Source organism: Gymnoscopelus microlampas (genome assembly GCF_963454915.1).
Source record: "Gymnoscopelus microlampas genome assembly, chromosome: 11".
NCBI lineage: Eukaryota > Metazoa > Chordata > Actinopteri > Myctophiformes > Myctophidae > Gymnoscopelus > Gymnoscopelus microlampas.
Genome location: NC_139948.1, coordinates 747656 through 819744, shown reverse-complemented (window position 1 = coordinate 819744; position 72089 = coordinate 747656). Strand labels below are relative to the sequence as shown.

Below are 72089 nucleotides of genomic sequence, written 5' to 3'. Positions count from 1 at the left end.
TTGGTTCCATTTGTACACTCAGAGTTACAGTCAGACCTGTACGGGTCCATTTGGTTCCATTTGTACACTCTCATTTGGTTCCATTTGTACACTATCAGAGTTACAGACCTGTAAGGGTCCATTTGGTTCCATTTGTACACTCTCAGAGTGACAGACCCATAAGGGTCCATTTGGTTCCATTTATACACTCTCAGAGTTACAGACCCATAAGGGTCCATTTGGTTCCATTTGTACACTTTCATAGTTACAGACCTGTATGGGTCCATTTTGGCCCCCTGGTGGTCCCTGGACCCAATATTGAGAATCAGTGAGTGACATACGCATGATGTCATTGAATCTTTCTGTCAGCTCTGTCTCCACCAATGATGTTCCTCAACCCTGAAGCCCCTCCCCCTCCCAGCGTTGTGGGGTCAGTGAGGTCGCTGGTGGTCAGGTGGTCTGACAGACAGACGGACCACCACTGCACGCACACACGCACGCACGCGCGCACGCGCACACACACACACACACACACACACACACACACACACACACACACACACACACACACACACACACACACACACACACACACACACACACAATGCATCTACACACACATAAACAACACACTTAAGGGTTGGAGAAAGGGTGTGGGTGAATTTTGACCCTGGTGCACCTATTTTGGGTATGCCATTATAGGTGAACATTTTCAAAAACGTACCCAAATTGACAAAAATGTTTTTTTTTTTGTGAAATGTGCCTACCTGTCTGCCTGGCTGCCTGCTCTTCTGTCTTCTAGCATTTTATTTTGAAGTTGTAGAAGGACAAGTGATTTGACCACGTGACCAAGTGAACCGAAAAGTCAGGTGACTTCAGTTTTTTGATTCAGAAACAAAAAATGGAGCTGTGTTGACTTTTGGGAATCGGACTGAATATTTAAAAAAAACAAAAACAAAGACCTTTCACCATTGTCAGTCGCAAATTAAAATGACGAAAGGAATTATGACGCAAAAAGGATTTTTTTTTTTTACAAATCAAAAAAAGACTAAAGGACCGAATAAAAAGCGGGCAATTATGTGATTTTTTTTTTTATTAGCGTTTCCACGCTTTTTCAATTCTGAACAAAAAAATCGCACCCTGTGTGAAGGAAGCGGTGCCTTTGATGAGTGGCCTCCTGGTGGCGCTATAATAGGGCAGGGCGGGGCTTCAGCAATTAATGCTCGTCCCTATTGGTGGTGTAAGTCCACATACCAAATTTGGACTTGGTGGCATGCTGCAAACTGGAGTTATAGCTGTTTACAGCCAGTGGCCTCCTGGTGGCGCTATAATAGGAAGGGGCGGGGCTTCAGCAGTCAATGCTCGTCCCTATTGGTGGTCTAAGTCCACATACCAAATTTGGACTTGCTGGCATGCTGCGAACTGGAGTTATAGCTGTTTAAAGCCCGTGCTCAAACGGACAAACGGACAAACGGACATACGGACGGACATAGTCAAATATAGAGCGGCTGGCACCGCTAAAAAGCTAAAATGTTTAAAAAGGGCCGAAGAAAGGGGGCATTTTTATGACATTTGTATTAGCATTTTCACGATCTTTCAATTCTGGATAAAAAAATTTTTTGCAAATTGTTTGTTTTGGGAGGACAAAAGTCACCCAATTTATTTGTATTCTATTGTGTATTCAAATTGAACATATCAATTATACTAAGATCCCAAGATCTGGAACCTCCCCAAGGACCCCTGGAGGTTCCTGGACCCCACTTTGAGAACCACTGATATAAATATATTGCTTAAGTATTGCTGAATCCTAAACTGGAGGCTGAAATGGAAATAATGAATTGATAACCATCATTGTTGTATTAGATTTTAAATGTCTGCAATATGTGATCTGTTGTAGCCTGTGATTATTTTTATTAACACTTAATGAAGTATTTAATAATTAAGCAGTTAATGAGAGTGATGTCTGTGACACGATATTAGCAAGGCAGAGACCAAGTACAAATTAGAGGTAGAAGCAAATATATTAAATTATTTAGAAAGATATGCCATTCCAATTTGAGCAACTAGAGGTGAAATGGAATACACAAATTGCGTACAGGTCTCCTAAGTGGCCACTGTCTGACAGCAGATCTCGCAAACGTCCTCTGTTTACTAGTGCTAGATCTTACGAGAGTGTGTTTCTGGGACAGAGAAAATGTAAAAATGTTCGGAATATTGCGTGGCTTGTGGCAATCGGGTCCAATATTTAACTTAGTGACTATGTGGTTTAAGACTCGTTCAGAAGCTGTGTTCACATTCACTTCTCCCCTTGGAATTAATTCATTCAGTGCCAAGTAAATATATCAATAATTACCAATAGTGCCAGCGATGTTTAATTTTTCTTACCTTTTCAAGTGGTCACAATATTTATATCCAGTATGATCGATCCTCCAAAAGCTGCTAAACACGGAGGCTTTCACTGTGCTTCCGCTAAAATAGAAAAAAATGTAAAGGAGTTCCTAGTGCAAGCCAACTCAGGTCCAGTTTATTATATTATACGTAGCCTTTTTGTGAGTATTATAGCCGTTAAAACTTTAAATTGTCTGACATACACAACAGGTATATTATACACAGAGAACTAACTAGATCAGGCATGTCCAAAGGCTGGTACGGTGGCCAATCGTGGCCTTCAGGCATTTTTTCCTATTTTTTTGTTGTGTAAAATGTATTATTTATGGCCCGCCAGTATAGTCATGTGAAATTCATATATTGACATGTTGGTGTTTTGAAATTAACCTGGGAAGATAGGCTATTTCTCAATAGAATGTTTAAGGATTCCTAACTGCTTGTTCCTTGTGTTGTTTCATTCTCAATCTCAAGATGTGAAAGAAAGGGCATTTTAATTACATTTTATTTTCACACCTGGTTACATTTGGCTACACTGCCATTTGAACAAAAGACAATTTATTTGGCTTTAAATATAATAGCAATACAGTGCAAGCATGTGAAAAAAGGGCTGAATTGTTCTGGTTTGTGAGCTTGTACATTGGCTATTTTCAGGCATTGTGTCCGCCAGGCCGAAGGCGTGACCGAGATTATGTTTTGCCCCCTGTCTGTCTGTCCGTCCGTCCGTCCGTCCGTCCGTCCGTCCATCCGTCCATCCGTCTGTGAACAGCTAATCTCCGGCACCGTTGGATGTGAAACTGTGCACACACACTCCCTGGATGCCAGGGAGTTTTCAGATCAGCCTGTTATAGCGCCACCAGGAGGGCAATCTTTGCAAAACACATTTTTTGATATTGCTACAGATTTTGTCCAAACATCACGCAAATCAGTACACAGTATCTCTATAGTCATGTGATCAACACGGATCCGTCTGATTTCTCATATTCCATCCTGATTGGCTAAGATTGGCATCTAAAGTTTTCAGGAGTGGTTTGCTTTGAACAAAATGCCTCAAATCATGAACACAGCGATTCCACTCACCTCTATAAAGACTGAATTCCGAACATTGCTGGCCTACAATAACCTACCTGCCCTGGCGGAGACCTGTGCTCAGGAGCACTTTTTCCTAGTTTTAAATGTTTTTAAAATCATAATAAAAAAAGGTTTAGGACTTGCAAGGTTTCCACCTGACAGCAATGATATACAAAACACTTATTCCAAATCGTCCTGATGTTTTCATCTTCATATAATTGGTCCTCACTGATGTTCATTATAGAATGGTGCCATTTCTGTCAACTCACTCTACATCTCAGAAGAGGGCTGTGGACAGTTCAGAAACCTGTCAAACCTGTGCATTGCAGAGGGGGAAGCTCTCATCCTTGCGAAATCACTGGTGGAGGTTTCTGGGGCATGGCGAGGCATCATAGGTTGCCCTAAGCAGGAAACTGAGTCTGGCTTGCAGCATTTTCCACAGATAGGCCGAGCTGATTGATCGACTTGACCCTGTGACGTGGCCTTGATGGCTTTTAGTTCCCTCTTCATGGCCGTGAACCAGAGGCATGGAGATTCTCCCCAGCCAAGCCCGGCTCTCCCGACTTGCACCCTACCAACGATCTCTTGGTATTGAAACATGCCGATGGCCTTAGCAACTTCTGGGTCTGCCTGCCACTTCGGGCCTGTTCGGAGAGAGATGTGCATCGCTCGCTGTTGGGTCTGCGTATTATTTTAGCTCCGGGACTAATCCGGCCGTCTCCTGTAACCCAGTGTGATGGATCAGCAGCTGCAGTGAGTTTGCCCCAAATAAGCTTGTGTCAGAGAAGGACCTGAGTTTGCTAACCTGTTCATACCGTTGGCTGATGAGGACGGAATTTCACACATCTTCCGTGGCCACATCACCCTTTGGTACAGTGGGAAGTTGTATTACCACACTTTGTATTTTCCGAGGAGCTGGCTGTTGTGGATTCTCGCCAGGCCTTCTGAGAGTTGTTTCCATGCTGCCTTGCCCAGTTGTTTGTTTGACTGGTCTGCGTTGTACTGCCTCCATAGGCTTTGGAGGGGCTGACTGGCCAGTAGGGGGATTTGCACACCTCCTGTGACAAAAACGTTCCTGGTGCCTTTCCGTAGTATGAGGCGTCGCGACTCAGAGGGCTTTATCTTTATCCATGCCCATGTCAGTAGCTAACCCAGCCTCTTTTGGAGTAGAAGAAGTTGCTGTGCCCTTCATCCCTCCTGTCGGTGGGCTTGGTGGCACAGGGATTTTCTAGAGCCTACCTGGGCTGGGCTAGCGTTGCTATGGTAATCAATTTGATAGGAAGTTCAACATAAATTGGCTTTCCTGATTGGACAATCCAACCCATTGGCTTCACGGGTTGGCCAAGCTTTGCATGCCGTTTGTGTTGCTGTGCCAATGATAACGTGCACTAGCACACGCCCTTTTATAGAGCGAGAATCGGGAAATCCATTGTTAGTCACTTCTCTGTTGTTGACTAAAACGTGTTTTTTTTCTGGACAGTTCATCTGAAAGGTGCAACAAATACAGTTTATCAGAATCAGAATCAAAATCAGGTTTATTGTCACATCACAGGTTTACAAGGTAAAAAAGTGGGTGAAATTCGCTTTCGTACATCGTTCCCATCGCAACGTTATTTCCATAGAAAGAAGAGGGGGAGGAAGAAGGGGGGGGGGGGCAAGTGGGAAGGGAGATCAAACAAGAGAACAACAAAAAAGCCAAACAAGTTATCTACATATTTACACTAGTACCTGAGATAGCAATGTATACTGTGCATGATATACGTATGGACGTTGGTTAAGGTGCTTAGAGAAAAAAAAGCACAATAAAAGACAAAAAAGTCAGTGCGTTATACATGGGATTAAGGTGTAAAGTGTCAGTGTGTGTCGACCGCATAATACACAGAAGGTGGACTGACCCTGGTATAATCCGCAAGTAGTTCCATGAGGGAGAGCAAAATAAGAAAGTCACTTGTACCTGGTGTAATCCATGCTGCTGTTGCAGTGGGGCACAAGGCATATTCTTTTGGAGGGTACAACAACAAGGACCAGGTTGATGTCCACGTCTTCAACACAGTGTCTTTGAACCGGGTGAAGTTGCCCCCAGGGACACCTGGAGGAGGAGAACGTTCCTTACAGGCGCTGTGGCCACACAGCTGTGCTGATAGATTTCATCTACATGCTTTATGCATGTGATGTCGACACCCCCAGGTGGTCCAAGCCCAAGGTTTCTGGAACCTTGTAACCTGGAACGTGGTATTCCCTCCCCTCTGGGGGGAGGGAATACCACTCAGCCTGTGTCTTGGGGAAGTATTTATGCAGGATACAACCAGACTGGATGCACTAATGACATCTACAAGTTGGACACCACCACAATGGTCTGGTCTTTAATTAACACCAGAGGCACTGAAGCCCACGATGTCATCAAATCAAAAGAGTGTTCAAGTTTCATTGAAATGTGTGGGTGGGGATTTTCTGTGCTCTCTCCAGATATAATAGAGCTCAATGCTTTGGACCAGATGTTCTTCATCAATATAACACCTGGGTAGCTAAAAAATGTGAACAGATGTTTTTATAATCGATTAAATTGAGTCTGATTAACCCTGTATTATATTTTGATATTCAAAAGTACAAATTACAAAGTGCATTGTCTTTAAATATCGATGCATTGCTGTATTCTTTTTTTTTACCCCCAAAAAAACAAACATCTATTTTCTATATTTAACTTAAATTTGATAATGAGATTCGATGGGTGTCAGACCAATCGGAATCCTTCCCCAAATACGGAGTCATACTTCGTAGATACCTCATAGATCAGGGGTCCCTAACCTGGATTGTGTGGACCCCTTGGGGGTCTGTCGACCATTCACTGGGGGTCTGTGACACCATAACTTAACACAAATGATGCTTTATTTGATTATGTGCCCCTCTCAAGCTAGTCTCCCGCTGCTATGATTCAATACTTTGTTCTTTGGTTAGTTGAAAACAGTAAAAGTTGCTCAATCAATGCCATTAGCATGCGAGATGTGACATAATCCCCCAGTCTCATTGTCTCAACGAGGTTCAGATTGCTCATACAAGTTCTGTATTCAAAAGTAAGAAAAGAGTAAAAGTGCAAACGTATTGTCATCAAAGTGGTACTTAAAGTACTAAAAGTAAACATACTCATTGTGCAGAACGTCCCATTTCAAGTTTTAAAAATGTATAAAAGTCTTTTGAAAATAGCAGATATATAAGTTCACAATCGATCGCGATGCCACCCGTTGTGAGCTTGTAGATCTGCTATTTTCAAATAGCCAAGTATAGTATACTGTATATGAGGCTGAAGTGGTTAATGAATGTTTTGTAATAATAATCTAAATCTATAAAGTAACTGTAACTAAAGTTTTCAAATTGTAGTGGAGTAAAAAGTACAATATTTGCCTCTGACATGTAATGGAGTAGAAGTAAAAGTATTGGAAATCGGAATTACTCCACTAAAGTCAAAATACCTCAAAATTGTACTTCAAGTACAGTACTTGACTACACATACTTAGTTACTTTACACCACTGGATACTGTGTATATTAACATCCAAATAGATAAAATATGCAACACAGTTAAAGTGTTCATAATCAGATGTTAATGATGTGAAGTCAAAGTAAAGGCCTTTGCAGACAGGGTCCGATTTTTATCGTTGCGTTTTTTTCCGTTTGCCGCATGATTAAAACATCAGGATTTGGTGTGCAATGCTGTGCGTATTCCGATAAAAGATCTCTCACTTACCAGGGACAATAACAACAGTCACCGCACCCCCTATTATTATTTTTGTAATAGGCTCTATGCACAGCAGCCATATTGGAAAGAAATTGGGCCTCTTCTTACTTCCTTTACAGGTGTTACCAATGATACTAATGAAGGCTCTGTTCCATTCTGGTCAGGGTGCTGACATTGTGCATGTTGGCTCACTGGAAACACTCCATTTTGGTTCCCAAATGGCCCCTTAAGGTGGGTGTGTAACTCTGAGAGTGTACAAATGGAACGGGTCCATTTGGTTCCATTTGTACACTGCTGTGCATAGAGCTTATTGTATGGCATATACATACATTGAATAATGTCTGACACTTGCCCTGGCGTGGCTTGTACCGTAGAGTGCCGTGCTCGAAGCAGTGAAGCAGCCCAAAGACGTTCCACCGTGGTCTGTGCATATTTGGCCACCACCTGCATTTCTGCATTGTTTGACAGTGTGTATTCAGTGATGGGGTAGGCTTATCTTTGTCATTCACACCAAAATGTTTGTCATGTTTGGAATATAGCCTACCGATATGCATTTAACGAGTAGTTAATTTCACTGAGGACATTTCCTACTCCAGGGGGTAGTCGCGCATTAGGTGTGATACCCAGTCGTACCAAAACACAGAAGTTGTCTTAGGCCTGCTATATTTTGTATTTTATTCTATCACTGCATCATGTTATATCATTGACCTATATATGGTGTTATATTCACAAGGAGGATGCTTGCTAAAGGTTACTTATGTCCGTAGGCTATCAGAAATGACTTTGGACAGGTGGAAAACCTTAGTTAAACTTGAGTGACACATTACTTTACCTGGGTTACATCTTCTGATAGTTGTACTTGAATGTTGACATGAAATAATAATCCCTTTTAGTGTTTCAGTGGCACGAGCGTGACAAAATACAGGTTGTAATAATAATAATAATAATCTTTATTTATAGCACCTTTTTAAACAATGTTACAAAGTAAATCTTAAAATCTATTCTAAAAGTTACTGGCAGTCCGTGCAGTGCAGCCAGTACTAAGTCTGGAGGCGGCATTCTGTACTAACTGCAGGCGGTGTATGGATCCTTTGCTGAGAGTGGAATATAGGGCATTACAATAGTCCAGGCGAGATGAAATTAGGGCATTAATGACTTTGTGAAGGTTAGGGGTGGAAAGGATTGGTCTAATTCTGTGTATGTTCCTTATGTTGGGAACCTCTGACCTAGGCTACCCCATCCTTTCGTGCACCCTGAATACGTGCTCAGCTGTTTTCCAAAATCACTTTTTCCCAAATAAGTTGTGCACCCCTCCTTGCCCCACCACCTTTAGGACAGATACTGGAAAGGCTGGCATGACAAATTACCTGAACATTTATGGAGTGATAGTTTTTATTGACAATGTGTAAACAATAATGGAGGTGGCTGGTGGATGTGACCTACTACAACCCAATCTCCCGCAGTCCGTTTAAGTCCAGTAAACCCCCAACGAGAACACCTGTGCTGGCAAAGGTATGGCATTAGAGCAGGGGTCTTCAACAGGGGGTCCGGGACCCCTAGCGGGTCCTCAGAGTTACTACAGGGGGTCCGCCAAATCTTTGTGTGATGTGATTTTGTTTTTACCTTAACCACTTGAACCCTAGCATCCCTTTTCTGAGGAGAACTTTAGCCAAAAAATAGCCGATCTACAAGCTCACAACGCAGCGCGAGGCGTTGGCGAGGTGTTTAGTGTAGAGGGGAAAAAGAGCAGACCTGAAACACAATTTTTATACAATATAGAGGGGGTCCCTGCTTCATCTCTCTCTCAGCTAGGGGGTCCTTGGCCTGAAAACGTTGAAGACCCCTGCATTAGAGCATTGGGTTTCTCTCTGAGGTTCCTAATTATGACACAGTATAAGCTCAATGCCAAGTTGGGAGACGTCACTCTCCAGGAAAATATTCCAGCGGTATTCCCGAATATCTCACGTGCGCAGCCGAGTCTACACGCTGTTTTAATATGCCAGAGGAGCCAGATGCCATTATATTTGGCTACAGAGATCTAAATGATTGTCAATGCTCTTGTTTAAATGTGATGTGGATATATATTGTAAATGTTGTCTTTGTATTCGCTATGCTGTCATACCGTAGAGCAGCATATCTATGGGTGCTCAGATATAAATGTCAGATCATTTTATTTATAATTGTATTGATATGACACAAGCGTCATATTTGTATAGCGTTTTTGATATGGCATTGGTCAAATAGCATGTAAATGAACTGATTTGTTATTGGTCAGTCTAAAAAAAAACGCATGTGAAAAGACACATGATGGGGTCCCTGGCATAAAATATTTTCAGATGGGGGTCTGTGTCCAATTACATTATTAATTGGGGGGGTCCTTGACATGAAAAGGGATGCAAGTGCAAATGCATCCACCTAGATAGCATGTTATGTATATAGACAGATGCCAGGTCATTGTTGACGATGTTGATGATAGGTTCTTGGTTTACTTATGATCCTAGATTACCATTTCTATGCATTTGATGTATTACCTTGTGTTGTCTTTGCTTACTGTAAATCGCTCTGGATTAAGAACGTCTGCTAAATGCCTGAATTGTAAATTGTCCAACTACTATAGACCAATTATTTGTTTACTAACATTGAGCCTGGACGCACAGGTGATTGTTTCACGCAATCAATTCCCAACCTGTTTCGGGGTGCACTGGTTTCAGCACACCCCAACCCCCTCTTGTGTGTGTTGGCTAGTGAGACGCGTCCTAACGAGACCTGATATAATGGGTTTCGTTGCGCGCATACTGGCTGCACGCAGCCAGTATGACGTCGTCTGTTAAGGGGTCTATCGTGCTAGTTAAAACGGCACTTTACCTGAAAAATAAATAAACACATTTCTATATAGACCTTTAAAGGGAAGAGGGTAGACTAAGTGGAGTAGAGAATGCCAGAATAACTTTATGAGTAAAATGCCATTTCAAATGCTTATATTTCAATGTCACCATGACAAACAACTCAGAAGTCACAGTGCCCTCTATTGGCAAAGGGTAGATACTGCATTTTGAGAGAATGGAGTACAGAGGTGTTAACAGTGAATGAATGAATGAAGGTGTCATTACTGTAGCAAGTGAAGGGCAGACCCTTTCTGGTCGTTCCAAAGTCTAAATCAGTGATACTCAAACTTTTCAATTTCAAGGACCTCCAGTTTGATATGCATTTAACCACCGACACCCGTCCCGTTCCCTCAGGTCCAGTGATGGAGCCTGGAGGTCCCCAAGACCAGGCTCTGAACCTGGTGTAACCTTTAATGCTCTTTTCATGTTTCTCGCAATTAATTTGTATTTTTTAATGCTCCATGAAGCAAGTTGTAACTCTGTTGTATAGTGTTTTTAAAAATAAATTGCATTATCATTAGTGTATACGAATGTATTAACAGACAACACTTCATAAAGAAACGCACCAGTTGACATAGTAACTGCCATATTCCCAACCTCGTAAAACTACCCCTACTACTATACTATTACTACTAATAATAGTAACTAATAATTTAGTCCCCTCTCCTTTGATAAACGTTTTGTCACTGTACATTTGCAGAAACCTTGTATCTCCACATTTCAACTTTTTTCATCACTTCCAACGCCCTACATCGTCATACAAGGGTGTCAAGCAAGAATTTGGCAAATAGCCGATCTACAAGCTCACAATGCTTCACGTTGTGAGCTTGTAGATCGGCTATTTTCACTATTCAAGTAAGTATTAAAAAAAGGGTTTCCACCGACAGCAATAATATGTGAAATGTGTCCTCTGCATTTATAGTTAGTAGTATAGTATTATTTTTATTTAGCAAGTTCATGACTTTCACTCTGCTATATTTCAGATAGAAATATTCTACTTTTGTCTCCACTCATTTCTAGGACGGGACTCTTGAGACCCAAACTTACAAAAAATATGAAATAACACCCATTTCAAATATAGCAAAATAACCAATCTACAAGCTATTTTCACTATTTTTGAACATTTCTGAAAATGTTGGACATGCTTTGTTTGTTTTTTTGTTTTTGGGGGGAAATGTTCTAAATGTCAATAGTGATGCATTGATATTAAAAAGAAAATGTACTTTGTAATTTGTACTTTTGAATACTTAATAGGCTCTATTCACAGCAGCCATATTTTCACTTCCTTAACAGGTGTTACCAATGATACTAATGAAGGCTCTGTTCCATTTCGTGTAGCACAGTGGTTCTCAGATTTTTCAATTTCCAAGACCCCCATAACTCTGAGAGTGTACAAATCTAACCAAATGGACCCGTTACACACCCGTAAGGGGCCATTTGGAACCCCCTTAAGGACCCACATTTTAGTCCCACTGGTGTAGCAGTGTTTCCAGTGAGTCGACATGCATAATATCAGCACCCCTCTGTTTGATCAGAATGGAACAGAGCCTTCATTAGTATAATTGGTAACACCTGTGAATGTCTTCACAATATGGCTGCTGTGCATAGAGCCTATAGACTATTTACTAGGAGTATATACCTCGTCCACCACTGGCTGTAACACAAATAGAGGTCCACCCTGCATTGTCCTTGATTACTATGTTCTTTTACTTATGATCAAGTAGCCAAAATCACAAGTTCAAATATACCACAAATATACATGATGCAGATAGTCATGATAAATATATGAGTCCAGTACCAAAGTATTTGTGGATATCTCACACACCCAGTGGGACGAGAGCCCTGATTGGTCAATTCACCCACGGACCCTAGCATCCCCGTTCTGGCCACGCCATGATAGGCAAACATTCGCCGAAAATAACAACGCGGCACGTTGTGAGGTTGTTGTTGTCGTTCGGCTATTTTAAGCGAAGGGATTTTGTGTAGAGCAGGGGTCTTCAACGTTTTTCAGGCCAAGGACCCCTTAGCTGAGAGAGAAATGAAGCAGGGACCCCCACTACATATTGCATTCATGTTAATGACATTTAAACACTTCAATACTTTGTAAACTTGACCTTAAGCTCTGTAGTTGGTCTCCCCCCCGGGAAAAATATTTTGCCGGGAATAGCCGAGGTGAACTTGTAGATCTGCAATTTTTTCGGCTAATGTTCCCCTCAGAAAAGGGATGCTAGGGTTCAAGTGGTCAATACAAAAAAAAATGGCCCCCCTGTAGTAACTCTGAGGACCCCCTAGGAGTCCCGGACGCCCTGTTGAAGACCCCATGATTTACATGCCAGTTTTGAGCTTGTCTGCTTCGCCTTTAATGTTTGTTTGTTTGTTTTTGGGTTTTTTTCCTTGTCACTGTGCTGTGCTTTCTTTTTGCTCCTCTTCCTCTACCATTTCCGGGACTACAGCAGCATCCTGACGGCTCTCTTTTAGCTCCACCTCTTCCTCCTCCTCTATCTTCAGAGGCAGCCAGGACGCCTTATGCAAGCTCTCGTTGCGTTCCACCTCCTGGACAGTGGGGGGCAGTGTGGCTTGCATGTGCGTCGGCAGGCTCTTGAACTCTTCCTCGTTTATGTCGTAGTCCTTCATCTTGGTGTCCAGCACCCACCAGCGTCCTGCGAATAGAATATGTATTTTCATTTATATCAGTGTTAATAGGCTCTATGCACAGCAGCCATATTGGGAATGAATTGGGCCCCTTCCTTACTTCCTTCACAGGTGTTACCAATGATACTAATTAAGGCTCTGTTCCATTTAGTGTGGCATACTGGTTGTCTTATTTTCAAGGACCCTTAACTCTGAGAGTGTACAAATGGAACCAAATGGACCCGTAAGAGTTACACACCCACCATAGGGGGCCATTTGGGAACCAAAATGGAGTGTTTCTAGTGAGCCAACATGCACGATATCAGCACCCTGACCAGAATGGAACAGAGCCTTAATTAGTATCATTGGTAACACCTGTGAAGGAAGTAAGAAGAGGCCCAATTTCTTTCCAATATGGCTGCTGTGCATTGAGCCTATTTCGTCGACTAAAAAAAACAAAGAACTAAGCTATGATGACTAAAACTATGACTAAATATACTGACAATTTCATCCCAAAAAAAATAAACTAGGAAGGGACTAGTGGAGAAGAGATCCAGTAGAACTAGAAGTCATTTTATGCTTGGTTGCACTCCGGAAATATCCGTTCTACACGCTCACAACACGTCGTGAGCTTGTAGATCAGCTATTTTCAGCAGATAGCCAAGTAAAAATCAGGAATTACGACGCCATCACGGCCCGCCAAAATATTTTTTTGTCAACTAACTCAACTGTAGATTTAGTCGACTAAAATCTTATATTTAGTAACTAAAACTAGACTGGAACCAAAACATTTCAAATGACTAAAATGTCATCTAAATCTAAATTTGCGTTCCAATTAACACTGATTTATACGTTTCAATGTTCATGGTGAAATAAAAGTAAAAACATAGGCTAATTGTTCACATGACAATTAGTCAACCGATTTTTCATGATCATGACAGTTACCTTTTAGGCTTTGTAAACTAAAATTGCAAAATACTTCAATGACAAATAACTGTAAAAACATACAAATAAATGACTGACAATTACTGTATTTCTTTTTATTTTTGGCCATGGCCTTTTAAAAAGTGATAATCTTATCCTGTTCTTCCCTGCCATGTAATTATTAAGAATGCATTCAAATAAATGTATAAATAAAGTTGCATTTAATTGCTGATCTAGGACCAGTGTCAATTACCCTAAATGTAACTTTTAAAAAGGACCAGCTCAACATAATCTACCATTCAGCAAAACAATGTAATCCCATTGCTAAAAATACTTTAAATGTTAAATAAAAACAATAAAGCTACCCTTGCAAAGTCAAAGAATACAGTTGAGCTGCAAAGCTACCTTCAAGAGAAATCGCTGATAGATTATTGCATATAATCTAACCCTAATCTCTCCTCCTGTGTGGGGAGAGACCACACGTGCGTTCACACACAAATGACCTATTTTGGATTCAAAACAGCGATTTTCACCAAAAAGCAATACGTTTGCACGCATGTGGTAACTATAATGAAAATAGGCCAGAACAAGCCATGCATTTAATCATTTTATACCTTCACAAATAGCCGATCTCAACCCTACCTGCGAAGCCCACGTCCAGCACGCGCTGATGCAGCTCCCGCCACGGTACCGTCAGGTATGTGCAGCTGGACTCGTACAGACTGACGCCCGGGTCGTAATCGGCGCGCCACGCCAGCGAGGCCACGCCCAGGCTGAGGTGACGCAGTCGTCCCTCGTTGTGCAGCTTGGCCAGGCTCTGCACGTGCCCGTCGGAGGTGCCACTGCGCGTCCACGGAGACAGGAGCCCCAGCTGATTTGAGGATTCGAGGAGCGCGCCGCGGAGGGAGTCCTCGCCCGGATTGGCGTAAGCACAGGCGGAGGCTCCGCCCAGCAGGCCCAGGTAGGTCAACGCTTTGAGCGGTCGCTCCCAGGCGCCGACCACCACCTCCCTGCACGCCTCCTTGTAGTCCGTCACCAGGGTGCGACACCACACACCTACCAATACACACACATGGCGGAGAGACACGAGGGCAGGTGAAAACCAAACCCCTACCACCCCGTAGCGGACAATAGACACACACATGTGGAGGTCGCTTTGTTTGTGTGGCGCTCTGACTGGTTCTCACAGGTTTCATTTGAGAAGCAGTCAGTTCATTATAGTACATACTACTATGATGTCAATGATCTATGATGTCACTACCATGATGACACTCACTACTACGATGATGTCAGTCATCTCCATATTTGGGCATATCTAGTACACAGGTCAGTAAAGCCTGACAAAGCCAGATGTTTGGGTCTGATGCTAATTCCGATTTTGGTGAGTCCTCGACCAGTGATTCTGAACGTGTGGGCCCGGGACTACTGGTGGCCCATGAGGGTATTGCACGTGGGCCCCCAAATAATTGGCAAAATACTAAGATTGTAATGATAATGTAACATTAACACATTCCCTGCCATTTACGGAGATCTCCGTCATTTCAAATCCAACCGTTGACCGCCATTGACGGAGATCTTTATTTTTTTGTAAAATTCCATAAGAGGGCGCTCTAACACAACTTAAGAATGATCCCTTGACTCTGAGAGAAGGAATGGACGGATGTGACGTCATCCCAAATAACGTCACTTCCGTCCCTTTTATGCCCATATGGATATATCTGTATCTGTCAGTCTTTGTCCCCTTTAAGCCCATGGAGATCCATGATGATCCATGATCAGTACAGTATATGCCCATATGTGCATGCTAATATGCCCATATAAGGAGAATTCTCTATCTGTGAGCCCTTGTCCCTTTTATGCCCATAAATGGAGATCTGTGTATCTGTCAGTCCATGTCCCTTTTATGCCCATATAAGGAGATTCCTGATGCAATCAGTATATGCATGCCCCCTTTTGTGCCCTTATAGAGCTGACTCGTGGTATATTTATGGTTATGTTGTCATAGTGACGTGGCCGTGGTTTATTAACCCACGGCCCGCTGGCCCTCCCTCCCATTAGCCAATTGTAAAATAGGATACTATAATACATTTTTACCACATGCCACTACTTATATTAGCAAAGCGGTACAATCGTGACGTAAAGCTCAACCAATCAGTGAAGCTGACGGGTGGGGATGGCGGTGCCCACATAACAAACACATTGGGTGCATTCGGAAATTGCGCACCGGAGCGCACTCACCCATTAGTTTGTATTGGCCAGTGCGCTCAGTGCTGTATTTCCGAACGCACCCATTGTCTCAGAAACACAAATGTGACGCAAATCTCTCCCTCGCGGATTAGAAGGACAATATCAGTCACCAGAACCATGTACGGGTGTTTTAGATGATTCTATAATGATTAAAATGGAGTTTGAAGTTACAATGAGTTTGAAAAGGGGGGCGTGTCTGACTAAATTAATATAAAAAATCTTTGCAACTTAAAACCTGTCTAGGGTGCTCACAAAAGCCTGAGTAGGCGACCAGTCGGCACACCCGTAAGGAGCCATTTGGAAACCTCTTAAAGAACCATGAGGGTCCCTGGACTCACATTTTAGTCCCACTGGTGTAGCAGTGTTTCCAGTGAGTCAACATGCATAATGTCAGCACCCTGACTCTGTTTGACCAGAATGGAACAGAGCCTTCATTAGTATCATTGGTAACACCTGTGAATGTCTTCACAATATGGCTGCTGTGCGTAGAGCCTATGACCCAAGAAGTGTTTTTAAGTGAAATACCCCTTTAATTAAGCACTCGTTTACTGGTTTAAAACTCAGATTTAGATTAGAGTGTGCATGGGGAGAAAAAAGAGAAAGTAATGTACTGTGCTTTCAACTGCTCACTCTCACTGACTCACTCACGCGCGCACACGCACACCCCTCTCTCTCTCTCTCTCTCTCTCTCTCTCTCTCTCTCTCTCTCTCTCTCTCTCTCTCTCTCTCTCTCTCTCACCTGCTCTGCTCCTTTTAACCCTTTCCCAGCGTGTGGCTGTGACCTCCGCGGTGACAGCGGTACACAACGACCTCCTCTTCATCATCACCTTGATCACCCATGAGCTGCTCATTGTGTGACAAACACAGTGAACTACATCAATGTCAGCGCATGTGCGGCCAGGCAAGATGGCGGCGCAGGATGCAGTGTGACTGACGAAGATGGTGGAGGAATGGAAAGATGTGCTACTTGCTACCAGTGTTGCCAGGTTTTGCGAGAGATATAAGCATCCATGTCTATGAAAACGAGCCCAAAAGAAGCGACCACATGGGCGCTTAATTAAACCTAACATGTCATGCATTGGCTATTTTTTAAATATCAGATCTCACGAGCTCACAACGCGTCGCAATGTGATGCGTTGTGAGCTTGTAGATCTGATATTTTAAAAAATATATTGGACGAAGATTTGGAAAAATGATGAGTCCCTGGCATAACATATTTTCAGATGGGGGTCCGCAGACAAATTACATATTAATTTGGGGGTCCTTGACTTGAAAATATTTTAGAACCACTGGTTTAAACAACATTAGGAAACAAGCCCCAAAATAAGCAACCGCAAAACAAGCGCAAAAGAAGTGACTATAATTATGCATCGGCTGTCGCTTGTAGATCTGATTTTTTTTCTTCTTTTTTGCGTTAAAACACTTTTTTTTTTTTACATTAATTTGGGCATCAAAATTGACATTAATTTGCGTGTCAAAATTGACGACTTCATTTGGGTGTACAAAAAAAAAACGCAAATTCCAATGTCCTATTTACAAGCGACTTACAGAAAAAAAGAACATGCCCGCAGATAAAATTACAAGTTGTTTATAATAAGCAGATATGGCAACGCTGAACCTGTTCTTCCCACTGGTAGCCTAGATCTCCAGGCTTTAATTTTTTTGTTTTTCTCAAAAATAAAAGCCTGGACCAGCGTGTTGACGTTCCTGGAATAGGAAGTGTTTCACTTCCCCAACCAGCCAGAGTGCAGTGGGCGTCGCTCCAAATGTTGTGACGTCAGGGCTCTCATGCTGCACATTGAAGGAGTTCTAGAATCCCCCAATTTGACATTACTTTTCATCTCTGGGACTCCAAACTACATTTGAAATATCACATAAGTGATATATTATGATATCACTTAAGCTATATATAATATACAACGTCGCCTACAAAATGGAACCAAATGGACCCATGAGGGTTCTTTTGGTTTGTATACTGTCTCAAAGTTACAGACAGTCCATCTCAGTCCAGTTACAGACAGTCCATCTCAGTCCAGTCTCAAGGACCCCTGGGGGTCCCTGAACCTCACGTTCAGAACCAAAGTTCAACCAGCTGGCAATAAAAAGTGGTGAATGGAGCTTAATGCTCAGACATCCCACCTCTCCCTTAAGTTGCAGGAGTCTCCCGGAAATGGAGCCCACCTACTAAATATATGAACATATGCCAATATATGGCAACTATATTCAAAATATATGCTGCATGTATGCCATATTCTGGTTCATATATGTGCATATGTGGATTTATAGGAAACATATGTGTCATATGTAGAGCGTGCCAACGCGTCGTCACCACCGGGGGGCACGGCATAGTAGCACAGACATGTTTGTTTTGGGCAATGTTAAATCAACCAGGGGTCTATTTCACGAAACCTGGATTAGGGATAAACCGGGTTTAAACCGGGTTTAATCGGCTATCCTGGCTTAAATTATCCAGAAATCGGTTTCACGAAAGCTGAGTTAGCTCGGCAGATTAATTTAGCCATGTAACCTCGATATGTTTATCCATGATCCAGTTTCACAGAAAGAAAAGTAACTAAGGCAATCCTGCCTTAGTTACAGTTACATGGCAATTTAGCTGTGAAGTTAGCCTGGTCCGGACCAGGCTAACAGCCAAGCTTTATTAATCCAGTGCCTTGTTCTTCAAGTTTTATGAAATAGCTGTTAGTCCGATGACTCCAATCGTAAACCAATGAGTTTTTCCACACTTATTCAATTCTTATGCGAAAATCGAAGATCTACAAGCCTGATTTTTTTTTAATCTTATGGCGGCCGGGGGTCCACGGGGGTCTCCGCCCTCCGACCCCTTGGACCCCTGTGGACCCCCAGCCCCCCATGGATCTCCGGACCCCCGTGGACCCCCGGACCTCTGTCGGGGGTCCGGGAGTACACGGGGGGCCGGGTACTCCCGGACCCCCGTTGACCCCCGGCCCCCCGTGTACCCCTGGACCCCCATTGACCCCCGTGGACCGGGGACCCCTGGCCGCCAAAAGGCAAGCTTTTCACTTGTAGATCTTTGATTTTAGAAATTAGAAATGATTCTAAGTGTTTATAATTATAATTCCAACATTCACTTAAACTCCTCATGTTTAAGCCTAACTGAATTATATATTTATGGACTTGTATATAAATTAAATGCTTTTTTTTTTTACAACTTGTGCATTTAATTTGTCGGCAATACTTTGCCAGGCTTTCTCCCTGGATCTATTTTTATTGCAGCCGTGTTTCCTTTCTTGCTTATTATACTTGTATGATTCCATGAGCTGCTGCAGTGCTGCTGTTCAGCCACAGAGAAGAACGCCACTCTGGTTTTGGGCTCCATGATTGGTCAAGTTCAAGGATTCTGCTATCGACTTTCATGGTCTTTTATAGGAATAGGTGAACTCACATTCAGCCTGGTTTAACGATCCTGGCTCGACAAACCGCTCCTTCTCAGCCCGGCTTGGCGTTCGTGGAACTGAATAAACCAGGCTGAACAGCGCAGGTTTGTCAAACCTGGATTTGCCAAACCTGGATTTGCCTGTTAAACCAGGATCATTTAATTCCGCTTTCGTGAAATAGACCCCTGGTTTATACCCCTCAAAGATGTCCGCTGCTACCAAAAGACACTTGTTGACGCCCCCTTCAGGATTTTTGGCACGCTCTATAGATCATTTATATCCACATGTTAAAGACATATGTGGAATATATATATAAAAATATATAAGTTCATATATTTTCTTGACCTCCCTCAAAGATTACTATCACAATATAGAGCTTTAACCTTTTAACAAAACATTTAAGAAATGAAATGAAATAAAGAAGCTAATAATGAAATAAAATAAGCTGCTCTCACTGATACATTAAGCTGTTCAACCAAATGGCATACACATGTATTTATTATTATTTCAGTACATGTCATTTTACTTGTCTCATCTCTTCTTGGTTATCTGCTCTCTCTCTCTCTCTCTCTCTCTCTCTCTCTCTCTCTCTCTCTCTCTCTCTTCTCGTGCTCTCGGTTGCCATCTGCTGGTAAGAGCAGTCCTGTCGTCCAAGTGTCACATCTCTACACATGTGCACCATCTTTGATGCAAATCCCATCGCTGATTGGACCGTGGGATGTAAGCGTTACATGGTTTCTATTTGCTGATCATCGCTCATATCCGGTATAAAGCCCGCCTACTGGATCCGGTTACTTACAACCACACATTCATTGTCGCACACTGACCTTTTCCGTATCCGCTCTAAACCGGATGTGCAACCTGCAAAGTAGCTTGATCTCGCACTGCGCATACGCATGCGCAACGAAGAATTAGGATAACGTCATAAAAAAGAGCAGAGAGCTTATTTTTGTTGTGACACAGTGCGCATGCGCCACGCAGACAGCAGCCAATCACGGTTCGCCTCGAGAGCCCCTTTTCAACGTGTCCAGATCACGTGACCGCGTTGTGTACATCCGCGTTGAGCTGCTGTTACCCGTGATGTGAAGGTAAACCTGTCAATAATATTATATATTATAACATTATACATGTTAACAGCTTGATAGCGTTATCCCGGAAATGGCATTTATCCAGAGCCACTTATAGTAAGCATAAATATATTGAGATAGATCATTTACATCAGTGGTTTTCAACCAGTGGTCCGGGGACCACCAGTGGTCCTTGGGGGGCTACCAGGGGGTCCCCAGCTAAATTAGTTAACATAGCCTCAGAATCATTTTAACCACTTAGCTTTGGCTATTCAAAAAATAGCAGATCTACAAGCTCATAGCGTGGCACCGAGTGCCGCGCTATGAGCTTGTAGATCTGCTATTTTTGAAAAATCTTGAAAATGTGTGCATATCTTTGAATATAATAATGTTAACTCAAATCTTTGCATTTTCAGATGGGGGTCCGCGGCCAAATGTATATCAATTTAGGGGTCCCTGGCATGAATAAGGTTATTACGACTGCTAGAATGTGCTCTGCTAGAATGAGATCTACAAGCTCATAGCGCGGCACTCGGTGCAGCGCTATGAGCTTGTGATTGATTGATTGATTGATTTACTTTATTTAGTAAGACATGAGAACAACAGTACATGGAAGTACAAATTCGCAATACAAGGTCTACTAAACTGGAAGACTCATTAAAGCACTGGGCTTGTTTCAAATGAGTTCCCCACGCACACAAATCATGATGACATATAAGAGACAGACAGATATACACACTACTATAGCAGCCTGATCGCCAGAGAATTAGTATACATTGCGCGGATTTGTGCACGTCATTCCGTGCATAGTCGCCTAGAAAACCCCCAAATTCCGTGCATATGTATGGGGAGTCCCACGGTGGGCGTAACCAGTCGCAACCCGGAAAAACCAGGAACTAGAGCAGTCCCCACAACAACATTTACGATTCTGTGCCTATCGGTACGTAACTCAAACGGCGCTGAGTAGGCTCAAGGGAATGTCGCAATGTTCAGGACGGCAACTCGCTCGCTTTAGCTCGCTCGGTGGTCCTTCACACGGCGACAATTCCCTTGAGACTGCGCGCCTCCGAAATGGTTTAGTCACAATGGGGGAGATGCGAGGCGGCTATGCACGGAATTTGTGGTTTTCCAGTAGTCTGCACGGATTTTGAGAAACGTTGAAAAACGTTCAATGAGAACGTTTCCTCTGGCGATCGGGTTGACTATAGAATGTCATACAATCAGTTTACAGGTTACTGGTATGAAGAGTGAAAAATATGTACAAAAGGAGAAAGAGAGGGGGGGTAGGGGGTAGGGGGGTAGGTTAGGTTAGGACATGGGGTAGGTTAGGACTTGGACTGGGGCTATTTTTCAATTGCAGCCTCCTGAAGGTGTATCTTTAGGGCAGTTTTGAAAGAGAGTAGGGTTTTACACTCCTTTACTCCTTTTGGTAGGGCATTCCACATTTTTGATGAATAGCATGAGAACGAGTTACTTCCCTTTTGTTGAGCCAAAAAAGGGTTGGACAAGGTTTGTGGAGCTTCCTCTGGTGTTGTGATCATGGACATCATTAACATTTTGGAAGTATTTTGACAAATACAGCGGGATCCCAATGTTGTGGTGTATCTTGAAGACCAGGCCAATAGCAAGTTGCTGTACTCTGTCCTCAACCCTAAGCCATCCAATCCTAGCAAAATGAGCAGGGGTTAGATGGGTTTTGTAATTGAGGCCAAGAAGTAGCCTTACAAGTTTGTTTTGGGATGTTTGGAGCCTTGTTTTTAAGGCCTTGGAGGTGTTGTGATACCACGAAGTGCATGCATAATCATAATAACCTTGTATGAGGGCCCCCTGCAAGAATCTTCAGAGTATTCTTGCTGACTAAACGATCAATCCTCCACAAATAGAGTGTTGTTTACTTTTGTGGACCTTTTTGATCGCTTTTTCGGCGTTTTTGTTACCAGAGAGGTTAGCCTCCAAGATAGAGCCCAGGTAGGTAATTTCGTCCTTTCTTTTGATGACATCATCACCCACTTTGATCGTGAAACTCTCTGCCTTTCTAAGGTTAGGACTGGACCCAAAGAGGATGGATTCAGTTTTACCCAGGTGTAATGAAAGTTTGTTGTCGGAGAGCCAGAAGCAGATCTTGTTGAGTTCCGAGCTGAGAGTTTTCTCAACCTGCAGCCTGTCCCTGTCCGAGACTAGCAGGGCCGAGTCATCTGCGAACAGGAACATGTTGCAGTCGCAGGCTGAAGACATGTCATTCACATCTATCAGGAACAGTAAGGGTCCTAGTATGCTTCCTTGAGGAACACCACAAGTCACTGGGAGGGGGGGGGGGGGCTGGGTGCCGTTTACTTCCACCACTTGCTCCCTCCCTTCCAGGTAGGATCTCATCCAGTTCACTGACGTGAACCTATTGCTTTGAGCTTATTGATCATAATTGGGTGATTAACGGTGTCAAAGGCCTTCTGGAGGTCCAGCATGACCATGCCGCAATATTTGCCCTTTTCGACATCTTGTTTGATAGAGTCGTTCAAATAGAGAAGGCATGTGTCAGTGGAGTGGTTTGTTCTGAAACCAGATTGGAATTTGTAGATTAGATTTTTCTCGGCAAGATTGTATATCTGCTATTTTTGAATAGCCAAAAAAAATATCAAAATCGTTTGGAAAAGTTAGAATTTCACATACATCTTCTCTTCTTGGGGTCCCTGGCACAAAACCGTTTCAGATGGGGGTCCGCGGGCCAAATATATGTATCAATTTGGGGGTCCTTGTTTGAGAGCCACTGCTGTAGAATCCACAACGATTTTTAATTCCCCAGGATGATGAAGGGGGCGCTGTTCTGTTCATATGACATAATATTATGAATATTGAACCTAATCCTTCAAATTGTTCCCTATAGGTCTTGCATGAGGTTGCAGTTATTCCACAATCACAATGGCAAGTCCAGATGATCTGAAATTCCAAGGTAGGCTTTCCACAAATACTCCCTGATTAAAGCATTCGTATTATCGTCCCTTGTCGGGTGGAAAGGCTTGCATGTCCAAAACCGTTACTTTACAGCAGTGGAGGAAAAAGAGTCAAATGTTTTACTTAAGTAAAAGTATCAATACTGCAATGTGGAAGTACTCTGTTACAATTTTACTTGAGTAAAAGTACAAAATTATTGGTATCAAAATGTACCAAAAGTACTAAAATGTTTGAAAATAGCAGATCTACAAGCTCACAACGCGTCGCGTTGTGAGCTTGTAGATCGGCTATTTTCAACTAGCCTAGGTATAAAATAGGGCTAAAGTGGTGTATGCTTTATAATGTAATCATTTATAATCTTAAAAGTAACTAGTAACGTAAGTTTTCAAATAATTGTTGTGGAGTAAAAGTATTTTTTTTACTCGTATTTGCCTCTGAGGTGTAGTGGAGTAGAAGTAAAAGTATAGACAATTGGAAATACTCCAGTAAAGTAAAAGTACCTCAACATTTTACTTAAGTACAGTACTTGTCTGAGTAAATGTACTTAGTTACTTTACACCACTGCTTTTCAGGAAATGGAAAAGTAACTCTCAGTAACTCTGAGAGTATACAAACGGAACCAAACCCTTAAAGGAGCACTTCACCTATTTTTAACCTTATCTTCATATAATTGGTCCTCACTAATGCTCATTATGAGCTGGCACGATTTCTGTCAACTCACTCTGTGTCTCATCGGTGGGCTGTGGACAGTTCAGAAACCTGCCTAGTACCTACCACTGACATCATCGATGGGGATTCCAAGCTAATAGATACTACAGCCTTTAACTTCCTGGCATGAAAAGTTGGCATGCTGAAATGTATTATTATAAAAATAATAATAATAAAAACGTTTGACATATTGTTTGAAATGCTCAAATCTGCCAACCGATGATGTCACTGGTAGGCAGGTTTCTGAGCAAACATATGAAGATACAGGTCAGGTGGAACCAATCGGTTCCATTTGTATACTCTCTTGAGTTAAATTACTGAGGATCTTTCTAAGCTTGCAATGCGTCACACATTGTTTTTGAAAAACGAATTCGGAATTATTATTTGTATTTATGTGTTTATTTATGCATTCATTCATTTACTTACTTATTTATAAAACAAAATGGAAAATGTTCTAAATTTCAACACAGCATAGTATTAACATTAAGACCTGGAACGCATCTGTGTCACTTTAGATTTCTTTGGCTATTCAAAAGTAGCAGATATCCAAGCTCATAGCGCTATGAGCTTGTATATCTGCTATTTTTGAAAAATCTTGAAAACTTTTTTTTTTTCAAAAAACCATTAGGATTTAGAAAAATAAATGTAAGAATCGCCTCAGGTCTTAAAGGGTTAATATTAAAAAGAAAACATACTTTTTAATGTGTTCTTTTGAATACTATTTGTGTGTGTGTGTGTGTGTGTGTGTGTGTGTGTGTGTGTGTGTGTGTGTGTGTGTGTGTGTGTGTGTGTGTGTGTGTGCGTGCGTGCGTGCGTGCGTGCGTGCGTGCGTGCGTGCGTGCGTGCGTGCGTGTGCGTAGACTTTGAGGAGGTGGCGGGCCTGCTGGCGGCAGCACCGGGAGCCTCCACGGTGCCTCTGGTCACCTCCCCTCCTGCAGGGGAAGACAGAGGAGGAGGCGCCGCTGGTGGAGACGTGAAAGTGGAGCTGTCTGAAGACGAGGAGGGACAGGAGGAGAGCTCCGAGGTCAGTCCACTTAGTCGTGTGTGCTCCAGCGTTGACTACTGAGGTGTTAGAGTTATTTGTCATTATTACACGGCTTGGTTGAATGCTCGATTCTGATTGGTCAGTCATCGGTCATTATTTCTGGATAATGACCGATGATAATGACCGGTGAGACCAACGAGGAAACTGTGTAATCAGAGACTCAGAACACCTGCTCATATCAACCTGCGCTGCTTGGTTTTATGCTTTATCCAACATGACAGCCATGTAAACAAACAAACAATGTCATTTACAACTAAACATTGCTCTCAAGAATGTTTTTGAAAACATTTGAAGTGAGAAATAGACGATGCAATGACCGAAAAGTCATTCTATTTGATCCAGCGGTATATGGAATGGGGGTGAGTGTGTTTTGGGGCGAGTTTTCCCGTTACCTTATGGAATACTGTCATTTGTTTTCCGAGGCGAACTTGTCCGTCCAGCCCAATACTTTCATTGCCGTAAGCAAGGAAATACTTTGTTTTGTTGTTACTTTTCAGTCAATTTATTTATTTATGTATTAAGTAGCCGTGTAATAAGCGGGATAATGTATGGGGAGGTAGTCATTATTGACATTTAAAGCATAATCTTCAATAATCGGCTCGGCCTCGGTGCATTATCACCCTGTCGGGCTTTAAATTTCAATAATGACTACCTCCCCATACATTATCCCTTGCTTATTTGTCCTATACAATGTTTGTTTTCAAATTGTGACGTCTTTAAAATAGCATCCCACCACTAACAAAATCACCAATACAACAATGCTTAAAGTCCAACAGAAATGTCATTTCGATTCATATGTTCCGATGTTCAATGCCACAATGACATAGTTAACCCTTGAAGACCGGGAACGCATCTGTGTCATTTTAGATTTCTTTGGCTATTCAAAAATATCAGATATACAAGCTCATAGCTCTATGAGCTTGTTACAAATATATAGAAAGATTTGCACACATTTTCACGATTTAAAATAAATAGCAGATCTACAAGCTCATAGCCGCGCTATGAGCTTGTATAGCTGCTATTATTTTGGATAGCCAAGGTACAAGATAATAGTTAAAGTGGTTCAAATCTAAAATGACAGATGCTTTGCCAGTCTTAATGGGTTAATTGCAACTATTCGCATGACGTTTCATCTAACCAGCAGCATTCAGGCAGGCGGCACTTTCACTGCTTTAGTTGTCATCAACACATCTGTTGTCTATTCCAGCTCCTAGGAGGCCAACAGCCAACCAGTGGTTTCTGGACCTTTGAATACTACCAGTCCTTCTTCAATGTAGACACTATGCAGGTACGTAGGAGACGTCACTCTGTGCTACGCTGTGCTACGCAGTGGTGGAAAGTAACTAAGTACATTTACTTAAGTACTGTACTTGAGTAAAAGTTTGGGGTATTTGTACTTTACTTGAGTATTTCCAATTTCCAATACTTTTACTTCTACTCCACTACATCTCAGAGGCAAATATTGTACTTTTACTCCACTACATTTACTTGAAAACTTTAGTTACTAGTTACTTTTCAGATATAAATTATGATATTATAAAACATACATTAACCACTTTTTATCCCTGTTTTATACCTAGGCTATTTGAAAATAGCAGATCTACAAGCTCACAACGCGTCGCGATGCGACGCGTTGTGAGCTTGTAGATCGGCTATTTTCAAATATTTAGTACTTTTACTTTTGGTACTTTAAGTACATTTTGATGCCAATACTTTTGTACTTTTACTCAAGTACATTTTTTATTCTGGACTTTTACTTGTAACAGAGTATTTTTTATATTGCAGTATTGCTACTTTTACTTAAGTAAAGAATTTGATGTGTGGAGTTTGCATGTTCTCCCCGTGTCTCCTAGGGTAGTTAATACCCTCACAAAAACATGTAGTAATCCTGGTCACTATACTGCCTCCCCCTGGTCAGCCGGGGCGCCTGATGGAGGGGAAAGGAACTGGTTGGAATAACGTGTTCCTTCCACGTGCTACGTCCAACCAGGGAAACTCTCCCCTGTCAGATGACAAGAAGGTCAGTTGGCTCTCATGCATTGAAGGAGGCATGAGCTCGGCCCTGGCCTCCCTAGGCTGGTGGGGGGAGTGTAGTGCCCATGATCACTTAGCAAATTGGCACCGGGTGAAAAAAGGGGTTACAAAATCGAGGGATAAATTTAGATTTAAAAAAGTAAAGAATTTGAGTACTTTTTCCACCACTGGTGCTACACTGTGTTACGCTGTGCTAATGGCCTTTCAAACACCATATCATTACATACCGTACAGCGTTGGTTCTCAATGTGGGGACCTTGGGGGGCTTTTTTAACCACTTTATCCATTGATAAGTTGGCTATTCAAAAATAGCAGATGTGCAATCTCAGCAGCTCGTCACTTCGTGCCACGCTGCGAGCTTGTACATCTGCTATTATATATGAAGACATTTGGAAAAAAATCTCCAAAATGCTTGAAACATTTTGATTTTTTTAACACAGATTCTGAGGGTTCCTGGCAGAAAACGTTTTCAGATGGGAGTCTTCTTCGGCCCCCAAAATAGCAGATATACAAGCTCATAGCGCGGCACCGAGTGCCGCGCTATGAGCTTGTAGATCTGCTATTTTTGAAGAATCGTGAATATTTTTTGCAAATCTTTGAATATATATATATATTTTAAAGCGAACATTTGTAATTCAAATCTTTGCGTCTGGGGGGTCCCTGGAACAGAATGGGTTGAGATGGGGGTCCGCGGCCAAATACATATCATTTAGGGGGGTCCTTGACATGGAAAAAGTTTGAGAACTACTGATTTAGGGGAGCATGATCTCATTATAAACCAGTTGGTCTTCACTCTTTGGACACGTTGCAGGTACTGGACCGAGTCAAAGGGTCGGTGATGCCATTACCTGGCAGGAACTTTATCAAACACTACCTCAGGAACAACCCAGATCTATATGGTAAGCACTGTTTGATATTGTGTAGAAATCTGCCCCCCCTTCATACCCCTGAGGAAGACTTTGTTTGTCCAAATGCTGGTCTCTCTTTTAACCCCGTTAAGACCGGGAACGCATCTGTGTCATTTTAAGATTTCTTTGGCTATTAAAAAAATCTCATGGTGTACTTGCTGCCGCGCTATGAGCTTGTAGATCTGCTATTTTTTTCTTTTTATCTTGGACAATTTGTGCAAATCTTTGAATATTAGGGCTGGGACTCGATTAAAAAAAAAATCTAATTAATTAGAGGCTTTGTAATTAATTAATCGCAATTAATCGCATTTTAATCGCATATCAATATTTAACCTGAGAACAGTGAAAAGCATTTTCTTTCAAATGGATTTTGGCATACGTCTGTAAGAGTTTAAGCACATGTACTCAAGAACTGTACTTAAGTACAATTTTGAGGTATTTGCACTTGACTCTTGAGTATTTCCAATTTCTAATACTTTCACTTCTACTCCAGTAACTCTACTATATCTCAGAGGCAAATATTGTACTTTTTACTCCACTACAATTATATGAAAACTTCAAATAATTACTAGTTACTTTGTTACTAGTTACTTTGTAGATTACTTTGTAGATTTCGATTATTATTATAAAACATTACAGTAACTATGTGAAAATAGCAGATCTACAAGCGCAAGGCATTGTGAGCCTGTAGATCTGCTATTTTCCACCACTGGAGGCTGGTAGAGGGTGTTGTTGTTACTGTTGTTTTATAGTAGTTTAATTAATTATTAATAAAAATCGTGCACATGTGATCCGCACCGCATCGTGAATTGCGAACTGTGCCAGCAATTTTTCAATTTTCTTATACCTTTTTCAAGTAGTCACAGAATATGTATCTCCAGTATAATCGATCCCCTGATGGGTGCTAATCACTGAGGGTTGCACTGTGTGGTTTCACAAATGTCAACGAGGTCATTGGACCTTGTTGACATTAATAGGCTCTATGCACAGCAGCCATATTGGGAATGAATTGGGCCCCTTCCTTACTTCCTTCACAGGTGTTACCAATAATACTAATTAAGGCTCTGTTCTATTTAGTGTAGCATAGTGGTTGTCTTATTTTCAAGGACCCCCATAAGACTGAGAGTGTACAAATGGAACCAAATGGGTCCATTTGGTTCCATTTGTACACTCAGAGTTACATACCCACCATAAGGGGCCATTTGGGAACCAAAATGGAGTGTTTCTAGTGAGCCAACATGCACAATATCAGCACCCTGACCAGAATGGAACAGAGCCTTCATTAGTATCATTGGTAACACCTGTGAAGGAAGTAAGAAATGGCCCAATTTCTTTCCAATATGGCTGCTGTGCATAGAGCCTATTGTCTGCCTTTTGAAAATAACATAATAACATTGAAAAATACATAGTACCCCACCTAGGTGGGGTTGGCGAAAGGCCTACTCTGTGTGGAGTTTGCATGTTCTCCCCGTGTCTCCTAGGGTAGTTAACACATCGGGTGCCAGCATTTTTTCATAACAACTTACCGTGGGTGCCAGCATTCTCCCCATTGACTGCGCTTTGCTGTATAAAGCTTCCGCGTGCGTTACAAGCAAATCTACGCAAAAAAAAGCATCGATTCATGTTGTGCCATGAGCCTGGCTACAGCCTGGAACCATAACATTTCCCTCGCGAGTTACAACGGCGGGGGGATCGCGCATGACCGGTTTTCCCCAAGGAAACAGATTCGGAGATATAGGCGTTTCAAAGTAGGAAATAGACAGGAAGCGGATGGGAGCCATTTTTTTGTTTCCGGTGAGCTATCTGGCACTTCCTTCGCAGGATTACAATGGGTGCTCCCAGAGCTGCTCTAGCCCCGCCCGCGGGGAGAAAAACGAAAAAAACAAAAAGACTAAACTCACGGTTCAGACCGTGTTCGGCACCGAAGCGCTACTATGTAAACACACGGTTCAGACCGTGTTCGGCACCCGATGTGTTAATACCCTCACAAAAACATGTAGTAATCCTGGTCACTATACCGCCTCCCTCATGACAGCCGGGGCGCCTGATGGAGGGGAAGGGAACTGGTTGGAATAACGTGTTCCTTCCACGCGCTACGTCCTACCAGGGAAACTCCCCCCTGTCAGGTGACAAGAAGGTCAGTTGGCTCTCATGCACTGAAGGAAGCATGAGCTCGGCCCTGGCCTCCCCAGGCTGTGGGGGACTGGTGTAGGGCTGGTGTAGCGCCCAGGATCACTTAGGAAATTGGCACCGGGTGAAAAACAAATGGGTTACAAAAATCGTGGGATAAAAAAAAATGTTAAAAAAAAAAGAAGAAAAATACATAGTAAAAAAAAAGTGCTCAGGAGCCGAGATACAGCCTTTTTCAGTAATAAGTGAAACAAGAAGTGAATGGAGCAGCAAATCTTCAAATGATATCTTGGGTTCTGAAAGTTTTTTTTACTTATTTTTTTTTCAAAAACACGTCAAACACGTCATTGGCACATTGCGCCATTGCGGTAAAACATGTGAAACACAGATTATGTAATAATGGTGACATGCTATAGTAGCTTGTAGATTTGCTATTTTTGCTGTATTGTATGTTTGCCACAGATTAGGGACCCTGGGTTCTAGAGATGCGCGGATGGGTTTTTTTGTCACCCGAATCCGCGTTAACAAATTCATTATCCATCCGTCATCCACCCGCGGTAATTATATCATCCTATTTATAGATCCGCACCAACCGCACCAAATAATTGTTATTTTCCTGATGTTAGTTTTCTTATAAACAATGTCACTCACCACTGTTGCGATGCAGTGACTGTATACAATCCACAACCATGGTAACAACAAGCGCACGTCTTCATTGAGTTACTTTCGCTTTCAACCATGTCGGCTTTTTATAAGCTTTTTATAAGCGACTTTTGGGCTTGTTTGGCACATAGACTGTAATGGTTTGACACTTGTTTTGGGCTTGTTTTCATAGACCTGGCTGCTTATTTCTCTCGCAACCTACCTGGCAACACCGTACTCACACCGGCTGGCTGCAAAGCAACATGTAGTGAGCGGCTATTTTGTGCCTCGTGTAAAATGACGTAATATTAAAATACTACAAACGCAGTTAACGCACACACGGTGAAATGTAGTGCTTTTCAAAAGCTATTATAGGCCTATAGATTGATATCATTAATTTAATTCCCGCATTATTTCACCCGCGGTTTATCCAATATTAATTAATAATTATATTTGATTGACCCAAATCCACCCAAATTGCGGTTAACTGCGGCAACCGCGGCTAAAACCGCAATCCGCGCATCTCTACTGGGTTCCATGTGGTTAATCACTGTTAAAAGGCCCCGTCCTCAGAGACCCTCACACTTGGCAGGAAAAGAAAGAAACAAACCCCCCAGGAAGGACCCCCCCCCTCCCCTTTCCTTCCACATGGGACAGGTGCAGCACATGCCAAGTGGGAGATATTCAAATGCAAAGCTAACAAAGGAACAAAACGGGTCAATAGTGTTTGATGTATTTGGCAGAAGCCTTGTAGTGGTCTTGGCCCCCCTTTTTTACGATTTTTTTTGGGGGGGGGGTTGCTTTCATACATTGTCTGCCTGTACTGTTCTCAATGTGATGTCAGCAGTGGTGGAGAAAGTACTCAAACCTTTTACTTTGGCTGCCATCTTTTTTTTTTTTTTCTACAGTAGACTGCCTGTTGTAACTTAATGGGTTACAGTTAATTTGCATGATTGATTTAATTGCTGCTAAATTCATAAAGTATTATATTCAGTTAAAAGCAGAGTTAAAAAGGAAAGATTTCATTTAATAGAGTTTATTGATATTGTTATTGAGAAACATTGTTTGACACTGTATTGCTACTTTTCTAGTTGTATACCTAACGAGGGGTTAAGTAAAAACTGCATGTCCCACAAGGCTTAGCGGTAAACCGGATGTTAATAGATACCGGGTCAGTGTTGTTGTGCCAGTTCGATTGAGCAATACTAGCTGCGTGGATCGAATGAATGAAAAGCTAAAGCTAACCCGTCTAAAAGAGCGTTGTTTTGTACCACTTGTATCCATCCTTTTTTTCCTATATAAAGTACCAACTTTAACCACATATTTTCGACGTCCTGTCCACTACTTGACCGTAGTTATTCTACATTTTTTGGTGCCGAAACCCGGGAATTATGAGCGAGAGAGAACTCGCAGCAGCAGCTGCAGCCGCTGCTAAAAAGACAGAAGAGGAACGTAGGACAGATATGGAAAGAATGAGAAGAAAACGGGGTACAATCCGAGGTAGTACTACACGTCTTTTGAACCAGATAGACGGAGAAATAACGAAGCCAGATCCGGACATTGAGAACTTGAACACTTTATTGGACATGTTGTCCGCGAAGGAGGACAGTCTATTTGAGCTGGACAATGGAATTGAACAGCTAACCGCGTTGGATGACTTGGAGAACGAGATTGAAACAACGGAGGATTACAAGCAACGTGTCATCTCGTATAAGAGCCGCGCTCAGCGCATGGTGAAGAAAATGGCGGATCAAAGCCAGCAGCTCCAAGCACCAACGCAGCAAAGGGTGAGCGACGCTAACTCAGCTAACTCATTAGCACACAGACAGTCTGTGAAGCTACCGAAGTTGATCATTGATAAATACAATGGAGATGTCAGTAGATGGCAGGAGTTTTGGAGCCAGTATGAGACTGCTATTCACACGAATGATGCACTGTGCAAACGTGAGAAGTTTACCTACCTGAAAACGTATCTCACAGGACCAGCTGCAAAGGCAGTAGCAGGACTGATGCTTTCTGATGCTAATTATGACAGTGCTATCACGTTACTGCAAAGCAGATTTGGAAGGAAAGATCTGGTTATCAGTGCTCACATGACAAGGCTGCTGAATCTAACTCCTGTGAAGAAATCCTCTGATGTGCATGCATTAAGGCAGCTATATGATGAATGTGAGATTCAAATTAGGAGTTTGGAGTCACTGGGTGTAGTGTCAGACACATATGGGAGCCTACTATGCCCAATTTTAATGAAGATGATTCCAGATGACATAGCTCTTGAATATAGCCGTCAGAGGGGAAATGATGATGAATGGAAGGTTGATGAAATTGTCAAATTCCTACAGAAGGAGGTTCAGAGCAGGGAAAGAGCACTGCAAATGACAACGTCATACACCCAGAAAGAACAGAAACCAGAAAGCAAACCATGGAAGCAGTCATGCTCATTCAATGACACAAAAATGAACAGACCCAGCATGCAATCTGCTGCTGCACTGCACACAGCCAGCCAGAAGACACACAACTGTTTATTCTGTGACAGTGCAGAACACAAATCTGAAAATTGCCCCAATAACAGCATTCCAGAACGCAAAGAAAAGATCAAGAAAATGGGAAGATGTTTTGTGTGTCTGGGACAGAAACACATTGCAAAGTCATGCAAAGTGAAGGATGCTTCATGTGAAAAATGTGGAAGGAGGCATCACATTGCTGTGTGCACCGGTGAGAAAAGTGAGGTGCAGCCCCCCACTGTGACAGGAGAGGCTGTTGTGTCCTCAGTCATTCCTCACTCAGCAAAGATGAAACCAGATGGACAGAACACTGTGCTGCTACAAACTGCTAAGGCATGGGTGACAGGCCCATTAGGCAGAAAAATAGCTCGCTGCTTACTCGATGGAGGGAGTCAGAGAAGCTTCATCCATGAAAACCTTGTGAAGAGCCTGAAATTACCAGTAATAAGACAAGAGACACTCACTCTTCACACGTTTGGCTCCTCTGTTCCCACAATGTCACAACGCAACACAGTGAGAGTCATCTTGGAGAATGTCTGGGACAACCAGCAGAGAATTGAAATTGAGGCCATAGAAACCCCACAGGTGTGCTCAGCTGTGATGAAAGTTCCTGGTGACCAGATTCAACATGAGCTCAAGAAAAAGGGACTACAACTAGCAGACTTCCCAGGTAATGATGATGATCCTGAGCTCTCTGTCCTGATAGGAGCAGACTACTACTGGCAAATAGTCTCAGGAAGGGTGGAGAGACTGACAGAGACATTAGTTGCACTGGAGAGCACTTTCGGATGGTCTGTGCAGGGACCAGTGTCCATGTCAAGTGTCGCAGAGGCAACCTGCATGTTCATTCCACTCGAAGAGGACACACTTGTCTCCAAGCAACTAAGTGCATTCTGGGAAATTGAGTCTCTGGGTATCACAAGTGAAAACACACAGAACCCAGCAGAAGAAGAGGCTCTGCAGATGTTCGAGAGAACAACAACTTTCAAAAATGGACGATACCACGTGGAGTTGCCATGGAAACCAGAAAGAGCAGAGCTCCAAGACAACTACAGAGTTGCTAAAAAACGATTTGAAGGTCTGAAGAGAAGACTTAAGAAGGATGTCACATTCTACAGCAGATACAATGAAGTAGTGGAGGACTATATACAGCAGAACATTGCAGAGGATGTGCCAGAAGACAACGCAAGTGAAGACAATGTGAAATACTACTTACCTCACCACGCAGTACTCAGAGAAGACAAAGTGACCACAAAACTGAGAGTGGTGTTTGATGCGTCGTCTCATGAAGATGGCCGCCCATCCCTCAATGACTGTCTGCTCACAGGACCAAACCTGAATCCAGATCTCCTCAGTGTCCTCATAAAATTCAGAAAACATGAAATAGCCTTCATGGCTGACATAAAGAAGAATTTCCTGCAGATCTCCATAGTGGAGAGAGACAGAGATGCAGTGAGATTCCTGTGGCTCACAGGCCCACCAAGTGGAGAAGAGGATGGAGAGCTGCGTGTGCTGCGGATGACCAGAGTGGTGTTTGGGGCCTCCCCAAGTCCATTCCTACTCGCAGCTACAATCAGAAAGCACCTGAAACAATATGAAACAGAACAACCACAGGTTGTAGAGACATTAAGAGAGTCACTTTACGTGGATGATTTCATTGCTAGCTCACACAGTGTTGAAGAGGCCTACCATGTGACAACCACTGCTAAACAAATACTGTCAACAGCAGGCATGGACCTCTGCAAGTGGATGACCAACTCTCATGAGCTGGAGAAGAAATGGGAGGAGGGCACAACAAACCACACACTGGCACCAGAGACACACGGAGCAGTGCTCAAAGTGTTAGGCCTAGTGTGGAGACCAGAAACTGATGACTTCACCTTTGACCTCAGACCGCTATTGAACATACTAAAAGAAAAGAAGAACACCAAGAGAAGTGTTCTGCAGTCAGCTGCACGCATCTATGACCCACTCGGGTTCCTGACACCTTTCACAATCAGAATCAAGTGCATGTTTCAAGAAATGTGGGAGAGAGGACTCTCCTGGGATGAAGAGCTACCACCTGACCTGACACGAGAATGGCAACAGTGGTGTTCTGAACTACCCCAGCTACACCAGCTCGCCATACCAAGGTGGTATCGAACAGACATGCAACCAGAAAACAAACATGCCCTGACACTACATGTGTTCTGCGACGCAAGTGAAAGAGCCTACAGTGCGGCAGCCTACCTGCAAGGTGAATCACCAGACGGAGAACCTACAATGAGCCTAGTCGCATCCAAATCCAGGGTGGCCCCTCTCAAGAAAATGACACTGCCACGCCTGGAGCTCATGGGAGCTGTGATTGGAGCGAGACTAGCCAACAACTTAATGACTACTCTAAAACTGGAACCAAACCAAATAAGAATGTGGACAGACTCTATGATTACACTGCATTGGATTTGCAGCTCAGCTCAGAAGTGGAAACAGTTTGTCGCAAACAGAGTGACAGAGATCCAGTCACTGACCAACCCTGAGACATGGTCACACATCGCAGGGAAGATAAATCCAGCTGACCTCCCCACAAGAGGACAAAGTGTTGAAAGCCTGATACAGAACCAGCTATGGTGGAACGGGCCCAGCGTTCTGACATCACCTGATCAGTCAGAGGAGACTGAAAATGACAATGTTCCAGACAAGGTGAATGCAGAACTTAAGTCCAGTCAACAGATCACTGTACAGCTCGCTGCAAATGACACGGACCCCACTGAACCAGTGTTGGAGCTGGAACGATACAGCAAGCTGAAAAGAGTCCTCAGAGTGACAGCCTGGATAAAGAGATTCATAGCCAATTCTCAAACAAAAACAAAGAAAAGAGGAGAACTGACTGCTGACGAGCTCTTCGAGGCAGAAAAGTACTGGATAAAGACAACACAACAACAGAGTTTCAGCCAGGAGATCAAACAACTGAAGGCAGAAAAAGGCCTGAACAATGACTGCAAGATCAAAGAACTCAAACCTTTCCTGGATGAACACGAGCTGCTCAGTGTGGGAGGAAGGCTGCAGCAGTCTGACTTCACATTCAGAGAGCAGCACCCATGGATTATGCCCAATAAACACAGATATTCAGAACTGATGATACAGTCATGTCATGAAAAAGTGATGCACTCAGGAGTGAGAGACACTCTCGTTCAAGTGAGAGAGAGATACTGGATCCTACGTGCCAGGCAGCTAGTCAAGAGGACTGTGGCAAGCTGCACAGTTTGCAAAAGATTCAAGGCAAAAGCCGGAAAGCAGATCACTGCGCCCTTGCCCAAAGACAGAATAACTGAATCCCCACCATTCGAAGTCACAGGTGTGGATTTTGCAGGGCCACTGTATGTGAAGGCAGATGATTCTGTGAAGAAGTCATACATCGCGCTATTCACCTGTGCTGTAACCAGAGCAGTACACCTGGAACTGGTCTCAGATCAGTCAACAGAGACATTCCTGTTAGCGCTGAAAAGATTCATATCAAGAAGAGGATTATGCAAAATAATCTACTCAGACAATGCTAGAACATTCAAGAGAGCTGATCAGGACCTGAAAGAGCTGTGGAAAGCTATCAAAGAACCCCAGCTGTTAGAGTTCTTCTCAGAACGAGGCATCACCTGGAAGTTCATCGCAGAGCGAGCAGCCTGGTGGGGCGGAATCTGGGAGAGACTCGTCCGATCAGTAAAAACATGCCTGAAGAAAGTTCTTGGGAGAGCTTCACTCAACTTTGAAGAGATGTGCACAGTACTGACAGAGGTGGAAGCTATCATAAACTCTAGGCCTCTGACATTCGTGCACAATGAAGTGGATGAGCCACAGCCACTGACCCCAGCCCACTTTCTGGTGGGAAAACGACTGACCTCTCTGCCACCAAAGCCCTTCCCTGCTGACACACAGCACCCAACTGCCAACAAGGCAGAGATCACAAGAAGATGGAAGTACAGGCAGAGACTCACAACCAGCTTCTGGAGCGCCTGGCGTAAGGATTACCTGCTGGACTTGAAGTCAGCACACCGCTGTGACACACCGACGCCCACCCCACTGAAAGTGGGTGACGTTGTACTCATTGGAGAAGATAACACCCCCAGACAAACCTGGAAACTGGGAAGAATCACAGAACTGTTTACAGGCCGAGATGGACTTGTCAGGTCGTGCATAGTCCGCACTCCCTCAGGGACTTTGCTAAGAAGACCTATTCAGTTACTGTACTGTCTTGAGATATAATGAACAATAATTCATGGGGGGAGGATGTTGTAACTTAATGGGTTACAGTTAATTTGCATGATTGATTTAATTGCTGCTAAATTCATAAAGTATTATATTCAGTTAAAAGCAGAGTTAAAAAGGAAAGATTTCATTTAATAGAGTTTATTGATATTGTTATTGAGAAACATTGTTTGACACTGTATTGCTACTTTTCTAGTTGTATACCTAACGAGGGGTTAAGTAAAAACTGCATGTCCCACAAGGCTTAGCGGTAAACCGGATGTTAATAGATACCGGGTCAGTGTTGTTGTGCCAGTTCGATTGAGCAATACTAGCTGCGTGGATCGAATGAATGAAAAGCTAAAGCTAACCCGTCTAAAAGAGCGTTGTTTTGTACCACTTGTATCCATCCTTTTTTTCCTATATAAAGTACCAACTTTAACCACATATTTTCGACGTCCTGTCCACTACTTGACCGTAGTTATTCTACACTGCCAGACTTTTTCAATGGAAAAAAAAAGTACTCAGGAGCCGAGATACAGAATTTTTAAGTTTTAAGTTACAAGGAAGTGGATGGCAGTCTAAATCTTCGAAAAATCATATCTCCTTGGTATTTGGGTCAAAAAAAAAAAAAGTTTTATTATGATTTTTTTTTTTTTTTGAAAGAACGCAGACCTGCGTTCTTGGCAGCCAATGTGTTAAGTAAAAGTATCAATACCGCAATGTAGAAGTACTCTGTTACAAGTAAAAGTCCGTAATTCAAAATGGACTTGAGTAAAAGTGCAAAAGTATAGGTAGGTATCGAAATTTACTTAAAGTAACAAAAGTAAAAGTACTAAAATGTTTCAAAAAAATAGCAGATCTACAAGCTCACAACGTGTCGTGATGCGGGGCTAAAGTGGTTAATGTATGTTTTATAATGTAATAATTTATATCTGCAAAGTAACTAGTAACTAAAGTGTTCAAATAATTGTTCTGGAGTAAAAGTACAATATTTGCCTCTGAGATGTAGTGGAGAAGTAAAAGTACTGAAAATTGGAAATACTCCAGTAAAGTAAAAATACCTCAACATTGGACTTAAGTTAAGATTTGCACACATTTTCACGATTTTTGAATAGCCCAAAGTGTAAAATAATGCTTTTTAGCTCAAATCTAAAAATGACACAGTTCCAGGTCTTAATAGGCTAACAAAAAAACGTTTAAAAGTTTCTAAAATAGCAGTAAATAGCAGATCTACAAGCTCAAAATGCATCACCAAGTGCTTGTAGGTCAGCATTGTTTTTTGCTATTCGTCATACGGTACCAGAAGTATAGAGCAGTGGTTCTCAAACCTTTTCATGTCAAGGACCCCCAAAATGATATGTATTTGGCCGCGGACCCCCATCTCAAAATGTTTTGTTCCAGGGACCCCCCAGAAGCAAAGATTCAAGTTAAATATGTTCGCTTTGAAAAATATATATTCATATTTGCAAAAATGTTCAATATTTTTCAATATTTTTCAAAAATAGCAGATCTACAAGCTCATAGCGCGGCACTGGGTGCCGCGCTATGAGCTTGTATATCTGCTAATTTTGAATAACCAAAGTATAAAAGGGTAAAGTAGTTAAAATGATTGTGACACTATATGAAAACATTTTGCTTTACCCCCTCAAGGACCCCTGGTGAGAACCAATGGTACATAGGACTGAAAAGGTTAAAATGTCCAGGGGAAAAAAAAACGTTAGCAATATGCGCACATAGGGGTGTTCGATATTGAAAAAAAAACTATCACGATATTTTTCAAGAAATATCACGATAGACGATATATATCACCATATTTTTTTTTATGTTGATATATGCATATATGATGATTAATTATATTATATGATTATAACATTTTTATAAGATATGATCATGGGGCACGTATAATCATTATATTATATAATATAATGAATCATCATATCTTATTAATTAATGTGTTCACAGACAGACTACAGGCTACATACAGATAGATAGATGGATATAATATTCGTTTTTATGCTGATAGATAGATATATGTAGATATAATATTAGTTTTTATGCTGATAGATAGATATATGTAGATATAATATTAGTTTTTAGGCTGATAGATAGATAGATATATGTAGATATAATATTAGTTGTTATGCTGATAGATAGATAGATAGATAGATAGATAGATAGATAGATATATATAATATTAGTTTGTATGCTGATAGATAGATAGATAGATATATGTAGATATAATATTAGTTGTTATGCTGATAGATAGATAGATAGATAGATAGATAGATAGATATAATATTAGTTTTTATGCTGATCAGATAGATAGATAGATAGATATAATATTAGTTTTTATGCTGATAGATAGATAGATAAATATATGTAGATATAATATTAGTTTTTATGCTGATAGATAGATAGATAAATATATGTAGATATAATATTAGTTTGTATGCTGATAGATAGATAGATAGATATATGTAGATATAATATTAGTTTTTATGCTGATAGATAGATAGATAAATATATGTAGATATAATATTAGTTTTTATGCTGATAGATAGATAGATAGATATATGTAGATATAATATTAGTTTGTATGCTGATAGATAGATAGATAGATATATGTAGATATAATATTAGTTTTTATGCTGATAGATAGATAGATAGATAGATATATGTAGATATAATATTAGTTTTTATGCTGATAGATAGATAGATAGATAGATATATGTAGATATAATATTAGTTTGTATGCTGATAGATAGATAGATAGATATATGTAGATATAATATTAGTTTGTATGCTGATAGATAGATAGATAGATATATGTAGATATAATATTAGTTTGTATGCTGATAGATAGATATATGCAGATATAATATTAGTGTTTATGCTGATAGATAGATAGATAGATAGATATAGATATAATATTAGTTTTTATACTGCTGATAGATAGATAATCTATTCCTTTTATCCAGCTGTTGTATCATGTGACATTCAGTGTAGGCTGCTTGATGGTGAGTTAGTAGTGTAACAGACTGCTTCAGACAGAACATCTGACAGTCAGTGGTGGAATGTAACTAAGTACATGTACTTAAGTACAAATTTGAGGAATTTTAACTTTACTGGATTATCTTAAATTTTCAGTACTTTTACTTCTACTCCACTACATCTCAGAGGCAAATATTGTTCTTTTACTCCACTACAATTGAGTTACTTTGTAGATTTGTATTATTACAAAACACGCATTAACCACTTTATCCCTATATATACTCTCTTATCGCAACGGGTCGCTTTGCGACCCGTTGTGAGCTTGTGAGTATTTCTGCATTGCAGTACTGATACTTTTACTTAAGTATTTTTTCCAACACTGCTGACAGTAGCCTATTACACCTACCTACCTAGTAACAGTAGACTAGCAGGCCACACAATGGATCATTGATATGCATCCAGCTAATGTTAATTCATGGTGTTGATAAGCTTTTGTAAGCGAGGTACAAATTGTTTGTAATCGATACGCGAGGTCCGTCGATCCATTTGCGTGCGTGCACTCTTTATGCGGGCAGCGGTGACATCTTCGCTGTTTCACCCGCGTTTGGTTAAAAGTTATATCGAGTGACGTTCGAACATTGCAAACTTTGCAATTAACTTTAGTTTGCACCCTCTTTTTTTCCCCCCAAGGACCCCCACAAATCTAAGAGTGTACATTTGTACACTCTTAGAGTTACACACCTCTAAGGGGTCATTTGGAACCATTGTAATACAAAATATTCATTGTAATAAAAATATCAGATTCTCCACTGCCACCTTCCTCTTAGACCAACCCCCAACACACACACACACACACACACACACACACACACACACACACACACACACACACACACACACACACACACACACACACACACACACACACACACACACACACACACACACACACACGCAGGCCCCTTTTCCATCAGGGTTGAACCGGTTCCGTTCATTTATCCCGCCTAATTTGTGTTTCCACTGAGAATGATTGTTTCAGAACCCTAAAAGTTGGTTCGGAACGAGAACCAAAAATACTTGTTTTTTCTTGCCCTGAACTGGGAACCAAAGTGGGTGTGTCACTTTTCCACAGGTTGGAAGATGCAGATGCAATATAAACAATGGCAAAAGCAAGCGGGAAAAAAAAGAAAAAAGAAAAGGGAAACTGTAACTGCCATTGACGATAGAATTTCCCCCCTGAAATAGACACTTCGACCAGTCATAGTCGACACATTGCTGGTCAGGCCCGCAGGCCGTTTTGTGGCCGGTTCCCTGAAAGCACCAAGGTTCTAAGAATCTAGAACGGAACCAGTTCTAGAACCAAAGTTATCTTGGTGGAAAATGGTCCACAGACTCTCTCTCTCCACTCTGCCTTAAGACAAGCCATTAAAAACAAGACAAAAAACACACGCATAAGAAACACCCTTCTCTTTGTGTGTGTGTGTGTGTGTGTGTGTGTGTGTGTGTGTGTGTGTGTGTGTGTGTGTGTGTGTGTGTGTGTGTGTGTGTGTGTGTGTGTGTGTGTGTGTGTGTGTGTGTGTGTGTGTGTGTGTGTGTGTGTGTGTGTGTGTGTAGGGCCGTTCTGGATCTGTGTGACGCTGGTGTTCTCGGTGGCCATCAGCGGAAACCTTTCTACCTTTCTGAGCAAGATGGGAGACCCTTCATACCACTACAGACCCCAGTTCCATAGAGGTAAGACCCCAGTTCCATAGAGGTAAGACCCTTCATACCACTACAGACCCCAGTTCCATAGAGGTAAGACCCTTCATACCACTACAGACCCCAGTTCCATAGAGGTAAGACCCCAGTTCCATAGAGGTAAGACCCCAGTTCCATAGAGGTAAGACCCTTCATACCACTACAGACCCCAGTTCCATAGAGGTAAGACCCTTCATACCACTACAGACCCCAGTTCCATAGAGGTAAGACCCTTCATACCACTACAGACCCCAGTTCCATAGAGGTAAGACTCTTCATACATTGGCTAATAAACCAAAAGATGTGACACAACATATAACAACAAAACAATTGAAAATAGCCATTTTTTTTAGATTCAGGTTCAGACATTTAGAGGTTAGGTTTTTAGAGTTATGCCTGATTTACACTTTTATTGTGCGCTGGTGTTGTGCACCAGAAAATAGCCGATCTACAAGCTCACAACGCGTTGCAGCGCAATTAAAATGTTAATGTCCTCACAAGTATCGTAATACATAATACTGTGTGTGTGTGTGTGTGTGTGTGTGTGTGTGTGTGTGTGTGTGTGTGTGTGTGTGTGTGTGTGTGTGTGTGTGTGTGTGTGTGTGTGTGTGTGTGTGTGTGTGTGCGTGTGTTAACAGTGTCCATAGCAGCGGTAGTGATCCTCATGTACGCCTGGCTGGTACCATTGGGCGTGTGGGGTTTCCTGACCTGGAGGCAGGAAGCGGAGAGGCAGATCGGAGGATACTCCTTCCTGGAGACGGCCTGCGTCTACGGCTACTCTCTGTTCATATACATCCCTACATCTGTGAGTACTGTAGTACATACTTACGTTCAGATCAGTGTTAACCATATAGTTATAATACATCTAGAGGGCGGACTGCCCTCCCCCAGCTATTCATTTCATTGAAAGTTGCTCAGTGGCGTTTAACCCATTAAGATCTTAATGGGTTGAAGCACCCGGAAGTCTGCCGGAAGCACCAATATTGGGTGGAATATTGGGTCCAATAGAGCGGCCATAGAGTTGTGAGCAGGCACACTAAGGTTTCTACGGAGCCCCTGAAGGGACAACATTAGTAGGTTTCAACGGTAGACGCGCGCGCAGTAGCATTTTAAAAGCGGAACTGTTGCTATCCCAGATTTGACCTCCAGGGCGAAGGCAGGAGAATTCACTGTTCTACCGTGATTCTGGGGGCTTGGTGTTAACCCTTTATGACCGGGAACGCATCTGTCATTTTTAGATTTCTTTGGCTATTAAAAGAATAGCATATATACAAGCTCATAGCGAGGCGCGAGTGCCGTGCTATGAGCTTGGATATCTGCTATTTTGTAGATCTGCAAAAAAAACATTTTGAATATATATATATATATATATATATTTATTTTTAAGCAAACATTTTTTTCTCAAATCTTTGCTTCTGGGGGGTCCCTGGAACAACATATTTTGAGATGGGGGTCTGCGGCCAAATACATATAATTTTGGGGGTGATCTTGACATGAAAAAGGAGAACCACTGATATTATAGCAACATAAGTTTTAGTCTTTTTTTTTGTTTGTTTTATTTCCTGAAAAATAATTTTGGAGTTAGCTGATTTCTGTTCCGACAACAGAGATGTAATAATTGTGACAGGCCTCGTGAACACAGCTTCAGAACAATTCTTTAGGCCGATGTTCGCTGAACTAAATATTGGACCCAATCGCCATGAGCCACACAAACTTCACAACATTTTGATACTAAAATTGCTTTTTTTCAGAGAGACAAATCAGAAGAAAATCGACTTTATCGACTTTTCTCTGTCCAAGCAACACATTCTCGTGAGATCTTGCACCAGTAAACATAGTACATCCGTGAGATCTGCCGCCAGACGCCACCCACTTAGGAGACCATTTGTGTACCATTTGGCCTCTAGTGGCGAAGCGACAGTTGGACTATCTTCATAAATGAAGCATATTTGGTAGTCCCCCCTCTAGGCCTATTGCAGCCCTAACTGTAAGCTTTATCAAAAAGAAAGGTTTTCTAATCTAGTCTTAAACATAGAGAGGGGTGTCTGCTGCTTCACGGAGCAAAACTGGGAGAAGGTTGAGATGCCTGAAACGTAATACATTTCCTTAGCCCTTTAAGACCGGGAAAGCATCATTTGTGTCATTTTAAGATTTCTTTAGCTATTCAAACATAGCAGATATGCAAGCTCATAGCGCGGCACCGAGTGCAGCGCTATGAGCTTGTAGATCTGCTATTTTTTTTATCGTGAAAATGTTTGCAAATCTTGGAATATATATATTTTGAAAGCTTTTCATGATTTTTCAAAAATAACAGATATACAAGCTGCCGCGCTATGAGTATCTGCTATTTCTGAATAGCCAAAGAAATCTAAAATGGCAGAGATGCGCTCCCGGATTGAATGGGTTAATACCGATGTATCCATTCTTACATCAGTAGGAAAACGAAAGATGCCATGAAAAGGGCTGTTCACGCCAACACTATAACTTTAACTATAATTACGGACGCACGATATTGACATTTTGGCCGATATCTGATTAATTGCATAGCCTAATCAACAGATACCAACATTGCAAAGCTTCCAGTAGGGTTTCCCAGTTACCTTTATTATACTGTTATACAGTAACTGTGATTCTGGGTGCAGATGCAGACTTCAGTGCATCCTGAGCAAGTGCTGACATTTTACCACCTTCATGCAGTACCACTTGTCAACCAGTAGGTGTCCTACCAGACCACAGGATGTGTCATTAGAAGAGCACAGAGACCAAAGACTGCAATAGTATTGAGTTATTATACTCGATACTATTTCTCTACCATACAGATTGGTCAAAACAATATTTTATTCATACACAAAAAAATAAGTTACCTACCGTAGCTTTAAGTAAAATTAGCATAATAGCCCTGTGTAAAAAATATTTGTTTAGAGTGTTCAGTAACGGGAGTCTCCCTGTCTCTCCAGCTCTTTAATAAACAGAAAATTCATACTGTCAGAATATAGATCTATTTTTTCACTTAATTCAGTTAGACACTTCAGCTCGGGATTAATTCATTCAAGACTTGAGGCCGATTCTACAAAATGCCTTCTAAATCAGTAGTTCTCAAACTTTCTCGTGCCAAGGACCCCTTAATTGATGTTTGGCCGTTCTGTGACTCTGCTGCTGTGATACTACAGATGATCTGCGCAAGCATGACACAGAATCTGAGACCACAACCCCCCCCCCAGAAGCAGATATTAGTTATTCATTAACATTGAATCCTTCAAGGGCATAAATTAACATGCAGATCAGGTCATTTTACATTTCTTTGGGCTATTCAAAAATAGCAGATCTACAAGCTCATAGCTATTCTTTTTTTAATCGTGAACATTTGTGCAAATCTTTGAATGAATATATATATATTTTTTTTTAAAGTGAACATTTTTAACTAAAATCTTTGCTTCTACACATGTCATCTAAATCCTAACAGTTTTTTTTTAAATATGTTGCTATATATATCAGTGGTAATCAAACTTTTTCATGTCAAGGACCCCCAAAATGTTATGTACTTCAGAGATGCTCATAGGCCTGCGTCCTGCGTCGCTGACGCACAATATTGAGAAAGGACGCATTCCACGGGACACCACCATTTTGCATGGCCACGTCCTACTTTATCCTACTTTATAAACAATAAAATCCACGTATAAATCGTCTTAGAAAGAAGATACAAATAACAATAATAATCCACGGGAACCGCCATTTTGTGCATGCTCACTGCGCGGACCGAATTCTTTAGGTAACGCGTTTGCGTGTGACACACAACGAGGGCCGCCCCCGCAGTTGAAACGTAACGCATTTGAAAATAACAAACGTGAATTAAAAATAAACGATAAAAATAAAAGATTAATGTTAGTTGTGTAAAATGGCACCAAAAAAGATTCTGAGGGCAACAGAAAACATTCCGCATTGACTAAGCACAGGGCACCACGTAGGGTGTGAATTTTTGTGCGACTCATAAAATGTCCCTGGGACCCATCTAAAAGACCACCCTTGGGTCCCAGGACCCAATACATTGAAAACCTAGCAACATCACTGTACTTGGCCGCGGACCCCCATCTCAAATTATTTTGTTCCAGGGAAAAATGTAGCCTTATGTAGAATAGACTATGTAGAGTTATGAATTTGTTCATTTTTGTATCTTTTTAAATAATAATAATGATAACAACAACAATAATCATAATAATAATATTTATAATACAAATAGTAGGAAAGGTAATTTCACGACCAATACACATGGTTATTTTGGGGAAACGCCGGGTTAAAAGAAGTAGTGGATTGCCGTTTTAATTGGCTGGTCGTTTTAAACCAGGTGTTGTGGATCATCCCGTTGGAGTGGCTGCGTTGGATTCTGATCGTGGTCGCCATGGTGATCTCTGGCTCGGTGTTGGCGTTGACGTTCTGGCCCGTCGTACGTAATGACACCAAGGTGACAGCCATCTCCACCCTGGTGACAATCCTTCTGCTGCACTCACTGCTGGCCGTCGGATGCAAGGTCAGTCTGTGCCTAGGACTGTGTCGCCATCCTTTTTAGGATTTGAACCATTCCGACTCCTTAACCCATTAAGACCGGGAACACACCTGTGTCTCATTTGAAGATTGCTTTGGGCTATTCAAAAATATTTTTTTTTATTTTTGAATATCGATGCAAATTTGAGCTATTTTGGAAAAAGACATTATTTTAAAGTGAAAGTGGTTTAAAGGGGTATTTCACTTTAAAACACTTCTAGGGTCATTTTAACGTCTTGCCATGTTGGATTAATTAAAAAACACGTCCCTGCATCTGGTGACTGATATTGTCCTAATTAGGGTTTTCCCGATCCGATCACGTGATCGGGATCGGGGCCCTATCACGTGATTTTCAAAAGATCGGGGATTGGGAGAAAAAGATGGGGGATTGGGATTTCTTTAATAAAATCTTTGTATTATTTTATATAACGTTACAAAACTAAAATGACCATGTTCATGTCTTAAAGTCATCCTGAGGCCTTAGTTTTGGTTTTAAATGACACAACATCATGTATGTGTTGCTTCATTTGGGCTTGTTTTCAAAGAACATGGTTGCTTATTTCTCTCACAAAATCTGGCAACACTGGTTGACGGCGATAACAAGCGGCGGCGCAGAGACGCATGTAGGGAGCATGTTGTCATAAACACAACAGCAGCATGTGTGAATTATGTGTAGAATAAGATAATATATCCCTAGTCCTAATGAATGTTAGAATCATTGGAAAAAAAAACACGTCCCTGCTTCTGGTGACTGGTATTGTCCTTTTAATGCCTCTCTCCTCCCAGATGTATTTCTTCCAGACTGCGGCGCACACCACCATGACGCCGATCCCCACTCTGCAGTCTACTACCCAGCAAGGCCACTAACCCACTGCTTCTCAACGGCCCACCCAGCAAGTCCACTAACCCACTGCTTCTCAACGGCCCACCCAGCAAGTCCACCAGCCCCCCTGCTTCTCAACAGCCCGTCCACCGGCGGTCCAATAGGCTCTATTCACAGCAGCCATATTATGAAGACATTCACAGGTGTTACCAATGATACTAATGAAGGCTCTGTTCCATTCTGGTCAAACAGAGTCAGGGTGCTGATATTGTGCATGTTGGCTCACTGGAAACACTCTGTTACACCAGTGGGTCTACAGTTGGGGTCCAGGGACCCTCATGGGCTTCCAAATGGCCCCTTATACAGGTGTGTAACTCTGAGAGTGTACAAATGGAACCAAATGGACCCGTAAGGTTCCATTTGTACACTCTCAGAGTTATGGGGGTCGTGGAAACCACTGTGCTACACTAAATGGAACAGAGCCTTCATTAGTATCATTGGTAACACCTGTGAATGTCTTCACAATATGGCTGCTGTGAATAGAGCCAATTGCACCCTTTTAGGGACTTTGTCCACACAAAACTTGTTTTCCTTTTTTGTTTTTTTTTGCTGGCATTTAATTGTTGCTGTCATTTAATTGGTTGATTGATTTGTTTGTTTCCATTGTGGTCCATGTCAAATATTCAACATCTTGACCAGTGGTTCCCAAACAGTTTAAGCTCGAGACCCAAAAGAGACATTTGATGTCTCACCGGGAAAGAAAATGTTTAAGAAGAAGTGAAAATAGCCGATCTACAAGCTCACAACGCTTTGTATCTGCTATTTCCACTTCTTCTTAAACATTTTCTTTTTACATTTAAGGGATTTCTTTTTTTTTTTTTTTTTTTTTTTTATGACATTATTTAGAAAATTGTTAGATTTTTTAATGAAAAACTGTTCCTTTGTTTCTCTCTCTCTCTCTCGAAATATGTATTTATTTATTTTTAATGTCGAAACAAAACAAATGGGTCCCGACTGTTTGGGAAACACTAATCTAGACCAAGCAACAATACAAGAAACAAACTGTTCAAAAAGATGACATATCAGAAATAAGCCTTTTATGCCATGATACACTATAGTTGCCCTCTGTCACTACAATTAAAACACCTTAACTATTTTCTTTATTTTATAAATGGCTCATCTTTTACTCAAGGGGGACGTCGCACGTTGATGATGTCATTTGTCCATGTGTGGTCCAGCCCTATGGAATGTACAGTATGTAATGCATGTGCATTATTTAAAATATTTATTTGACACTCATGTTAACACATCGGGTGCCAGCATTTTTTCATAACAACTTACCGTGGGTGCCAGCATTCTCCCCATTGACTGCGCTTTGCTGTTTAACGTTTCCGCGTGCGTTACAAGCAAATCCACGCAAAAAAAAGCATCGATTCATGTTCTGCCATGAGCCTGGCTACAGGCTGGAACCATAACATTACCCTGGCGAGTTACAACGGGGGGGGGATCGCGCATGACCGTTTTTCCCCACAGGAAACAGATTCGGAGATATAGGCGTTTCAAAGTAGGAAATAGACAGGAACCGGATGGGGGGAAAAAAAGTGTTTCCGGTGAGCGATCTGGCACTTCCTTCGCAGGATTACAATGGGTGCTCCCAGAGCTGCTCTAGCCCCGCCCGCGTGGAGAAAAACGAAAAAAACAAAAAGACTGAAATCACGGTTCAGACCGTGAACGGCACCGAAGCTTCGGAACCGCCACTATGTAAACACACGGTTCAGACCGTGTTTGGCACCCGATGTGTTAATTAAGGAAGTGTTAAGTTATTTTTTGTTGTTGTTATGTTTAGGTTAAGTACGATTGTTTATTGCTGGAACACACTTGGACAAATGTCAGCATCAACTTGTGGACAAATGTCAGCATCAACTTGTGGACAAATGTCAGCATCAACTTGCAGATGTACAAGCTTATAGCGCGGCACTCGGTGGCGCGCTATGAGCTTGTATATCTGCTATTTTTGAATAGCCAAAGAAATCTAACAAATGACACAGACGTTCTCGTCGTAATAGGTTATATGGCATATAAGGCTTATTAGCCAGGGATCCTTTTAATTTCTGGAGAGGCATGCCATGTCAGTTTAATCCCCCTGCCTTTGTTGTAACAACCCAAACCGGTATCGTTACCACAACCACAAGAAAGTCCACGTTTACGTTTCAGCCATGCTACTTGTGCTAATAACGCAGATGACAAGACATTCGTGCACAGCAACAGTCGATAGATTTTGAAGGTTGCGGGTGTCGATAGACGCTGTGTGCGAGCGCTATGGATATCATCATATCGTAGCTGTCGGGGCGGAAATCTTTTATCTCTGTATTCAAACTTTTTGTGTTTTTTCGTAAATGAACGCCCTACTAGATAATACTACAGCGTCACACAAAAGCATCAGTTGTGTATCCGCTACTTTTGAATTTGAATCCTGAAAAGTTTTGAACATAGTATGAGATTTCCACCCGACAGAGATGATATCCAAAGCGCCCCTCACCAAAAAAACAGCAACAACAAAAAAAAAACTTTCTGTGGACTTTTTTCTGATAACTGGATTAACTCCGGGACCCCGATCTGCACTGTACAATCTGCAGTGGTACTTTAACTCTCAGAGTTACAGACCTGTAAGGGTCCATTTGGTTCCATTTGTACACTCTCAGAGTTACAGACCTGTAAGGGTTCATTTGGTTCCATTTGTACACTCTCAGAGTTACAGACCGGTGAGGGTCCATTTGGACCCCATGGTGGCCCCCGGACCACACGTTGAGAAACGGTGCACTAGCCAATAGGAGCCAGGGCAGGGTGGGCGGGGCAGTGATGACGAACTGACAACGTGACGAACGAGGAGTCGAGCCCCATTTATACAGCGGCAGAAATAGCCGATCTACAAGCTCATAACGTGCCGCGATGGCGCTGTGAGCTTGTAGATCGGCTAAGTATAATGAAAGTTACTGTATGTGATATTTGTTTGTTAAACGTGAAATCGCTGTATATTGTGACACTATCGTTGCTATGGTTTGAGTGGGTGCAATACGTTAGTTCGACAGCGCATTCCTCCGACAGCGCAATGCTCCGACATTAACCGCACGCGGATGCCACATAGTCGGAGAAAAGGTCTGTCGGATTAACGCATGCCTCCCGGTTTGGGTGTTTGTTCAGTAACAGGAGTCTCCCCGTCTCTCCAGCTCTTAAATAAACAGAAAACATTGTCAAGTTGGGATACCAATTTTATCCAATCAGGAGAGAGAATTCATACAGAAAAAGCAAGTGAAATTGGAAGTGATGACACAAATAAATGAGCGGACAACATTTTTAATTGGAACACTATACAATGTAAGGTCATAAATTGGTACTCTTTCTCTTGATTGGATGAAATTCCTGACCCACCTGAAAATGTATTTTCTGTTTATTTAAGAGCTGGAGAGACAGGGAGACCTCTGTTATTGAACAAACACTATACAAATTTAACTTTTTAACAAAAACAAAAAAACATTTAGTTTTCAGTAATGTATCACTTACAGCAGGGGTCTTCAACGTTTTCAGGCCAAGGACCCCCTAGCTGAGAGAGATATGAAATTGTGTTTCAGATAAACTTTTGCTGCTCTTTTTTTCCCTCTTAACACCTATAACTCTCGCGCTGCGAGGCGTTGTGAGCTTGTAGATCGGCTGTTTTTGGCATTTTTTTTTCCTCAGAAAAGGGATGCTAGGGCCTAGGGTTCAAGTGGTTAATGTAAAAAAAATCAAAATCATATCACACAAAGATTTGGGGGACCCCCTGTAGTAACTCTGAGGACCCCCTGGGGGTCCCGGACCCCCTGTTGAAGACCCCTGACTTACAGCACCTTTTGAACTTGTGCAGATCTGCTGAACATACTGGATAGTTCTATAATATAATAACATGACCATGTTGAGTGTGGTGTGGAATGGTTGCTTGCTCAATTTATTTAAAGATGAACTTATGCTTGCACATCATGTCAATAAATCTACTCTTACTGTATGTCATGAAGTACTCATTGTTATCCATTGGACAAGTAAGCTAAGTAAGTAAGCAAGCTGATGTCGGGCAGAAACCTTGTATCTCTATGTTTTACTTCATCATACAAGAGTGTCACGCAACAGGAGTGAAAATAGCAGATCGAGGTGTTGTGTGCTTGTAGATCGGCTATTGTCACGATTTTAAAATAATAATGAAAAAGGAACGGTTTTAGACATAATGAGGTTTTCCACCTGTCATTGGCGATATTTATTAATATATCGCCACTGTCAGGCAGAAACCTGTCAAGTTTCGACTTTATTTTATTTTACTATGAATGCCGTATTGTATACTTCTTGAGCTTGTAGATCGGCTGTTTGAGGTTGATCCAGTCTGTGAGTTTTATATAAATATTTAACCAATGAAAAAAGGTTTCCACCTGATATACAGTTTCACAGGGACTCAGTCTCTACAGGCATGCAATACTTAGTTTAAAGGTATTCTCTCATTTGGTGTTTAGATGATTGTGGCGGAGAGTGCTGTCTACCATGTAGGTCCAATATATCCCATAGGCAGGGACGGGGTGGCCATTGGGAAATTCTCCCGAATGACCGGTCCATTTCGGGCCGAACCGGGCCGACCGTTTCTTTTTTCATTATTTTTTAAATAGACCTACATAATATCCAAATAGCATATTTAAAGCAGCACTATGTAACATTTTTAACAACTATATAGCATATTATGTACCACAAAATTATAAAGTTACATGTTTAAGAAATAACAATCATCCTTCCATAAATGTATTGACTTGGGGGGGGGGGGGGTCCCTGCTGGGGGCTTGACTGTATTACTATGTATAGGAGAGACCATGAGCTGTCTACCATGTAGGTCCAATATATCCCATAGGCAGGGACGGGGTGGCCATTGGGAAATTCTCCCGAATGGTCCATTTCGGGCCGACCGTTTCATTTTTCCTCCTTTTTTAAATAGGCCTACATAATATCCAAATATTATATTTAAAGCAGCACTATGTTACATTTTGAACAACTATAGGGGAGAACGGGGTAAGATGAACCACTTTTTACTTATGTTGACCTCTAGGCAAGGAAAAATGAGATGGAAGTAAAATCTAAACATCTACTAAAGCGTCACAATGTACGCTAGGATTGGCTGTATAGGATCCTTTGATAAATCACACTTGGACGCGCGTGTGCGTATGTGCATCGTGTGTGCGAGAAAAGTCTGGTGTGTTTCCAGAATGCACTCAGAGAGTGGGCGGGGTCTATGGTGTGGAAGAAGGCTGAGGCTAGTTGCCATGTCGGCTTATTGTAAGCGGTTTAGGGGCAATATTGGTGGTATTGTGTTTTGGCGTTGGTTGTGAAAGTGCAGGTGGGTGTGGGGACGCGTTGTGAGCTTGTAGATCGGCTGTTTTCCAAGAGGCAATGTATATGTGTGAAAGCGCTTCGTTTGGCCTTCTTTTCATAGACCTTGTTGCTTGTAGGGTTCGTTTCGTTTGGCCTTGTTTTCATAGACCTTGCTGCTTGTTTCTCTCGCGAAATCTGGCAACGACGCATGCGCAGTTTGATCAAGAGTCGACCCAAGACAGCTACCACCGTCCGACCACCGTCCGTGAGGTTACTAGAATTATAGTAGCATGGTCGGATCGTGTGTGTGTGTAAACAAACAAGATCCATGCCCCAACACCCAGAGGAAAAAGTGTTCACCCGTGAGGTAACTTTCATGGGCGCAGCCAGGCTGAAGGCAGCATATACCGGAAAAAATCACACCCAGTGTGAAGTGAGCGGTGTTATTTAAGGTCATCACAGTGATGGAAGCTCACTTAAAAAAATCTATATATTTTTTGAAGTGCGTGGTGCTATTTATAGGTTATGAATGTCGTCATGCGTCTCGCTAGCCAATCACAGAGTGGTCTGAATACTCATCAGCCAATCACAGTACAGCGAAAGACAAATTTTCACGACGGATGGGTCATGGGTCGCAAACCCACTTATAGGAGCGCTACACCGCTCAAAAATGCACATATTTCCCACCTCCCCAGCTGGCCACACAACATTTATATATATTGTGATCGCGTGTCAGACCGCTGGTAAACATAAAGGGGATAACTGTTCGTTGTCCAGAGATATATAACCGGAGCTTTCCATTCGTTTGTTAGACCATGTGAAAACTACGATGTTTCTAAGACGATGTCTTAGAAACAGATAAACAGGAGGTGGGCGGGAGCGAAGATCTTTGGATGACACTATTTCCGGATCCGGGTGAGTGGAAAGTGAACCTGATGAAGGGAGTTACAACGAACAGCGCGATCGTTTATAAAACAATACACAATTAATCGGACGGGAATTCCCGACGTGGCAATGTTATCCATTGCAGAATCGGACAGGAATTCCCGTCCGTGGCAATGAACGAGTTAAAAATCGCTATAACAATGGACAGCAATAAATGAAAAATGTACACTCATCATCTTCTGTATGGGCATAAAACGGTCCCGGACACAGACAAGGAGACAGAGCGTTGCAGCTGCTGCTACAGAGCTGTGTGACTTGTGACAGCAGGGACAATTTAGACTTCATCACATGTGACGTCACATCATCACATCAGCTGAAAGGAATGCATGACAACACTTTGTGTTCTGTGTGACGTAATCACACAGAACCTGGGTCCTGGGACCTTCGTCAGTGCTGTCATATAACACTGACGAAGGTCCCAGGACCGAAACCTTTGCTTTCTTAAATTCACCCCTCACTATGAGCACAGAGCACATTATGAGCATTTAAAATAAAGAAATTATATTTTCTCTGTCTAAGGAGTTTTCCTTAATATTTATGCAGCGAGCAGTCTTTTTCCATGTGTGATGTACCTGTGGAAACCCTTTATAACTTCATGTAGGCTGTAGGCTGTTTACATGCAACACTAGTGTCAGAGAGACAGAGGAGGCCGTTTACAAGCAACGCTAGTGTCGGAGAGACGGAGAGACAGAGGACAAAGGAACGGGTTACACAGAGGAGAGGATAAATAGAAGGGGGAGAAAACAGAGAATAGAAAGATACACATCAAAGGACAGAGAGAGTGCTATGTTGTGCTGAACATTTACCAAAAAGAAGGTAGATGTGGTCTTGCTGCTGTAGCAGTAGGAGACTATGTTTATTCATTTGGATGATACATGTACAACAACAGTGATCAGATTGATGTTCACGTCTTCAACACAGTGTCTTTATTCTCGATGAAGTTGCCTCCATTAACTGGAAGAGGAGAAGGTTCCCACCAAGCGCCCAGGGGCACACAGCTGTGCTGATAGAAAATATCATCTACATCTGGGGTGGGATTGTGTCCGACATAAAATGCATACTGCAAAGCATTTGATGTCGACACCCACAGGTCGTTGACGCCTAAGGTTCCAGGGACTTTTCCAAAGGGGAGGTGCGACCACTCAGCCTGTGTCTTGTAGCCTGAAGCTGCGTGGAGATTCAGTCTGAAATTGGCTGCAGTGTCGGCGATCCCACCCCCACCTCCGACTCTCATTGGATGGTACTGGAGGGTATCGAAGATATCCTAGGCTCACATTTCAACACCAGACCAAGAGGCAGTCCACTCAGAGAGTGGGCGGGGTCTATGGTTTGGAACCAGGCTATGTGTCTTGGGGAAGGTCATAGATACATACAACCAGCTGACTGGATACACTAATGACATCTACAAGTTGGACACCACCACCATGGTCTGGTCTTTAATTAATGCCCAAGGAACTGCAGCACCTGTTTCATCAAGACACTCTGTCACCATCATTTGGACAAAGATGTTTGTGTTTGGCGGCTGGGGGGGTCCACAATGACATTGGAGTGTTTGACACAGAGACCAACCGCTGGCTGAACACACCTTCTGCACAGCTTCTTTCAGATAGACGCTAGCTTGCACAACGTGTGCAAGCTAGCAGTTATTCAGCCATCTAGAAGAGGGTCTGCCTGTCGATAAACTGCAAAGCAAATTGACCTCAGTCTAGGTATGAGGAAGTTCAGGGGTTCCCAAATACTTCCATGCCAAGGACCCTCCAATAGGCAACCCCATATTGTGAAATATTGTGTGTGGGGAGTTGCGTCATGAACCAAGGACTCCAGGGGGGATGTTGACTGTCTATGTTTTTCTCCAGCCTATAAAGAAATGTTTCATGACCACTGTCACTTTCGTCATGACTAAAACAAAAGAACAAAACAAAAACAAAAATTTAAATAAACAACCAATACATACACAGTAGACTGCAATACTGAAACAACCAGACCAAAAAGAAACAAACAGTATATATAGAGTATCTATATTGCTACAGTACACGTGAGAAATGCGTCCTCGGGGCTAGCCCTGGTCCAGAGCGTTAGTGAGTTCTCTCTAACAGTGCGCTTGGTGCTTTGCTCTGCTTATAGACAAAGAATTCCACTGCCCTGCGAGGGCTCCAACTGTAGTAAAAATAAACAAAACCACTTCACTGCTCACTGAAACAAAGGCTGTTTTGTGTTGTTGAGAGTCTATTCTCCAGGGTGGGAAGCCTCTCAGCACCCCACCTTCTCTGTATAGTCCACTTTTTGGGCAGAAAATAAAATATGTCCAGTGCGCCCTCTACTGATCTGGTCAATACAAATTACTATTGACCATATCTGTAGAGGCCGCAGTGGAGTAAATAGAATAATAGCGGTGATCGGCGGGCCTGGTTGGCCTCCCGTTCGCCGTAGTTTTTGGGACGGCCAATTGTAATTTGAGGACAGGCATGTTTTTAGGTCAGTTTTCAGTGTGGATAGGGAATTGAGACCTTTAATGGCTGTTGGTAGGGTATTCCACATTTTGGTGGCAGTAGTAGAATGCATTTTCCCCCCATGTTTGAGCCACATCTAGGGGCAACTAGGTCAGAGGAGCTCCCTCTGGTGTTGTGCCCATGGGCATCTCACTCTAGAGAAGTAGTTTGACATGTTTGCACATGAGCACTGTTCCTCTGAGTACCTTAAAGACCAGGCCCATTGCAAGTTGCTGTACTGTCTTCCATCCCAGTCTTGCAAAGTGAGCTGGGGTTAGGTGAGGGGTAATAGTTGTCTTATGAGTTTTTTCTGAGAGGTTTGAATTTTAGTTTGTAGTGAAATGGGGGTGTTAGTGAACCATGAGGTGCAAGCACAGAAAACATGACTTTGGATGATGGCTCCGGCTAGCGTCGTCAGTGCACCCTTGTTAACAGACGAGGACATTCTGCCCCAGAATCTTGTTCTTTGTTTAACTTTCACAATCACTTGTGAAAAATGCTATTTTATCGTCATAATCATTTCCATGTTGAAAAAGTTCCTATATTTTCAATCTGTTAAAAAAATAGTGGAAATAACAGATATACGAGCTCAGAACGCGTCATGGTGTGACATGCTTGAGCTTGTAGATCGGCTATTTCCTCTATTCATATAAAGTATAAAGTTATTAAATGATGTGAGTTATTTGTCATATCTGCCCCATGCACCATTTGGTCATGAAGCCTAAAAGCCAAACCGAGTAATTTGTATGCATAATGTTCCAATGTTCAACGACAGAAACACAATCAAATCATTCAATTATTTGGGGTTTGATTCCGCCGGGGACACTGTGGGTGCTGGGGGTGTGTTCGCATCATCAGTGCCCATACCCAGGTGGGGTTGGCAAAAGGACCTTTCTGTGTGGAGTTTGCATGTTCTCCCGTGTCCCTAGGTACCCTCACAAAAAAACATGCAGTAATCCTGGTCTCTATACTGCCTCCCCCTGGTCAGCCGGGGCGCTTGATGGAGGGGAAAGAAACTGGTTGGAATAACGTGTTCCTTCCACTCGCTACATTCTACCGGGGAAACTCCCCCCTGTCAGGTGTTAAGAAGGCTTGTTGGCTTTCATGCATTGAAGGAGGCATGAGCTCTGCTCTGTGCTCTCCCCTAGGCTGGAAGAGGGAGTGAAGCGCCCAGGATTACTTACAATTGGCACTAGGTGAAAAAAATGGGGTTGAAAAATCGTGGGATAAAAATGTAATAAAAAAATCTTCAATTATTTAAGCGACAAATAATCATGGAATATTTTATTTGATAGAAATGTCAGAACAGCACGAGTACAGTCAAACACTTTGTCTAAAACGGTCCTTTGGGGGTTTTCAGGGGGTCCACAGCTGAATTATTGATAGTTAGGAACCAAATGGACCCTTACAGGTCCATGTGTACACTCTCAGAGTTATGGGGGTCCGTGGCTTGATGCATACCAAACTAACCAAAAATGTGTTAATGTGTGAAGCGTCAACATCAGTTCTATTTGAAAATAGCAGATCTTTCAAAACATTTTAACAACACATCTTGTATGGGGTCCCTGGCACAAAATATTTTCTGATGAGGGTCCACGGCAAAATACATATTAATTTGGGGGTCCTTGACATGAAAAGAACCACTGCAGTAGGGGTCCAGCGGGCCATAATAATTATTATTTAAAAAAAGAAAGGCAAGAGAAAAACAAGAGCAAAAGAAATGTCAGAACTATTATTTATACTAATAGGATAATAAAAAAGATAGATCAGCGTATGTACAATGTATATATGCATGGCATATTATGTACAGCCATCAGCATGTATCAGTACCTGCATTGTACTTCTACAACAGTTTATAGGTAGAAACAGTCAAGCGTGCGCTTTCACAAATCCACTAGAGAGACAGAGAGCTTTTTACCTCAGGCTGTCAGAGACCTGACCAATAACCAGTAAAGACACACTTGCCAACACAGCACATACAGTATTTGTTTGACATTATCTTGCACAACCCAAGTCCAAGAAGTACTGCTTGACTCCCAAATGTTGTGGACTGCAGGCTTGCGAGGAAATAATTCCAAGGCACTCCGTCAAAAAAAATCTATATTTTAATATGAGCAAGGCAACAGCATGATCAACCCTAATGAAGACCTTGACGGCGCGTTGATCATGTTGCTGCTTTGCTCATAATAGCATACTGCATTTTTTTCATTAAAGAAGCCTTGGAATTCTTTTCTAGCAATTATTTTTGCCATAAAATGACCTGTGCCACCAACCACCTTTTTCGAGTGCGGCGAGCCTGAGCAGTCTGCCGAACACATTATTAACACCTGCCCCCTGTATCGACCACCTTCGGAGGCTGGCCTCTCCCAACTGGGACCGGAGACAAGGGCGTGGCTACTCGTTACTGAGTTGGACATTTGAGGATGATACACGAAAGAAGAAGAAGAACCACCTTTCTATAGAGCCATGTAGCGCTTCCTCCTTTCGTTCTTATTTTTTATCAACATTATTTTCTCCGGCAGGCCAAAGGCATGGCCGAGATTATGTTTTGCACCCTGTCTGTCCGTCCGTCCGTCCGTCCGACCGTCTTTGAACAGCTAATCTTCGGCACTGTTGGCTTGCTTGCAGCGAAACTGTACACACACACTCCCTGGATGCCGGAGCAGAACCTCTGCCCCACACTTTTCACATGGGCCTATAGACCACCAGGAGGCAGATTTTTGCAAATCACATTTTTTGACAGTACTCCTACACAATTTGTCTAAACATCACGCAAATCGGTACACAGTATCTTCAATAGTCATTAAACGAAAAGGATCTTTCAGTGCTCAGTTTTGAACAAAATGCCTCTAATCATGAACACAGCTTGCGATTTCCGTGAAATTTCGCACGCACATTCCCACTAGGCCGAGAAAGAAATGCCACTTGATTTTTCGAATCAGCGGCGCTATAACGGACCGATTCGTGTTTTTACCTATAACTGCACCGATCTGTGTAAAACTTTGTATGCACACTTCCTAGAGGCCAAGGAAAAACCTTTGCCCTGCACTTTTCACATCTTCCTTTTATAGCGCCAACAGGAGGCCGACTTATGTAAAACATGTTTTTTTATATTGGCCAGTCAGTCAGTCCATCACTGCCATTCGCTTTCAGAGCTGACAGCAGACACATCTTTTTTCTTCCTCTTGGTCTTTGGTTTAGAATCCTGCTCATCCGATGGAGAGCTGGAGATGGATTCCTCTTCGTTGGGATGAGCCACAGCTCCTTTCCTGCTGCGAGGAGAACACTTCATGACCGTTTTGCGGCGCCGCTTTGAAGGTTTCGACTGACTGTCCTCAAATTCCTCCACCAGAGAAAACAGATCCTTGAACCTCGCGCTGTGTTTTTCATGGCAGTTGGCCTGGGCATGCTGCAAGGCCTGGAGGATGGGAGTCTCGCTGAAGAAATTGTGTTTGGTGTTGGTCAGACTCAGGCGAAGGGTATCCAGGTGTTCCAGGATCTGCTCCAATGTCAGCTGAGCCTGCTTACTGCCGGAGCTGCGGAGAGTCTGTCTCTTGCGGGGCTGGTTGTTGTTTTTAATGAGCAGAGCTCTGACGTGCTCTGACAAGATGTCTTCATGTTGGGACAGCCAGTGTCTCAGTACACTGTTGGTGAACAGGTCTTCTGGGTGGCATGGACGACTCAACACCATCCTCACCATGTCCTCGCTGGGCTCCTCTCTGCGGAGGGGCAGCAGCAGACAGGACAGAGCCTCTGGGTGCTCTTTATGGTTGAGGTTTGGCAGAATGGGTATGATGGCTTCCAGAGGAATGCTGTGAGCCAGAAACAGTTGCCAGGTGCTGTATTGTTCAAACGTCTCCCACTCTAAAGACTTCATCAGTGTGTTGAGAACCGAGTCTTTTCGGAACATAACCAGCTTCCCAGACATCGCGTGACACATTAATTTGTGAAGCTGGGTCGGGTCGATAACCGCTACTATCATGTTGAGCAGTTCGACACCGTGCAGTGTCTCATCCGGAAACTCAGAGTAGATGGTCGGGATGAGGTAACACAGTAGTCGTACATCGTTCTCCTGACAGGCCTTCATGTCCATCATCAAACAGGTGTGTAAATCTCCCAGAGCAGTCGCCTGAGCAAACGACTCATACGTCTTAACTACCTCTGCTTTACTAGCCTTCAGATAGTATAACAGGTGATATCCTAGGTTGTGTTCTCTCTGGTAAAGTTCGTTCAGCATGTCCAACAAGACGGAGAAGCCAGTGTTGTCTTCCTGCATCGCACACAATCTCCTGAACAGCAAACACTGAGGCTTACACACATACTCCTCCAGAGACTCCGCACTGATGTCGTCAGGCAGAACATCTCCTCCGAAGTCACTCTTAAACCGTATTGCCAAACAGGAAGCAAGTGTGGACATCTGTTCTGTCTCAAAGTCATCCTCCAGGATCAGATCCACTATCTCCTGCATGAGCACACACTGCATCTCTGAATCACTCGTTTTCTGCAACTGAACCACCTTCTCTTTCATCGTGTTGCCTAATCGGTCCAGGAAAGGTGTGATGTCAGCAGATTCCTCAGTAATGGCCTCTGTGACAAGGGGTAAACATATCACTCGCTTCTTACCTTTGCTGAATTCATCTTCATCATCACTAAAGGCGGCCTCTGTGTTGTCATAGCTAGCCTCCTCCTTGTCCAGCAGAAGGCTGTTCACCTCCATGCCGGACTCCCTTTTCTCCTCCCTTTTCTCGTCCACTTTCACTTCGGTTGGAGAAGGTGCACTACAGAAATCTGGGAATCGTTTTCTCAGCATGGATCGAAGCTCTGTGTCCAGCTTAGGATTATCAAACAGTGGAGCTACCTGTGGCAGGACTTTCTTATCCTCGATTAATTTTAAAGAGTTGAAAATGCCTTGTTGCACCTTAGACTCCAGTGGAGGCCAGAAATGAGGAATGATCTTGCACATGAAGTCCAGCAGTGTGGCCGTGATGGCAGGGAGAGGCTTCATAGAATGATGCATCAATAAGATACCAGGCTCTATGTTCATGATGCTGTCCTTTTCAGGATTGAAGAACAGCCAATCATAGAAGAGAGCCAGTTTAGCATTGGAGGCCGCTACAGTAGACGTGCAGGTGGTAAGGAGCCAGCCAATGATAGCCCAGCGTGGCAAGATGTTTGTACTCAGAGCCTTGTTGCTCGGATGAATGACCCCACAGATGTAACGAATCAGATCACAGCATAGTGATTGGTTTTCTTCCTTTGACAGGTACTTTTTCTGAAACCAATGTTGATAGTGCTTCTGCTGTCCAAACCTCACCCAAGTGGTCATAAACTGCATTTTTGTCTCCATATCTGGAGTGAGTCGACAGGCTAAGAACTGTTTAGGTGTTCTAACTGTTAACAACTGTAAGGGACCAGTAAACTGAGGACTGAGGGATGTTGGGTTATGCAGTAAATCTCTCCACAGTAGCTCCATCTCTGGTATGCTAGCAACACTCTGCAGCAAGCGAACCAGGTCTCTGCCAATGACACAACAGTCCATAAACCTTTCTCGCAGCAGACAGATACATAATTCCACCTCTTTCTGCCGGAGTGATAATAAGATGGTTGTTCCATGATCCTCTATCAGTCTGAGATAAGTATAGACGGCCATGGCAACCAACAATTGACTCTTTAACAACCACTCTTTGTGTTCTACAAGGATATCCAGAACATTCTCAGCCAACCCCAGGTTCTGATTGGAGATGTCTCCTCCTGCTATTTGTTTCATTAGAATCATCAGAACTTCATCGGTCTTCAACACATCAGCCTTTACTAACTCTTTGACCAACCACAGCACCTGTGTTCTGGGTACATCTTGAAGTTTGAGAAATTTCCCCCTCATGATCTCCATGAGTTTGTCCACAATAACACTCATGCGATCTCTGTTGGCCAGCGTCAGGTCTCTGTAACACCTCTGTGACTGGTTGGGCTCAGTCAGGATCAGATACAATAAACCCAAACACACTTCCTCGTGGCCCTGAGGACCCTTACAAGCACGACTGGTGAGGGCATCGTTGGCCTCGCTGGCCGAACGCCCACTGGTTAATACCTGGAGGATATTAACACACCTCTCTAATCCTGCTTCCAGTTTGTCTTTAGCGTCCACTGGAGTGGACACAAACAGCCGGCTCGCCGTCCTGGCTGGAGAAGCCTCCATGTCATCCCGCCTCGCTGCCCCCTGCTCCTCGTTCACACCGTGGGCTTGGTGGCCTTGGTGGCCTTGGTGGCCTTGGTTGCCGGCGTTTTGTTTATTCCTCTTCCTAGTTCCGGTAGCTGTCATGGTTGAGTGATGGGCATCATTAGCGGACGGTACCCATGCAGTACCTTTTATCAGAGTACTTGGAGGCCGTTCTATGATGTCATTGATCTATGATGACAGTACTATGATGACAGCTCTCTCCATATTTGGGCATATAGCGTAGTACCTGTTATGGTGGCCATTCTGGAGCCGTGTAGTACTCTTTTTGGGACAGCTGATCCTTTGTGATGTCATCGTTAGTACGTCCCCACGACTTGCCATGGTGCGTACTAGCCAAAACCAGCTACGGACTCCAGAATCGTTGCCCTCCACTCCCTCCTATCCAGCATCAGGATCTGGAGCTCTGCAGTGTTGGTAGCTCTGCTGCCACAACACAGTGGCCCTCATTTATCAACGCGGCGCAGCCCGAATAATGAGCGTACGGCGAGATCACCGCACCTTTCGGCATTTATCAATATATCCTGACGTGGGCTTCATCCTACCGTAGGTTGAAATCTCACGTCTGGTCGAGACCAGTGGTGTGTTCTACCGTCAGATGCTGTGTACGGCATATACCTTGAGATTTTTTTTCCGTCGCCACCGTATACCTTCAAAAACTGTTCAAAACAGCGTATCTGATACGTTGATACGCATCTGATACGCTGCACCCAGGAGTGGCTGCTGGCTGGGCTGGGGGGCGCAGCAATACAAACAGCAAAAGTGTGGTCTGACCATCTGACTAGTCTAACTCTGAGGTGATGGCTTATCATGTGCGTGGCTATTGTTCTTGAGGTGATAATTAATGGCTACTGGCGAAGGCATTCACACATGTCAACGACCTGCCATTCACTTCATTGAATAGGTCACTGAATTGAGTACTTCATTAGTATTCAAATTGCGCGTCATAGCACAGCAAAACACAGTTTTGTCAATACAGTTTGTGTCTTCAATGCAGTGGTGTGTTCTACCGTCAGATGCTGTGTACGGCGTATACCTTGAGATTTTTTTTCCGTCGCCACCGTATACCTTCAAAAACTGTTCAAAACAGCGTATCTGATACGTTGATACGCATCTGATACGCTGAACCCAGGAGTGGCTGCTGGCTGGGCTGGGGGGCGCAGCAATACAAACAGCAAAAGTGTGGTCTGACCATCTGACTAGTCTAACTCTGAGGTGATGGCTTATCATGTGCGTGGCTACTGTTCTTGAGGTGATAATTAATGGCTACTGGCGAAGGAATTCACACATTTCAACGACCTGCCATTCACTTCATTGAATAGGTCACTGAATTGAGTACTTCATTAGTATTCAAATTGCGCGTCATAGCACAGCAAAACACAGTTTTGTCAATACAATTTGTGTCTTCAATGCCAAGTTAATTCTGTAATAGATACAGGAAGGCTCGCTGTTAACACTGCTATTATATCTGATAAGCCTAACCATCATTTATTTATAACAATCCTTGCACTTCTATGGTAATATATATATGTATTTTTTAAATGCATCCAACATCCAAGGCTAAAAGCAGCTCCGAAGTGGTTGAGTTACAGGGTGATTAACATTAGAAACAGTAGAAAATCAGTACAAAGCATATTGTAGGCTAAGTGTAGGCTACTCAGTGTTACTGTGAAACTGGGCCTGAGTGGGCCTGGCCGAGTTTGTTGCATTGAAAATGCATTTAAGCTTGGAAGTGGTTGAGCTCAGGTGATCAGACATCAGTAAGAAAAATCAGTACAAAAGAAAAATCAGTACAAAGCATATTTTCACATTAAATATTTTGCGCGCGTGCACATTTTTTACATTTAATTAATTATAGACGCGCGCATGCCGTGCGTGTGGGAGGCAGGGAATGATCATAGTATACCTTCAAGAAAAAACTAGAACACAACACTGGTCGAGACCAGTTGTTGACGTTGGCTGCGCCCGTTTATTCCATTCTAGACCTGCGGAGCAGCATTGTTTGACAGTCTGAGAGGCATCTGGACACATTAACAGTCATTCAGATAAGATTGTAGATCTGTCTGTATTGAAAATAGCAGATCTACAAGCTCACAAGCCAGCGTTGCATGATCGCGACGCGTTGTGAGCTTGCAGATCTGCTATTTTCAAAAATATACGAGCGCTTTTGCGCCGGAAGTCCCGCAGCCACCTTTTCATGGACAGTGAGGTCTATAAACTTACAGTAGCTTGTCCTATGTTATGGAGTTATGTCATAGAGAGTTATGTAGGCTACACAACCTGGCTGGGTTAAGAATATTAACGTGGCGGCACGGAATCACTGCATTCCGCCCGAGTCTCATGTACCGCTACGCTACGGAAAGACGAAGTTGGGCTGGCGCGTGTGTGTGTGTGTGTGTGTGTGTGTGTGTGTGTGTGTGTGTGTGTGTGTGTGTGTGTGTGAGAGAGAGAGAGAGGGGCGTGTGCGTGTGTGGCGAGCGTGGTGAGGCGAATTTTCTTATTGGCTTTTCAGGTCTTTGGTCGTATTCTGGTTCGTCTTCATGTCGTAAAATCGGGGCGTTTTGAGAATATTTAAGGGCGTGTTATTTAAATGACGCTCGGTTTCAGCCGTGACATTTATCAACGCTGGGACCAAGTGTACGCTCGGATCAGCTGTGTAGGATGCGTTGATAAATGTGACTTCGGCGTTGGTGTACGGCCGAATATATGGAAACATATACGCCGGTTTCTACGCTGCGTTGATAAATGAGGGCCAGTGTGTCTGCATAGGTTGTGCACCTCTTTCTCATCCTAGCTGGGCCTTGGGTTGGTTCCCACAGTGTCAATTCACTCGCCATCAGTTCCAGTACCTGACACAGTACCTGTTACGAAGGCTTTCCCTCACCCTCACGTCATATGGGTGATTTGATAGGTTGCCATAGTTACCCACTGAATATTGGTATTCCATATATGAAGCTATCCGACATATCTAACTAACCTATATAAGTCTAACATTACAAACTCCATATTTGGGCGTGGTTGATCTAGAGCTACATATATGGAGCTGGCAGAGACATCCAATGCTGACATCATGCTAATGTAAAACTCCATGTTCGGATATGGCTGACTCATCGTGACATCAGTGAGATGTCACGAGCAACCAGCCAAGAACTATATAAAGGGTGACCGTCACCCTTGAGGTCAGATGCAAGCAGTATCCAACCTGCAAGTTTGACCAGCTCTCACCCCGAGAGACTCTAGCACAGGGGTCTTCAACAGGGGCTCCGGGACCGGTCCGCCAAATCTTTGTGTGATATGATTTTTTTTTGTTTTACCTTCACCACTTGAACCCTACCATCCCTTTTCTGAGGAGAACTTTAGCCAAAAATAGCCGATCTACAAGCTCACAACGTCTCGCGCTGCGAGGCGCTGTGAGCTTGTAGATCGGCTATTTTTGGCAAAGTGGTATAAAAGTTTAATCTTGAAACACAATTGTATACAGTTACAGTATAGAGTAGGGGGTCCTTGGGCTGAAAACATTGAAGACCCCTGCTCTAGCACCTTCTGTACGAGTCAGGATATTTGGCCTTATACAACCCAGATTTCTCTGCATTATACAGGGATCTTCCGATCCACTCTTAATCATCAGGGTTAACATCTCGGTTAAGTTCTTACCGGACACCACTACGGCCAGTCCCTTTGAGTAGTATTTTATAGTGCCTATAATCTGTACATTGAAACTATACACACCATAGGATGCCAGGTCTACAAATGACCTAGCATCTGTCTACAAAACATTCTACTATAAATAAGGAAACCTGTGTGTGTGTGTGTGTGTGTGTGTGTGTGTGTGTGTGTGTGTGTGCGTGCGTGCGTGCGTGCGTGCGTGCGTGCGTGCGTGCGTGCGTGCGTGGTAAATGGTGCATTTATATAGCGCTTTTATCCAAATCGCTTTACGTGCGTGCGTGTGTTCCGCAGTGTGCACAGCTTGTTTTCATAAAACTTGGTTGCTTATTTCTCTCGCAGAAACTTGCCAACACTGCTAGTAGGGCTATGATACCATAGCTTGGGAGGACGAGACCGCCTTTCAGAGTATGGGAAAGTATGGGAAGTCTCCCCCATTGGCCCCAAGGACAGCCAATGATCAAAAACATGTCGAACACATGTTGACTAGTTTCTCGTTTTCTTCAGAGAACAGCTTTGCAAGCTGGTAAAAATGTGAGCACTTTTTCCACCACTGGAGTTCAGCACCTCGGCCAGCTCCTGGGGCAGCTGTCCTTGGGGCCAATGGGGGAGACTTCCCATACTTTCCCATACTCTGAAAGGCGGTCTCGTCCTCCCAAGCTATGGTATCATAGTGTGACAGGGTCAAAAACCAGTGATGAAAATACATTTTGTACTATTTTATTGATGCGTAAAAACCTGTATAATGCACTGAAAATAACCATCATCTTAAATGTATCCTATGTAATCTCTCACTGAACGTTTTAACCTGGCAATATATTTCCCCACGGTCCCTGGGACACTTGACAATGAACCCCATGATAGGCTGCATGACTTTGACCGTGTGACTCCAGCCAGCCAATGTCCCCAGGTCACGCTGTTGGCAGAGCGAATGGGAGTAGGATAGGGTGTGGTCCACACTGTTCAAAAGTGGGCGCGGGCATTTGGACAGCAGAGAGACAGGCACACAGGGCAGTGTGAAGGTGACAGCCGAGGGAGCAGGTTGTGCACAGGTATAGGAGAGCCACGGAGCAAAGGTGGAGAACAAGGATACAGCGAGACGCACCAAGCCACAAGCAGCGGACGGTGAGCTGAGACGTGCCCGCTTCCAGTGACAAGAAGCCGTAGCGGTAGACGAGAGCGACGGGGAGGAAAAGGAGACGAACCGAACCAAGGAGCAGAGGAGACGGCCAGTGGCGATAACGTTGCGCGCTCTACACACTCATAGCCAGACGTTAAGTCTGGCGTGCGTGTAAGTACCTTCCTATGCAACGTTACCTTTATAAAACCACGGTCCTAAAACCTCCCATGTGAAGTTACATTGAACAGATGAACTGGTTCTAGTTTCTATAATTGCAGGCAGCGCATACGAAGAACTGAAGAGGCAGAGATTCCTGGCCTAAACCCCCGATCCATTACACCCATATAAGGACATTCCCCACCTTTTGCATTCAAACCGTGATGAGTATTTAACACTTTAAATCAGCACCTGTCACTTTACTGGTTCAGTAGAAGTAGGCACTTTATGCTAGATTTATATTTATTTGCTAAATTTGCACAAGCCCTGTGTTTTAAGCCTTGTTGTTGAGTTCCTGTGATTGTGTATTTTAGTTAGTTAGCGGGCGCCATAGGAGGTTGAGGGTTTTAGTGTTTAGTGTTATATTTTTGTTTATGCTTTTCATTGTTTTATGGCTTATAGATGCCGTTGTATTAGGACAATAAAATTAATTACCTTTTTATACAAACCTGTTTCCGTCCAGTTTTCTCCGAGGGATATTTTATAAAGTGTTGTTCTCATTCAAAAGTGTTATACTTAACTGGGTAAACTCGAACCTGTGAATAGCCTAAGAAAGTGTTACAGAGGACCCTACCTCTTAAACAAAAGGGTGGCGTAGTCTTGCAGTATTCGACAATCATTATTATTCTCACAGTAATTACGCACCCCGCACTTTATTGTGCAACTGATATTTTATTATTGTGAGTTTAATGTGTATTGTTATTTATTTATTTATTGAGAAAGAGTAAAGAGTGCCAGCATTCTAGAAAGAAGTGGCAAGTCACATGTGACAACCTGGCCACCGTCACAATAGCCCTACTAGCAGTGTTGGCAAGTTTCTGCGAGACAAATAAGCAACCAAGTTTTATGAAAACAAGCTGTGCACACTGCGGAACACACGCACGTAAAGCGATTTGGATAAAAGCGCTATATAAATGCACCATTTACCACACACACGCACGCACGCACGCACGCGCACACACACACACACACACACACACACACACACACACACACACACACACACACACACACACACACACACACACACACACACACACAGGTTTCCTTATTTATAGTAGAATGTTTTGTAGACAGATGCTAGGTCATTTGTAGACCTGGCATCCTATGGTGTGTATAGTTTCAATGTACAGATTATAGGCACTATAAAATACTACTCAAAGGGACTGGCCGTAGTGGTGTCCGGTAAGAACTTAACCAAGATGTTAACCCTGATGATTAAGAGTGGATCGGAAGATCCCTGTATAATGCAGAGAAATCTGGGTTGTAAGGCCAAATATCCTGACTCGTACAGAAGGTGCTAGAGCAGGGGTCTTCAATGTTTTCAGCCCAAGGACCCCCTAGCTGAGAGAGAGATGAAGCAGGGACCCCCTACTCTATACTGTAACTGTATACAATTGTGTTTCAAGATTAAACTTTTATACCACTTTGCCAAAAATAGCCGATCTACAAGCTCACAGCGCCTCGCAGCGCGAGGCGTTGTGAGCTTGTAGATCGGCTATTTTTGGCTAAAGTTCTCCTCAGAAAAGGGATGGTAGGGTTCAAGTGGTTAAGGTAAAACAAAAAAAAATCATATCACACAAAGATTTGGCGGACCGGACCCCCTGTAGTAACTCTGAGGAGTCAGAAACTTGCCAACACTGCTAGCCTCGCGTGGCCAGACAATATCACACGACACACTGCGTGGATATTAGTCTGGTCCCTATCAACGCTAGATTTTTTTCCAAGGGGCGGTTACAAAAAGATCCAAACGGACTCTATTGGTTAGACTTAAACCAATCAGAGCAGTGCTTCCTTGTACGAACCAATCAGAGCAGTACTTCCTTGTTGATAAGCCCGCCTACATTTGAATACTGGGCCCTGGTTGGTTCCGCACAACTGCGGAGGGAGAGAAATGAAATCTCTATGGAGGGGGGCCAGACCTAATCTGCCGAGGGCTAAAGTGCATGCAATTTTGCAAAGGCAGATTCGTCTGGAACCAGGCTACAACACTGCTAGTAGGGCTATGATACCATAGCTTGGGAGGACGAGACCGCCTTTCAGAGTATGGGAAAGTATGGGAAGTCTCCCCCATTGGCCCCAAGGACAGCCAATGATCGAAAACATGTCGAACACATGTTGACTAGTTTCTCGTTCTCTTCAGAGAACAGCTTTGCAAGCTGGTAAAAATGTGAGCACCTTTTCCACCACTGGAGTTCAGCACCTCGGCCAGCTCCTGGGGCAGCTGGCCAAGTGTTTGACAATGTAAGCTGCTCACTCTGCCTCATTCATCGCTGGCTCTCCTTGCTGCTGGTGGAACACCACCATCAATAAATAAGCCATTTCACTCCACTTATTCTCTGTCACACATTTACCCAGGAGGGGCCAAATCCGAAATCGACAAAGTACTCAAACTTTTTACATAAGTATCAATACTGCAATGTAGAAACACAAAAAAAAGTATTGGCATCAAAATATACTTAAAGTACCAACTGTAAAAATACTCATTACGCAGAATGTCCCGTTTCACAAGTTATCATATGTCTAAAATGTATGCAAACAATATTTTAATGACACTATGCATCATGACGTGCTGTGAGCTTGTAGATCGGCTATTTTCAAATAGCCAAAGTTTAAATAGACCTGAAGTGGTTAATGTATATTTTGTAATAATAATCAAAATCTACAACGTAACTAGTAACTAAAGTTTTCAAATAATTGTAGTGGAGTAAAAAGTACAATATTTGTCTCTGAGATGTTGTGGAGTAGAACTAAAAGTATTGAAAATGGGGAAATACTCCTGTAAAGTAAAAGTACCTCAAAATTGTAAGTACAGTACTTGAGTATGTACTACTGTAGTTACTAGTTACTTTCCACCACTGAACTAATGTTGTTTTTTCTGTCTTTCTTCAGTATAACATTTAAGCTGATGTATGATCTTTGTGTGGTTCTCTCTTCTGACTGGATGGAATTAGCATCCCAACCTGAACATGTATTTCCAGTTCATGAAAGAGCTGGAAGGACGGGGAGACCCCGGTAACTGTATAAACACTCTTAGCAGGGGTTCCCAAACTTTTTAGCTGGAGACCCAAAAGACAAAATTGATGTCTCCCCAGCACCCAAACTAGTAAAAAAAAATGCCGATCTACAAGCTCACAATACGTCACATTGCGACGTGTTGTGAGCTTGTAGATCGGCTATTTTCCCCCCACTAATTAATGGATTTTTTGTTTTGGAATTATTATTTTTTTTTATGGAATTATTTTTGAAAAAGACGTTTGAATTTAGATTTTTTTTCTGATGGAAATGTTTGATTAATTTGGGGAATTCTTGAAAATCTTTTGAAATAATAATAATAAAATAAAGGGGTATTTACTCGCGACCCATAAAATTGGTCCGCGACACATATGGGTCCAAACCCACTGTTTGGGAAACAGTGCTCTATAGCAGCAAGTCCCAACCTGTGTGCCGTGGGCCCACTGGTGGGAATTGTTTCAATAATTTAGGGGCAAGTGAGCTCCCAAAATGATTGGTAAACGCTAGGTTTTTAAAGGTTTCATGACGTTCAGTTTTACCACACATTAAAAGTCTTTGTCATGGTCCTTCAAACGTGTATAAAAAGTTTTAACAAAAAAATTCCACTCCATTGATCCATGGCAGGTGTTTTTGTCTCACATTTCTAAAGCCTTTTCAACATAGACATATAAAGGTAGACGCCTCCTCTGGCTCTGAAGCGTGTGTATCTCGGACGCACTTCCGCTTCCTCTATGCTTGTGGGGGCCAGCTGGAAACTTCCGTGTGCGTCACAGAAGGGGGCGTTCGGTAGGCCAATCAGAGGAAGGTGGGGGCGGAACAACTAGATTCTGACAAGTCCTGGAAAAGACGCGCTGTGATTGGCCAGTAGTCAACTCGCTGTGATTGGCCAGTGCCCGTCCCCCCCGGAAATATGGTGGCCACCATACCAAGCACGTCGCTCCAATGAACTGTAGAGGCCAATGAGGTATCTAGGTTTCTATATCTATGCTTTTCAACTGCAATGAAAAAAGAAATCTTTGCTTGCTGGTGTCGCTGTTGAGGGATTTTTCCTGTCAATCATCGCCTCTGCTCCGAAAAAAGGAAAGGATAGGGGAGGGGAGGGGCTAGGAGGAGATCGTGGGCGGGATTAATCTGCTGTGACATCACTGCCGAAGGGCCAAGCTCAGATTACTTTTCAGCCTAATTATTCAGAAAACCCCAGACCACAGAAAATCCACTGAATGTTCAAAGTTCAGATTTTTTGGGTGTAATTGAGGTCATAAAACCCCCCAAAAAACATAAAAAACTAGAAAATGTGCTCCTCGGAGCACAGGTCTCCGCCAGTACTGTTCCTGAATTACTGTTCCTGTCTTACCTCACTTCAAAAGATATAAATGATCTTTTGAAGTGACACACCTATTTATAGGTCTCTATTTCATCATGCGTCTCGCTAGCCAATCAAAGCACACCCTTTCAACATA

General features: G+C 42.8%; 3 protein-coding genes across 5 annotated transcripts; 1 reads left to right on the top strand and 2 right to left on the bottom strand.

Annotated features, from left to right (window-relative positions):
• Positions 1 to 10095: 10095 nt before the first annotated feature.
• timm29 (translocase of inner mitochondrial membrane 29) lies at positions 10096 to 16784 on the bottom strand. Its single transcript, XM_084072159.1, has 3 exons — positions 16593 to 16784; positions 14249 to 14662; positions 10096 to 12711 (listed from the first exon to the last, which is right to left on the bottom strand). Exons 1-3 carry the CDS (start codon positions 16702 to 16704, stop codon positions 12449 to 12451), a joined length of 789 nt encoding a protein of 262 aa, XP_083928285.1. The 5' UTR covers positions 16705 to 16784; the 3' UTR covers positions 10096 to 12448.
• A 3515-nt stretch (positions 16785 to 20299) lies between these two features.
• On the top strand, positions 20300 to 51606 carry yipf2 (Yip1 domain family, member 2). Of its 3 annotated transcripts, XR_014601854.1 has the most exons (11): positions 20300 to 20357; positions 23218 to 23283; positions 24854 to 25017; positions 26246 to 26326; positions 27884 to 27971; positions 42083 to 42199; positions 42844 to 43010; positions 46548 to 46730; positions 47531 to 47722; positions 48111 to 51144; positions 51469 to 51606. XR_014601854.1 is itself a non-coding variant. In XM_084072518.1 (9 exons), the coding sequence occupies exons 2-9, from the start codon at positions 23253 to 23255 to the stop codon at positions 47609 to 47611; spliced, it is 912 nt and encodes a 303-aa protein (XP_083928644.1). In that variant the 5' UTR covers positions 20300 to 20357; positions 23218 to 23252; the 3' UTR covers positions 47612 to 51606. The 3 variants fall into 3 exon arrangements, 1 of the variants encoding a protein (XP_083928644.1); XR_014601855.1 differs by having other exon boundaries at positions 48111 to 51606; XM_084072518.1 differs by having other exon boundaries at positions 47531 to 51606.
• A 7907-nt stretch (positions 51607 to 59513) lies between these two features.
• LOC311055766 (integrator complex subunit 3-like) lies at positions 59514 to 62699 on the bottom strand (the record flags this gene model as incomplete). The annotated part of the gene is made up of 1 exon (XM_084072032.1): positions 59514 to 62699. One exon carries the CDS (start codon positions 62697 to 62699, stop codon positions 59514 to 59516), a length of 3186 nt encoding a protein of 1061 aa, XP_083928158.1.
• Positions 62700 to 72089: the final 9390 nt, after the last annotated feature.

What these genes read in the sequence shown, in the direction of transcription:
- timm29 (XM_084072159.1), bottom strand. Translation starts at nt 16,704, where the DNA reads ATGAGCAGCTCATGGGTGATCAAGGTGATGATGAAGAGGAGGTCGTTG. An exon ending in GGTTAAAAGGAGCAGAGCAG is followed by an intron (nt 14,663 to 16,592) that starts GTGAGAGAGAGA and finishes GTGTATTGGTAG; the next exon opens with GTGTGTGGTGTCGCACCCTG. An exon ending in GCTGGACGTGGGCTTCGCAG is followed by an intron (nt 12,712 to 14,248) that starts GTAGGGTTGAGA and finishes TTCTATTCGCAG; the next exon opens with GACGCTGGTGGGTGCTGGAC.
- yipf2 (XM_084072518.1), top strand. Translation starts at nt 23,253, where the DNA reads ATGGCAAGTCCAGATGATCTGAAATTCCAAG. An exon ending in TCAATGTAGACACTATGCAG is followed by an intron (nt 26,327 to 27,883) that starts GTACGTAGGAGA and finishes GACACGTTGCAG; the next exon opens with GTACTGGACCGAGTCAAAGG. An exon ending in GAACAACCCAGATCTATATG is followed by an intron (nt 27,972 to 42,082) that starts GTAAGCACTGTT and finishes GTGTGTGTGTAG; the next exon opens with GGCCGTTCTGGATCTGTGTG.